This window comes from Tamandua tetradactyla, chromosome 12, assembly GCF_023851605.1.
Source record: "Tamandua tetradactyla isolate mTamTet1 chromosome 12, mTamTet1.pri, whole genome shotgun sequence".
Classification (NCBI taxonomy): domain Eukaryota; kingdom Metazoa; phylum Chordata; class Mammalia; order Pilosa; family Myrmecophagidae; genus Tamandua; species Tamandua tetradactyla.
In genome coordinates, this window is record NC_135338.1 from 78,457,137 (window position 1) to 78,529,225 (window position 72,089).

A 72,089-nucleotide genomic window follows, 5' to 3' on the forward strand; every position below is an offset into this window, starting at 1 on the left:
GTTTCCCTGGTGGTAAAGTTTAATAATCCCATATTTTTTCTTCTATCCCTCAAGGGACTTTACCAACACTTTCTGGTTAACTGCTTAATATATTCTGAGATGTATCCAGGCATTCCATTAAGCTATACAGGAATAAAGGCCTTCATTCTTATTCTGGGCTCCTTGTGTTTTGATTGTTTAAATGAGCTAACCAGACAGGTTGATTATGTGATACAGAATATTTAGGTTCTGGACAAAATAAATATGTTTTCTTTTGGTCTCAAAGAGTAGATGAGGTTGTAAAATTTAATGTCTTGACCAGCCTCGACAGCCTTGCCACCCTCACCTTTCCTCCTCCAGAACAGCTACTGGGGGAGTGGAGATAATACAGAGCAGCTCCCAGAGCCACAAGGGACATCAAAGGGACCGCGTACCCCATCCTGGAACGGCTGAATATCTGGGAGAACCAGCTCCGGTGAGATCACCAAGGGGCACGGGCTTTCCTGGGTGGGACGGCAAGCGACCGGAGTCCCTCCCTTCCACCTTCCCAGGCCAGCTGGTAGAATTGGACAGGTGGTCCCCTTAGGCCGCGGCGGCTGGTGCCCCTACCACGTGAGGCCCCCCGGACCAACTGAGAGAGTTGGGTCGGAAATCCCCAGACTGCGGAGAACAGTGACTGGGGGATCCCTTCCAAACACGTGACTCCCCCGTCCGGTTGGGAACAGTGCACTCTCCCGGGCTGCGACACCTGGCGCCCTCCCGCCACGCTTGGTGCCCCGGGCCGACTAGCTAATTCGGCCGGACGCTCTCCCGTGCTGCGGCGGCCGGCGACCCTCCCCGCATTCGGAACCCCAGGCCAGCTGGCACTCTTCCAAGACGCTTCGGCTGCCGAACCTCCCCTACGGCGAGAATTTTCCAGAGTTAAAGGACCCACAGCAACTTTCACTGGTGGAACCCGTAGACAAACGTGTGCCACGAGCGCCACCTACTGGGAAGGATAAGAAAAACAGAACCCAGAGATTTCACAGAAAAATCTTTCAACCTGTGGGGTCTAACACCCAGGGAAATCTGACTAAATGCCCAGACGCCAGCAGAAGATAACGGATCACGCTCAGAAAATTGAACATATGGCCCAGTCAAACGAACAAACCAATAGTTCAAATGAGATACAGGAGCTGAAACAACTAATGCTGAATATACGAACAGAAATGGAAAACCTCTTTAAAAACGAATCGATAAATTGAGGGAGGACATGAAGAAGACATGGGCTGAACACAAAGAAGAAATAGAAAAACTGAAAAAACAAATCACAGAACTTATGGAAGTGAAAGATAAAGTAGAAAAGATGGAAAAAACAATGGATACCTACAATGACAGATTTAAAGAGACAGAAGATAGAATTAGTGATTTGGAGGATGAAACATCTGAATTCCAAAAAGAAACAGAAACTATCCGGAAAAGAATGGAAAAATTTGAACAAGGTATCAGGGAACTCAAAGACAATGTGAACCATACAAATATACGTGTACTGGGTGTCCCAGAAGGAGAAGAGAAGGGAAAAGGAGGAGAAAAACTAATGGAAGAAATTATCACTGAAAATTTCCCAACTCTTATGAAAGACCTAAAATTACAGATCCAAGAAGTGCAGTGCACCCCAAAGAGATTAGACACAAATAGGCGTTCCCCAAGACACTTACTAGTTAGAATGTCAGAGGTCAAAGAGAAAGAGAGGATCTTGAAAGCAGCGAGAGAGAAGCAATCCATCACATACAAGGGAAACCCAATAAGACTATGTGTAGATTTCTCAGCAGAAACCACAGAAGCTAGAAGACAGTGGGATGATATATTTAAGTTACTAAAAGAGAAAAACTGCCAGCCAAGACTCCTATATCCAGCAAAATTGTCCTTCAAAAATGAGGGAGAAATTAAAACATTCTCAGACAAAAAGTCACTGAGAGAATTTGTGACCAAGAGACCAGCTCTGCAAGAAATACTAAAGGAAGCACTAGAGTCAGATACAAAAAGACAGAAGAGAGAGGCATGGAGAAAAGTGTAGAAAGAAGGAAAGTCAGATATGATATATATAATACAAAAGGCAAAATGGTAGAGGAAAATATTATCCAAACAGTAATAACTCTAAATGTTAATGGACTGAATTCCCCAATCAAAAGACATAGACTGGCAGAATGGATTAAAAAACAGGATCCTTCTATATGCTGTCTACAGGAAACACATCTTAGACCCAAAGATAAATATAGGTTGAAAGTGAAAGGTTGGGAAAAGATATTTCATGCAAATAACAACCAGAAAAGAGCAGGAGTGGCTATACTAATATCCAACAAATTAGACTTCAAATGTAAAACAGTTAAAAGAGACAAAGAAGGACACTATATACTATTAAAAGGAACAATTAAGCAAGAAGACATAACAATCATAAATATTTACGCACCGAACCAGAATGCCCCAAAATACGTGAGGAATACACTGCAACACTGAAAAGGGAAATAGACACATATACCATAATAGTTGGAGACTTCAATTCACCACTCTCATCAATGGACAGAACATCTAGACAGAGGATCAATAAAGAAATAGAGAATCTGAATATTACTATAAATGAGCTTGACTTAACAGATATTTATAGGACATTACATCCCACAACAGCAGGATACACCTTTTTTTCAAGTGCTCATGGATCATTCTCAAAGATAGACCATATGCTGGGTCACAAAGCAAGTCTTAACAAATTTAAAAAGATTGAAATCATACATAACACTTTCTCGGATCATAAAGGAATGAAGTTGGAAATCAATAATAGGCCGAGTGCCAGAAAATTCACAAATACGTGGAGGCTCAACAACACACTCTTAAACAACGAGTGGGCCAAAGAAGAAATTGCAAGAGAAATTAGCAAATACTTTGAGGCAAATGAAAATGAAAACACAACATATCAAAACTATGGGATGCAGCAAAGGCAGTGCTAAGAGGGAAATTTATCGCCCTAAATGCCTTTATCAGAAAAGAAGAAAAGGCAAAAATGCAGGAATTAACTGTCCGCTTGGAAGAACTGGAGAAAGAACAGCAAACTAATCCCAAAGCAAGCAAAAGGAAAGAAATAACAAAGATTAGAGCAGAAATAAATGAAATTGAAAACATGAAAACAATAGAGAAAATCAGTAAGACCAGAAGTTGGTTCTATGAGAAAATCAACAAGATTGATGGGCCCTTAGCAAGTTTGACAAAAAGAAGAAGAGAGAGGATGCAAATAAATAAGATCAGAAATCGAAGAGGAGACATAACTACTGACCTCACAGAAATAAAGGAGGTAATAACAGGATACTATGAACAACTTTACGCTAATAAATACAACAATTTAGATGAAATGGACAGGTTCCTGGAAAGACATGAACAACCAACTTTGACTCAAGAAGAAATAGACGACCTCAACAAACCAATCACAAGTAAAGAGATTGAATTAGTTATTCAAAAGCTCCCTAAAAAGAAAAGTCCAGGACCAGACGGCTTCACATGTGAATTCTATCAAACATTCCAGAAAGAATTAGTACCTACTCTCCTCAAACTCTTCAACATAATCGAAGTGGAGGGAAAACTACCTAATTCATTTTATGAAGCCAACATCACCCTCATACCAAAACCAGGCAAAGATATTACAAAAAAAGAAAACTACAGACCAATCTCTCTAATGAATACAGATGCAAAAATCCTCAATAAAATTCTAGCAAATCGTATCCAACAACACATTAAAAGAATTATACATCATGACCAAGCAGGATTCATCCCAGGTATGCAAGGATGGTTCAACATAAGAAAATCAATTAATGTAATACACCATATCAACAAATCAAAGCAGAAAAATCACATGATCATCTCAATTGATGCAGAGAAGGCATTTGACAAGATTCAACATCCTTTCCTGCTGAAAACACTTCAAAAGATAGGAATACAAGGGAACTTCCTTAAAATGATAGAGGGAATATATGAAAAACCCACAGCTAATATCATCCTCAATGGGGAAAAATTGAAAACTTTCCCCCTAAGATGAGGAACAAGACAAGGATGTCCACTATCACCACTATTATTCAACATTGTGTTGGAAGTTCTAGCCAGAGCAATTAGGCAAGAAAAAGAAATACAAGGCATCAAAATTGGAAAGGAAGAAGTAAAACTATCACTGTTTGCAGACGATATGATCCTATACGTAGAAAACCCAGAAAAATCCACAACAAAATTACTAGAGCTAATAAATGAGTACAGCAAAGTAGCAGGCTACAAGATCAACATTCAAAAATCTGTAGCTTTTCTATACACTAGTAATGAACAAGCTGAGGCGGAAATCAAGAAACCAATCCCATTTACAATCGCAACTAAAAGAATAAAATACCTAGGAATAAATTTAACCAAAGAGACAAAAAACCTATATAAAGAAAACTACAAAAAATTGCTAAAAGAAATCACAGAAGACCTAAATAGATGGAAGGGCATACCGTGTTCATGGATTGGAAGACTAAATATAATTAAGATGTCAATCCTACCTAAACTCATCTACAGATTCAATGCAATACCAATCAAAATCCCAACAACTTATTTTTCAGAATTAGAAAAAACAATAAGCAAATTTATCTGGAAGGGCAGGTTGCCCCGAATTGCTAAAAACATCTTGAGGAAAAAAACGAAGCTGGAGGTCTCACGCTGCCGGACTTTAAGGCATATTATGAAGCCACAGTGGTCAAAACAGCATGGTATTGGCATAAACATAGATATATCGACCAATGGAATCGAATAGAGTGCTCAGATATAGACCCTCTCATCTATGGACATTTGATCTTTGATAAGGCAGTCAAGCCAACTCACCTGGGACAGAACAGTCTCTTCAATAAATGGTGCCTAGAGAACTGGATATCCATATGCAAAAGAATGAAAGAAGACCCGTATCTCACACCTTATACAAAAGTTAACTCAAAATCGATCAAAGATCTAAACATTAGGTCTAAGACCATGAAACAGTTAGAGGAAAATATAGGGGGATATCTTATGAATCTTACAATTGGAGGCGGTTTTATGGACCTTAAATCTAAAGCAATAGCACTGAAGAAGGAAATAAATAAATGGGAACTCCTCAAAATTAAACACTTTTGTGCATCAAAGAACTTCATCAAGAAAGTAGAAAGACAGCCTACACAATGGGAGATAATATTTGGAAACGACATATCAGATAAAGGTCTAGTATCCAGAATTTATAAAGAGATTGTTCAACTCAACAACAAAAAGACAGCCAACCCAATTACAAAATGGGGAAAAGACTTGAACAGACACCTACCAGAAGTAGAAATACGGATGGCCAAGAGGCACATGAAGAGATGCTCAATGTCCCTGGCCATTAGAGAAATGCAAATCAAAACCACAATGAGATATCATCTCACACCCACCAGAATGGCCATTATCAACAAAACAGAAAATGACAAGTGCTGGAGAGGATGCGGAGAAAGAGGCACACTTATCCACTGTTGGTGGGAATGTCAAAGGGTGTAACCACTGTGGAAGGCAGTTTGGCGGTTCCTCAAAAAACTGAATATAGAATTGCCATACGACCCAGCAATACCATTGCTAGGTATCTACTCAAAGGACTTAAGACACAAACGGACATTTGCACACCAATGTTTATAGCAGCGTTATTTACAATTGCAAAGAGATGGAAACAGCCAAAATGTCCATCAACAGAAGAATGGCTAAACAAACTGTGGTATATACATACGATGGAATATTATGCAGCTTTAAGACAAGATAAACTTATGAACCATGTAATAACATGGATGGACCTAGAGAATATTATGCTGAGTGAATCCAGCCAAAAACTAAAGGACAAATACTGTATGGTCCCACTGATGTAAACGGACATTCGAGAATAAACTTGAAATATGTCATTGGTAACAGAGTTCAGCAGAAGTTAGAAACAGGGTAAGTCAATGGGTAATTGAAGCTGAAGGGATACAGACTGTGCAACAGGACTAGATACAAAAACTCAAAAATGGACAGCACAATAATACCTAATTGTAAAGTAATCATGTTAAAACACTGAATGAAGCTGCATCTGAGCTATAGGGTTTTTTTGTTTTTGTTTGCTTGTTTGTTTGTTTGTTTGCTGTTGTTGTTTTTTACTATTATTACTACTTTTATTTCTTTTCTTTATATTAACATTTTATATCTTTTTCTGTTGTGTTGCTAGTTCCTCTAAACCGATGCAAATGTACTAAGAAACGATGATCATGCATCTATGTGATGATGTTAAGAATTACTGAGTGCATATGTAGAACGGTATGATTTCTAAATGTTGTGTTAATTTCTTTTTTTTTTTCTTTCCGTTAATAAAAAAATAAAAAAATAAAAAAAAAATTTAATGTCTTTCTTTCCCTTATATTCTGAATTACCTTAATTCCGACCTGATGAAAATGTCATTTTTACTTAAAATTTGGCCAGTTGAAATAAGGTGGATCTTAATCCATATCACTGGAGGCCCTATATAGAGAACACAGAAGTTACAGAAGGCAGGAAAAAAGAGGCCATAACCATGTTATAGAAGGCAGAAATACAAGCCAAGGAACTCAAAGGATTGACAGCAGCCAGCACCAGAATGCTATAGTCTTTGACATGAAAGCAAAACTTGCGAAGATCTTGATTTTAGACTTCTCCAAACCTAAAAACTGTGAGCCATTAAATAACTATTATTCAAGTCAACACATTGTGTGTTACTTGTCATGGCAGCCTGGCAAAATGCAATTTCATCACCTCATTAGTCTATCACATTCATGTGACAGAGATTTCCTTTTAAGATTTCTCATATCAAAAAGAGAAGAAAACAAAATAAAACACCTTCTAGTCTTTTCAAAGTGACTCTGAAACATCCTTTCGATGCTTATCCACACCACCTACAATTCCTCCTTAACCTGAAATGTCTCCTTATCCGATACTCAAAGATTAACCAATATGTAAGCCTAAGGTCCTCTCAGGTATTTTCTGAGCATGTGTTAAGCCTTAGATGTGTATCTGGCTCTTCAGAATCCCAAGTATGCATCTAAGCTCTTTAAACCCCTTATTAAATTATATATTTTCCTCCCCAGCTGCCTTCTTCCCTTTTGGATCTATCTGCTGTTTGAAACACCTGCCGTCCCCTGCCACAGTTGGCTAAGGGAAATATATGACTTCAAATGGCTTTTATCAAATGTCATCTGGGAAGCCACACCAGCCCTGAGAGTGCTACAAGAGGGCTGATACAAAGGCAGACTTCTGAGCCAATCCTTCAGGGTACAACCAAACAGATCAAAATGAACAACAACAACTTTTTTTTAGTACAAGATCCATTTAACAAGCTTCTCTCCAGGCACCAAAGAGCCACTATAGGAATATGGGCTTCTAACCCCAATGACTACAACAGACTTCAGAAATGAGGGTTGATAGGCTGGTAGGCGTACATGTCACATGTTTGAAAATTTAGCAGCCGCTTCATTAAGGACTTCCACGGTTGTTTTAAGCATTTGACGGGATTCAAGAGTTCTGAAAATATCAGTGTAATTGTTTTTGATATTCTAATAGTTGCTTCAATAGAGTAACTGCAACTTGAATTTCCTTACTCCATTATTTTTGCTGATGATCCTATTGAACATGGTATTTATGTCATCATCAAGGTAAGGTCTCATCATTAAGCATGTCAAGGCTCCCCATGCATAGATCTACTTGTACCTGAATGTGCTTTCCAGAGATAGCTCTTTAAACTCTAGTGCTTAAGAAGACTTGAGTATTAGTATATATAGTACAGAACATCTGAATAGTATTAATTGTCAAGGACTAGCAGGCCAAGCAGTGTTCTTCCTCAGCAGTCTTTATCTGAGAGCACAGGAGTAAGACAGAAGTCAAAGTAGACAACTAAATCTCACATACTGCTTCTGAATGGTATTTCTGAATTCTATAAGTGAAACGGTCCTCCAAAAATGACCCATTACCTAGACTGCAGACCAATAATACACCACACACAGAAAGGACAAAGCATATATATTTCCCAACTTATAAGAACTTCTCAAGAGATGGCTTTCCTGCATAGATAAAAGCCTTTCATTATTATACTTTGGCTAAATATCCAAGAACCCATATCAGTGTCAATAGTATGTTCTCTAGCATATACACTACTTTACAAAGAACATATGAAAACCATATGAAACTCAGGATATGGAAATAAGATATTACACTGCTGAAATTGTATCAGATTGTACCAATGAAAGGCAACACATAAACCTGAATCCCAAACCTCTGGCTGCAACTGCCATATTACTTCAGTTATCAGTAATCTTTCAATGACCCAAGAATATAATAACAACACAGCAATTAAAAAATGGTATAATAAGAATGAATTGCCTAGTTTTATATTTAGGCCCAAATGAATATTCTATCAGAGATGATTCCAATGAATCACAAGACATCTTAACTTTAAATCAATATTTAAATAAACATTAGAGATTACTAATTTAGACCACATCATTTAGTTCACACATTCAGAGACATATGTCAGGGATTTACTCATTTTGCCTGGATGAGTGAACAAAATATCTATAAGCCAGTTTTTTAGTAGTAAATGGCCTACTTAGAAATTCTCAGTCACTCACCTTCAATCCATGAAGTGGTGTGTCTCTTGTCAGCTGACATTCTGGAACACACAATGAGAAAAAAGTCAAGATATCAGATCTAACAGTGCAAGTGTGTTAAAAATATGGACACAACTATAAGGATGAAAAAATTAAAAAGTGGTTTCTTAGAAACAAATAAATACAGGTGCATAGAACATGATCACCCCAGGTTTCCTTTTCTGCTTCCCAAAGAGGAATAACCCAGAAAAGTCTAAGTGCCATTTTCCTTGTTCAAGAGCTTCAGAATGAATTGTATGTCATCCCATCTCCTCGAGACAATATACATCTCATCATTGACCCAAGCCATAGCATCACAACACACATATCCACTATGTTTTGTTAATTACTGGAATAACATCCTTAAGCCTCATACAAAAAAAAGAGAGAAGGCCATTATCATTCAGCATGACATCAGATTGGATTTAATAGCCCCAGTGGCCACAGGCCAAAGGGAATCCTTCCTAGGTAATACTTATCTAATAGGACAAAGATAGGCTAGTAGTTCAAGATGAGGAATAAATCTCATATGTGTATTACTTCTGCATAGTATTCCTAAATAGAGATATATGGTCAGAAATCAAAATATGGCCCATTACCTAATCCGTACACCATAGATCCTATAACGCAATGAAGACAAAAGGTTTCTTGACACTGAAAAGCCAATCAGGTTGTTCCATCAAGAAAGGTCAGATTCCCATTGATCACATTTGTTTAGATATTCAAAGTAGTCAAATCAGTAACAATTGGTATCATCCATTCTATGCATACCCTCGTATAATGATCTAATGATCCTATTAGAACCATATGAAACCCAGAATCTGGAAATAACATATCAAGCCACTCATATTTCATAAATTGCAGGAATCATAGGTGGCACAGTAATGAATTTTACAACTGTGACCATAAAACCAACGTAGTTACAATATGGTTCATGATCATGATGCATAAACATAAGTAGCCAAAAATATATAATAAGAATAACTTTATTGTATTTAAACTAAATGAAAGTCACACTGTGAGGCAGAACACTTCTCAATATTATATCAATGCAATTTCAGTGAAAAGTAAAAAAAAAAATTCTCATGTGGATTCTATCAAGTATGCCAGTAACTCATTAAGAAGGAGAAACCTTAATGAGATTCTTATCACCTGACTTAATGAAAACAATCTCAAAGTCATTGTCAATAATAGCTGACGTCATTCATAGCAAATACTTTTATTGCACTGAAAATAATGAGCCACATGTTACTTAGCTGAAGAAAATCAGGTATCAAGGTTGCTTATCAATTTATTTTAATTGCAAATGCTTTGTAAAAGCACATTAATGAATGTCAAATAATTGCCCCAACTCCCAAGGTTCTTCAGTTATGAAAAGTTAGTCAGTGACTGAAAACTATCTCAATGCTTTTATAATCCTGAAATAATATTATAGGAAAAAAATATATATTTGTGTATTTTTATCCAAATGAATATAATTCATTGGGTATGGTACCAATGAAACACAACATTTCTCAACTTTAAATCAAATCAAGTTCCCAATAATAAAGTAAATATTTGCACATGGAAATCTCATTAATGGGTCATTCATTGAGAAGAAAAGCCAGTAATGATATTCATGTTACTGAATGAGTTAATCTAATTTTCCAAGAGGTGAATCTTCACTAGTACAAAGCTTTACTTTACATCTGTCAGTGAAATGGTGTACCTTTTGTCACCAGTACTCCTGAAGTATGCAACAGAAAAAAACAGCCAAGATATAAAATCTAAATATGCTAGACAATTAGGAAATGTAGTTCATTTAAATAAGGATTAAAGGATTGGATTAGTTGTTCACTTAGAAGCACATAGATTTGGGCCAAAAATTCTCTGAAGGGTTTCATTGTCTTATAGCTAAATAATTTTCCCATGGGAGGGAACTAAGGAATTGCAATTTCTTGTCACAATATTCTCACCTAAATTGGGCCTCAATGTAATCCAATGGAATGTGAGTTTTAGATAAACAACTCTTCAAGACAGTATGACATCTCATCATTGATTCATGCCATGGTACTCACCATACAAACATACACTTGGACATAATATGCTCACCAGATATGCTTACTAGAGATAGATCCCATAAATATTGGTGCTCAAGTGGACTAGACTTCCAGTACATTTAGTGCTGGACATGTGGGTGATATGAATTGCTTCAGGAGAAATAGATCAGAGTGTGCTTCCTTAGAATTCTTTATCTAGATTACAAAAGTTGGGCTTTAATTAAAGGGGAGAATTACTTTTCTCTTGTGTGTATTGCTCCTGCTCGAGAGTCCTTAATTTGTGCAAGATAGATACCTTTGGTACTCTAAAGAAGACCTATGATTTAAGCTGTACACCAATGACTCATCACACATAGTAAGGACCAAGCATATAAAGTCTTTTGATTACTTGGACAAGGATGATGATTTTCCTATAGAAATGAAAGCTTTTCATCATCCTCCTTTGACTAAAATTCAAGGAATCCATATAAGTGATGGTTGACATCGCATATAACATATACCATCTTCATAGTGAAACTATTAAAGCCACATGAGACTCAGGACATAAAAAACAGACTTCCAACCACCTGTCATTGTATTCAAACCATTGCCTGCAACTGCTGAATTATTTCACTTGTGAGTAGTGCCTCAATGTTGCACAAACTTCACAGTACCATAGCAACCTCAAAATGGTATAGTGGAAATGAATCGTCTATGTGCACATTTAGACCAAATGAATATTTCACAAAAGGATGACTACAGTGAATTGCAACACTTCTCACCTTTAAATCAAAGCACTTCAGGTGGAAAGATTTTGACAAGGATTCTCTTAAAAAGATCACTCACTCATTGAGAATAGGTCGTCACTCCCTCATTTTGCATGAATAAGTGCATATAATCATTTTAAGTGGCAGGGTTCCATAGTCAAATGATCTTCTTGGAACTTTTAAATCACCAAATGGAGCAACTCATATCTAATACATGGAATGATACATCTCTTGCCAGATGGGTGTTCTGAAACAAAAATGAGGGAAAATAAAGGAAAAAAAAGCCAAAGTATCAGCTTTAACAACACATGAGTATTAAGAATAAAGATATTAAAATCATGGTAAAAGAATGAGAAAGTGCGCTCTTAGAAACAGAGGTGCGTAAAAGAAGATCCCCTAAAGAGTTTATTTTTGTCAAACCCAAAATATAATATTCAACAAAAATCTAATGACCACACACAATCTGTTGCAAGGATTGTCATCCTTTTGGGGCTCAGTATAATTCTGTTGAGCATGATTATTATGTTATCACATTTCCTCAAGATAAAATAATTTCTCCTCATTAATGCAAGTCATTCTCCAACAAACATCTACTTTGTCTTCTAAACACTTACCAGAATGACATCTTTAAATCCTGGTCCAAAGGAGGATAGAAGACCACTTAAATTCACTGCTGAGTGCCTGAATAATATCAGTTATCTCAGCAACAACGAACCACAGTGCTCTTCTTCAGTACTCTAGTGAAGGGGATAGAGGATAGTAGTTCAAATTCAGAAGAAACGTTTTCTCATGTGCATTGTTCATGTATACTATTCCTTGATGGAGATAAATGGTCAGTATTGCAAAAAAAGAAAAAAACAACATTACTAAGGCTGTAGAAAATTGATTCATCAACTTATTTTCAATAAGTAAAAAGCATACAGGTTTTTTTAAATTGATTTAATCAGTCCTGAAAATCCCTGAAGAAAAGAGAACTTCTCATTGCTCATTTTGTCTAAATATTCAAGGAAACTATACCTTTGCCTTAATATGATGATGGGTATGATTTTTAGTATTATAATGAAGTATAGGTGACTTATAGATTACCATGCTACTATACATGTCAGGCAGGTCCATTTTGGTTATATCCAGCTTTGGTTATCAAGATAACTTCAGGCTTCAAGTGGGTTAATTCTGGGCTGATCCAAGACAGTCATTAATAAATATTAAGGGCTGTACCCTTATCAGATATTTGGTTTAAAAATATTTTCTCCGATTCAGTAGGCTGCCTTTTCACCTTTTTGACAAAGTCCTCTGAAGCACAAAAGTATTCCATTTTTAGGTGGTCCCATTTATCTATTTTTTCTTTCATTGCTCGCACTTTGGTGTAAGAAGCCATTTCCTTCTACAAGATAATGAAGATGCTTTCCTACTAGGAGTTTTATGGTACTGGTTTTTAATGTTTTTTTTTTTTTTTTGCATGGATAGGCACTAGGAATCAAACCCAGTCTCTGGCATGGCAGGCAAGAACTCTGCCCATTGAACCACTGTGGCCTGCCCTTTGGTACTGCCTTTTATATTTAGATCCAGTTTGAGTTAATTTTTGTATAAGATGGAAGATAGGAACCCTTTTTCATTCTCTTGGATAGGGAAATCAAATTTTCCCAGCATCATTTGTTGAAGAAACTTCTCTGCTAGTTTGGTGTACTGGCAGCCTTGTATTCAATTGACTCTAGATCTGAGGGTCTATTTCTGAATTCTCAATTCAACTCCATTGATCAATATGTCTAACTTTATACCAATACCATACTGTTTTGACCACTGTATGTTTATAATATGCTTTAAAGTCAGGAAGTGCGAGTCCTTCAACTTCATTTTTCTTTTTCAGGATTTTTTTTTTGGGGGGGCGCTATTTGGGACCTTTACCCTTCCAAATAAATTTGGTAATTGTCTTTTACAATTCTGCATAGAAGCCTGTTGGAGTTTTCACTGGAACTGCATAAAATCTGTAAATCATTTTGGATAGAATTGATCACTTAACAATATTTAGTCTTCCAGTCCATGAATGGAATGTCCTTCCATTTATTTAAGTAGTCTTTGGTTATTTTTAGCAAAGCTTTGTAGTTTTCTGAATACAAGTCCTTTATATCCTTGGTTACATTTGTTCCTAGATATGTGATTCTTTGGGTCATTATTGTAAACAACATTTTTTTCCCTGATTTCCTCCTCAGATTGTTCATTGCCAGTGTTGAGAAACACTGCTAATTTTTGCATCTTAAATGGTATTCCACCATTTTGTTGAACTCATTTTTAGGTTCTATGGCTTTGTGGTAGATTTTTCAGTACTTTCTAGGTTTAGAGTTATATTATTTGTAAACAGTGAAAGTTTTGCTTTTTCCTTTCTGACTTAGATGTCTTTTATTTCTTTTTTCCTGCTTAATTTCTCTAGCTAGAACTTCCAGTACAACATTCAATAACAGTGGTTAAAATGGACAACCTTGTCTTGTTTCTGATCTCAGTGGAAAAAATTTCAGGTTTCACCATTCAGTATAAAGTTAACTGTGGGTTTTTGTATATGCCCTTTATCATGTTGAAAATGTTTTCTTCTATTCCTATCTTTTGAAGTGTTTTTATCAAGAAGGGATGTTGGATTTTTAAAAGACCTTTGCTGCATCAGTCAAGATGATCACGTGGCTCTTCTCCTCTGATTTATTAATGTGGTTTATTACATCGACTGATTTTCTTGTGTTGAGTCACCCTTGCATATCTGGAATATAAACTTGGATTCTATGTGAAAGTATTTTGCTGAGGATTTTTGCATCTATATCATTAGCAAGATTGAGCTGTAATTTTCCTTTCTTATAGTATCTTGATCTGGTTTTTGCTATTAGGATGATATTGGCTTCATAGAATGACTTAGGTAGAGTACCCTCCTCTTCAAATATCTGGAAGAGTTTCAGCATGATTTGTATTAACTCTTCTTGGAATGGCTGATAGAACTCACCTGTGAAGCCATCTGGTTCTGGGTTTTTCTTTTTTTTAGGCAGTTTTTGATCAGTGATTCAATCTCTTTACTTGTGATTGTTTGTTGAGATCTTCTGTTTCTTCTGGAGTCAGTGTGGGTTGTTCATGTGTTGATAGAAAATTGTTTATTTCCTCTAAGTTGTCTAGTTTGTTGGTGTACAGTTGTTTATAGTATCCTTTTATGATCTTTTTTATTTCTTTGGTGTCGGTAGTAATGTATCCCTCTAATTTCTGATTTCATTTCAATATTCTCTATTCAGGTCTTTTACTTTACTTATTTCTTCCTCTCTAATGTTGGCAGTTAGGGCCATAAATTTCCCTCTCAACATTGCCTTTGCTATTGTATCCCATATATTTTTATATGTTATATTCTCATTTTCATTCATCTCGAAATATTTGCTGATTTGTTTTGCATTTTCTTCCTTGACCCACTGATTTTTTGAGTGTATCATTTAACCTTCATAAACATGTGCATTTTTTAGTCCTCCTGCTGTTGACTTCCAGCTTTATTTAGTATCAGAGAAAGTGCTTAGTATAATTTTTAACTTTTAATTTTTATTAGGATCCATTTTGTGACACAACACATAGTCTATCCTGGAGACTGCTCCATGAGCACTTGATAAGAATATATATAATGCTGTCTTGGGATGCATTGTTCTGCATATGTCTTTATGTCTATTTCATTCATCAAATCATTCAAGTTCACTATTTATTTATCCTCTGTCTAGATGTTCTATCTATTGATGTGAGTCATGTATTGAAGTCTCCAACTGTTACTGTAGAAACATCTATTTCTCTCTTCAGTTTTGCAAGTTTAACTTATGTATTTTGGGGAACCCAGGTAAGGTGCATATATATAGCTATGATTGTTATTTTTTCTTCATGGATTGAATCTTTTACTAATATATAATGCCCTTCTTTGTTTCTTATAATAGCTTTGTATTTAAAGTCTATTTTGTCTGATATCAGGATAACAACTCCAGCTTTTTTTCTTCTTTTGATACTGTTTGCATGGACTATCTTTTCCCAGGCTTTCACTTTCAACCTATTTGTATCCTTGAGTCTCAGATGAGTCTTTTGTAGGCTGAGTATAAATCATTCATAGTTTTTATCCATTCTTCTAGTCTATGTCTTTTGATTAGGGAATTTAATCTATTAATATTCAATGTTATTTCTGTAAAATCATTATTTACTTCAAATCATTTATCCTTTGTTTTTTTTAAGACATCTTAATTGTGTCTCTCATTTTACCCTTTTAATTACCTTTATTGATCATCTCTTTTTCTATAGTCTCCTCCAAGCCTCTCTCCTGTCCTTTCCTTTCAGCCTGAAGGACTCTCTTTAGCATTTCTTAGGACAGGTATCTTATTAACAAACTCCTTCAGCATCTCCTTAATATCTTCAACCTCATTTTTGAAGGACAATTTATCTTAATAGAGGATTCTTTGCTGGCAACTTTTCTCTTTCAGTGTCTTGAACATATCATACTCCTGCCTTCTAGCTTTCATGGTTTCTGATGAGAAATTAGCTCTTAGTCTTATCAGGCACCCTTTGTATGTAATGAATAAGTTTACTCTTGCTGTTTTTAGAATTCTGTGTTTATCTTTGGCAATTGACAGTCTGATTATTGTGTGTCATGAAGTAGATCTATTCGGATTTATTCATTTGTGGTATGTTGTGTTTCTTGGACCTGAATACTAATACCTTTCATAATAGTTGGGAAGTCTTTAGCCATTATTTCCTCAAATATTCCTTCTTCCCCTTTTCCCTCCTTTTCTTCTGGCTCACACATGATGCAAATGTTTGTGCACTTCATGTTGTCAATAAGTTTCTAGAGACCATACTCAGTTTTTACCTTTCTTTTCTCTATCTGTTCTTTGTTTGAACTTGGATGTTTTGTCTTCCATCTTGCTGATCCTTTCTTCTGCCTGTTCAACTGCTGTTTAGGGCTTACAGTGTATTTTTAATTTTTTATATTATTCCTTTCATTTCCATGAGATCCTTTATTATTTTTTTTTTGCATGTTTTCAAATTCTTCTTTATGCTCACTTAGTGTCTTCTTAATATCTTCTATCTCTTTAGCCATCTCATTGAAGTTGTTTAGGAAATTTGTTTGAATATATTATTTGATTTTTCCAGATTCTGTATCCACACTGACATTTTATTGTCCTCCTTTGACTGGACCATATCTTCCTGTTTCTTTAGATGTTATTTTTTATGATGCCTGGGCATCAGATTATGTTAGTGAGTTTACTTTGAAGGTTTGATTCTCTATCTTTACAAAGCTTTTGTCGTTGACTGGATTTGTGTTGATGCTCTTCTTTGGTGCTTGTATTACCCAACCAGGTCTGGGGCAGAGATGAATGAAGGTGGTACACACCAGCAACCCAGGGCTCCAGTGGGGTCAGATAACGAGGCCTAAAACCCTTTAATTCTGTTTCCCAAAGATGCACTTTCTGGGCCTATCAAGAAGATGGTAATCTTTGGCAACTTACTCTGCTCAGCCCTCAGAAATCAGGCTCTTATCTCCTTACCAACTCCAGAAAATGGTGCTGCACCAGGCAATTGTCCCAATAGTCCAAATTTTACAGCCAACAGCTGGAGTAGTTCTAGAACATATCCTACTCTGTTTGTGAGAGAGTGGACCTCCACTGTTCTCTTACAACTTGGAGCTGCCCACACACCAGAGACTGAAGAACTGAATGCTTTCTGTTCCAAGAGTGGGACATGGGAACCAGGCATTTTCTCATGATCTTTCAACACAGATTCTCCATTTCTTCTTCCCACACTTTCCTTCGTGTTGAAGAGCACACCTCCTAATCTCCAGAGCCACAGATCAATAATTGTGGACATTTTCTTCCTGAACCCTGTTTATCTGGGAGAGAAATGAGCCTAGCCTCTCCTTATTTGGCCAACTTGGATGTACCTCCTGATTCTATTTAGCCATCTTCTCCTGTAAAAATTAACATGAAGGTTTCCAAATTTTGGCCTTTATAGAATTCAGACTTGCCAAAACCCATGGTATGTGGTAAATTCCAATAATATTTGGAATATTGGTCAGGTTCAATGTGTCAACTTGGCCAGGTGGTGGTGCCTGTTTGATTGGTCAGGCAAGTGCTGGACTGTCTGTTGCTATGAGGACATTTCATGGACTTAAATGATGACCACGTTGGCTGCATTCACAATCAGCTAAGGGGAGTATCTTCTGCAATGAGTGGTGCTTATTCTAATAGCCAGAAGGCTTTTAAGGAGGATTCAGAAGAGACAATCACTCTTCCTGCTTCAGCCAGTCAGCCTCTCCTGAGAGTTTGAGGGCCATCCCTGGAGTTGCCAGCTTATGGCCTGCCCTTCAAATCTTGGACTCTTATATACCCACAGTTGCCCAGCCAGATTCTCCTGAGAATTTGTTGAGGACCTTCACTGGAGCTGCCAACTGACAGCCTGACCTACAGACCTTGGACTCTATTTCCACAGGGTTATGTGAGCCACTTTTATAAATTATATATTTACATATATCTCCTGCTGATTCTGTTTCTCTAGAGAGCCCTAGCTAATACAGCTTGGTACCAGGAGTGGGGTGATGTTCTCCAGGAGGCTGTGTATGCTCTGAATCACCATCCACTGTATGGTGCTGTTTCTCCCATAGCCAAGATCCATGGGTCCAAGAATCAAGGGGTAGAAATGGGAGTGGCACCACTCACTATTACCCCTAGTGATCCACTAGGAAATTTTTTGCTTCCTGTCCCTGCGACCTTGAGCTCTGCTGGTCTACAGGCTTTAGTCCCAGAAGTGGGAGCGCTTCCACCAGGAGAAACAACAATGATTCCATTGAATTGGAATCTAAGATTGCTACCTAGTCACTTTGGGCTTCTCATGCCCTTGGATCAACAAGCCAAGAAGGGGATTACTTTACTGGCTGGGATGACTGACCTTGACTAGCAGGGCAAAATAGGACTGCAAGTACACAATGGAGGTAAAGAAGAGTCTTCCTGGAATATAGGAGATTCCCTAAGGTGTCTCTTAGTACTACCACACCCTGTGATTAAATTCAATGGAAAACTACAACAACCCAATCCAGGCAAGACTACCAATGGCTCTGAAACTTCAGGAATAAAGGTTTGGGTCACTCCCCCAGCAAAAGCCACAGCCAACTGAAGTGCTCGCTGAGGATAAAAGGTGCATGGAATGTGTAGTGGATGAAGGTAGTGATAAATATGGACTATGACCACATAGTTCAGTCACAGAAATGAGGACTGTAATGGTATAAATATTTCTTCCTTGTTTTATAATTAGATCTATGTATTTATACATAAATCAAATATCTTCATTTTCCTCTTTATATTATCACATTTATCATATGACATAAGCAGTTTTGTTCATGTTATAGTAATTAAGTTGTAAGATATCAATTTTACGAGTGAATATTACCCAAGGACTTGCACCCAGATTTTGTTTCTCTAACAAACCCTAGCTAATACAAATACATACATATATACATACATACATATATACATACATAGATAAATATCCTGTCAGTTCTGTTTCTCTGACTCACAAATAGATTAGGTAAGAATTTAGTAGACTGCCATCTAGCTTAGTTCTAGTTTCCCCATGATCAACTAGCCAATATTAGTCTCTGTAACAGTTTATTCTGATTACTACTTTAACTCTGGTATTCATGATGGAAGCCATACCCACTTGTCTCTGGACATCTCAGAATCCAGTTATCCCCATTGCATTTAAGGATCCCAGTGCAGTGGCCGCAGTTCTCATTGTAATATCTAACTTATAGAGAAGAGTGACAACAAAGCACTTCAAGAATCCTGGGGCTCCCATCTCAAATTTTTTTCTAACAGTCATCATGAAAAAATGTATCTTCTTAATACTCCTGGGGTGGGTGATCAAATCTTACTTGATAAATCCACTCTAACATTCTAAAACTAAGTAAGCCTTTGGATAACTTCTACATAGCAAAGCTATTGTGGCTTCTAAACTTCATTTAGTGTAGGCCACCTTTAGTTCCATGTTTCAGCCAACCACCAAACAACCTGTTAGGGCCCTTACTAAACCCTTCAGCTACAACAATGAATCCAGGATCACAGCTTATTAAGCCCATATTAAAAAAATCATCTTGATCCAATTTTATTTTCCTTCTGCCATTATCCCCCACACACAATATCTATTCCCACAATATTCCCAAGACTTGTCAGTATAAATTGGAAAAATCATGTAGTTCTTTTAGAGTATAGCACATCTCCTCATGGTTAACACTTTGTAGCTCACCTTTTGGGACTTGCCAGAATTTAAACCTGATCATAGGACTGAAAGCAAAGAAGGGTAGTGGGATTATATTTTGAAACTTGGTAGTGTCTTGCAAGTGAGCTAACTCTGGGGAGGCCATGACTGTTTCATCTGGCAAAGAAGGGTTAATCCCATCAGATGGTTGTGGAAGGGCTACATTCTGAAACAAGGCCAGTATGGGTTTATTTGGCAAAGCAGGGCCAACCTCCTCAGACAGTGGTGGAAGGCTGCCTCAACTGTCAACAAAAACTCAACAGGATTTAATGATTCCATGTTCTCAGCTTCAACATAATCTTCCCATATTGCCCCCATTCCAATTTTAAGGAACTAGTTTCTTTCCCAATCAGTGCCCTCACTGTAACATCAAACATCCTGCAAATTTGGGCATTCAATTTGTATTGTAATTCAGCTAATCACATGGTAAGGCTGTGTGTTTGGGTTTCAAAGACCTCAAGTTTGGCTACAGGAGATAAATGTTTCTTGTAAGGCACACAGACAAAGATTGATTTCATTTATGTGGTTTTTGAGCTGGGATTTTGAAGCCCTGAGTTCATCTTCTTTTTCATTACTTTCTTTGGCACATTTAATAACAACCAGCTAATCTCATTATACTCATTATCTTAACAGAAATATTCTAAGATAGCAAATACATTGCCTCCCACAGTCTTGCCTCTTGTAAGCATTTGATTAGCAATATCTCATGGTGAAATTTTGCATACCTATATTACCACTTAATACCATGAACTATTAGTGCCCTCTTTATCATTAGAAACAGAGCCATTAGAGTCTTTAAATATACTCACATTAAAGAGCCAATTTCAAAACCCCAGATGACTTCAGAAAATTTATTCTTAAGATTTTGGTCCTCTAAAATCCCTCTTGGTACCAAAATATGTATCAGTTATGTTTCCACAGAGAAACAGAACCAGCGGGATATGGATGTAGATATAGATGTATATACAAATGATTTCTTCCATGAATTATCAAGTCCAAGTTCATTAGGGTAAATCGCATCCCAGAAATTCTTGTAAAGGAGATGTTGGAGTATTGTGTCCAAATTTTTGTAGGGGAAACTGGAAAGCTGGAAATTTTGGTAAAGTTTGATGTTGAAGTCTTGAGTTAAATTCCTCTGTTTGCTGTAACCTTTATTTCTTGCTGTTAAAATCAATTTACTGGATAAATTTCACCTGGATTATGGAGGGTAATCTCCTTTGCTTAATACCAACAGATTGTAGATGTTAATCAAATTTCGGAAACAACAACAGTAACAATTAGGCCAGTGTTTGACCAAACAAATGGACTGCATAACCTTGTCAAGTTGACACATAAAATTAGCAATCATATGGGGGGGGTGGAAGGTTAGTTCAGTGGTAGAATTCTTTCTGCCATGCAGGCGAACCCAGTTTGATTCCCAGCCCATGCAGCAACACCCCCCAAAAAATCCATAAGTGGTGCTGCAATAATGGGATAGTCTCATGGAAAAAGAATGAAATGTGACACCCACCACACAGCATAACAAAAAAAGTTAGCCATCATAGTATATGTATCTGAATTTCACATCTGGGTTGAAGTGCTACTGTCTTTATATTGCAAGTGCTTATCAATCACCTACCAACATCATAAGACAATAGCAACATCTTATAATAGGTGTTAATGTCTTCTCAACTATTTATATCAAAGGAATATTAAATCTTATGTGTTGTAGCCATGAATTAGAAAATGTTTCAATATTAACTAATTGACGCTCCAATGAAAAATGGTTTTTCTCATGAGGATCCATTAACTAGGTCAGCCACTAACTTAGAAGACAAACACATAATTAGGCTCATTTCACCTGAATCAATGAAAGGCTTTCATCTCAAAGTCCATAATCATAGAAAACTGGAACATTTATAGTATGCACTTCCTTTATACTGAAGATAATGGAGCCAAGTGTTAGTCAGTATCTGAAATTCAGCTATCATTTTGCTTATTGATTTATTAAATTTCCGGTTTTATGGGAGAGGCATATTACTGACTTTTATACTCTTGTCACTGTGGTCACGGTCCTTCATTTGTTAAAAGTTGATCAGTGGACCCAAACAGCTGCCTTAATTCCCTAGGGCTTCCAAAACAATGTTAGGTAAGTTGGATGGTTTTAAAAGTGGAAATATATTGTCAGAGTTATAGAGTTAATGAGTACAAAATCAAGCTGTCAGAGGAACCATGTTCTTCCTAAAATCTGTAGGAGTGAATCTGTTCCATTCCTTACTATTGGCTTTTCTCTGTGATCAGAAATCTTCAGTGCTCCTTTTATTTTTGTAGTATAATTCAATTTATATCTCTTCACACAGCCATTTTCATTCTATCTCCTGCATCTACTTTTCCTTTATTATAAGGCCACAAATCATATTGGATTGTGTCCATTTTGCTCAGGTATGACATCATTTTTCTTTACATCATTTTAAGTTGCATCAAATCTGTTAAGAACCTATGTTCAAACAAGTTCATGTTCTGTGGTACTGGAATTAGAATTTTGACATATCAGATTGGAAGACACAATTCAATCCATAAAAATAGCCCAATACCAATAAAATCCCATAATAATACAAAAGGAAAACTATGTCACATTGTACATTTAGACCCAGATGAATACTGCACATTGAGCTGCATATAATAAAAGAAATAGTGCCAAAGAATGAGTGCCAAATATTACAAATTATTAGAAGTTATTTAGTACTTAGATGAGGATTAGTGTATCAAAATTTTTTGCTTCCTTTAAGGCACATGGAAAGAGATGGGCAAAACAAGTTTCCCCACAATGGTTCCATTGTTTTAATCCCAAATAAATTTATGATAGAAAATAAATGAGGAATCTCAAATTATTGTCCTTTGTCACATTTGGGCCTCTGTAATCCTAATGAGCATGATCTTTATGACATCACCTCTTGTCAATGAGGAATTGACATTACTGACCCAACTCATGACATGCCACACCTGTAAATTCATTTGGATCTTAAATTGCTTACCAGAGGAGACTTCCTTGCATCTTGGGACTAATGTGGAATATAGTTCAAGCGTACTCAGTGTACTATATTCTGCAAAATGAAATATTCCAGAGCAGCAGGCCCAAGAGTGATCTTCTTTAGTATTCTTCATCTAGGAGAACAAGAGTTGGACAGTGATCAAAGAAGAGACTTAAATAATTCATTTGTGGATGGCTCACATAGGCTATTCTTTCATGAAGTGTTCTGGCCAGTTTTCCAAAAATGACCCATTATATATATGATATATACAACACTCAATTGATATAACAAATGTAAGGTTTCCTGAATAATATAACCTGACAGGTAGTTTCCTGAGGAATTGGGAGCATCCCATTGATTACCAATTATCTCTATGCAAAAGCAAACCCTATCAATAACAATAGCCATGGTTCATGACATACAAACATTGATAAAGTGACACCTGTGGTGTCACATGAAACTCAGAATCTTGAAATCATACTCAAGACACTGGGAAATAGATTCATCTTCAAAAAGAATTGTGAAGCACATATACCAGAATTTCACACTTGTATTTAAAGTAACACTGGCTTTCTGTTGTAAGTGCTTGTGTTACTTTGTAAGCTGCTGGAATATGATATACCAGAGATGAAATGGCTTCTTAAAAGGGAATTTAATAACTTTACAAGTTTACAGTTTTCAGCCTATAAAAATGTCCAGCTAAGACACCCAGGGAAAGATACCTTAATTCAAGGAAGGCCAAAGGGTCAGGAACACCTCTGTCAGCTGGGTAGTCATGTGACTGGCATCTGCTAGTCTCTTGTTCCTGGGTCCTGATGCTTTTAGTGTGTGTTCCTGTCAGGATTCCAAATTTCCAATCCTGTCGGGGTTCTCAATTTGCTCCTCTGGGGCTGGCTTTCATGTCTTGGCTTCCTTTGGCTCTTTCTAGGTTCTGGTTTGCTTAACATTTCATGGCAATATCTGTTGGGCTCCAAGCATCTCCAAATATCTGTGTCTCTGTTCTCCACGTGTCTGCATCTATGTCAGCTCTGCTGTGAAATTTCTGTCAGCTCTGAGGTTTCTGTCACTTTTGTCATTTCTGACTCTCTCCAAAATATTTTTTTTAATGGATTCCAGTGAACTAATCAAGACCCACCTGGAATGGGTGGAGTCACATAATCTTCTAATCAAAGGTTAATACCCACAATTGGTTGTGTCACATCTCTGTGCAGATAATCTAATCAAATCTCCAACCTAAAGAAATGGCTGCTCCCACAAGCTTGGGTCAGGATTAAAACATGACTTTTCAGGGGTACATAATACATTCAAACCAGCACAGTGCTCATCAATGACCCAACAATATTAAAACCACAACAACCACATCTTCATAAAATAAAGATAAATATATATCCTTGTGTTTGTAGACCAAAAAATACAACCCATAGAGATGATAACCATGAATAAGGAATTGTCTCCACAATAAATTAATGAAATTTCAGTAAAAACTAAGTTTTTCCTTTCATGAGGATGCCATGAAGGAGTTCATTTACTTCTTAAGAAGATGAACCCATAATGGAACTCATCTCAGAAGTAGTGAAATATTGGTCTCCAAGGGATATCAGGAATGCATGGCATTATTCATAGCAGTCTCATTCATTTTATTGATGAAAATTCACATGTTATTTTGGGGCTGAAATCTAGACATCACTTTTGCTCATCTGTTCATTCCATGTAAATTTTCATAGGCTAAGCACTTTACTGAATCTCACAATCTTGTATCTACATGTGTCTACTTGTATCTGGCATGGTCCTTCTGTAATGAAAAGGTCACAAGTGAACTAAAAATGGCCCCCTTTAAATCTCAATATTAGAGGAAAAATTATCACCTCATACATTTAGACCATAAAAATATCTCACTGGGTACAATTCTTATTGAACTGTGTACAAGTGAAACCAAAAATTGGTCAACTGTCAATTATATAAAGTTCAGATGAAAAGTAGGATTTCCTCAGGAATATCACATCAAGTTAGTCAGTGATGCATATAGAAGAAACACTTATAATGATTTTCCTGTTTCCAAAATTAATACAGCTGGTGGCCTTAGAGGTTAACATTTCTTAGTTCAAGGTTCTATTTGCAATAAATCCCCAATCAACCGTTCTCCTTTCATCAAAGGATAGTGCTTCTCTCTGAAGTTAGACTAAGTAAATGAGACAAAGAAAGAAAAAGAACCAAGAAATCAACCCAGAATTTTCCAGATTATTAGAAATATAGGGTGGTAAAATAAAGTTTCTCACAGGGTTTCAAAGACTAAAACCCTAAAAACTCTTTTAGAAGAAAAATAAAGTTTTGCAAGTTCCCACAAAGATTTGTCATCATGAGTTGGCTTCAGCATAATTCCATTTAGCATGACTTTTATCATCTCTCTTCAACAAGACAAGTTCTCATCGTTGATTTATGATCCTCCACAAGCATACAGTAACATATCTGAACATGCTTACCAGAGAAGGCTTCCTTAAACCCTTCTACAAAAGTGAAGTAGAATTCAGGCCCATTTAGTACAGGATTCAGGTGGTAAAAGTTGCCTCAAGGCCAGTAGGCCCAAGGATTTTCCTCAGTAATCCTTATCTAGGTGAAAATGAAGTGTGACACCAGTCAAAATACAGAGCACAGCTCTCATGTGTTCATGGCTCATTTCTTAATGGAATAATATGGTAAGCCATCAAAAATGACACAATATGTACTCCATTGGTCAAGAAACACAATAAATTGAAGTTTACAGGTTTCCTGATCTAGAAGAATTTGTCAGTTTCCTGAAGAATCCAGGGGATTCCATTTTATTTTCTTATTTGTATGCACAAGTAAGTACTATGTCTAAGAACTGGTATGCATATGAACTCTTATAAAGGAGACTCCTGAAATATTCAAAACCCTAGATCTAAAATCACATGTTAGATCACAGTGAATTGAATTCATTTTCAAGAACATTGGGTGGTATATATACCAGAATTTCACATTTGTGCTCATAATGATGCTTATATGTTGTGAGTCAGCAACGGCCCACAAACAGCACATCTCTATAGCAAAAAGAGATGAATATTTATTCTTCATCTATTTTGACCCAAACTATAGCTCATAGAGGGATATTAATGATGATCCAGGATACACCTGCATCTTCACGAAGTTACTACACTTTCAGTATAAGGTGAAATTTTTCTCATGAATATTCCATCTAGTAGCTTGGTTACTGTCTTAGTTTGCCATTCTGCTATGGCAAATACTACACAATGGATTGATTTAACAGGAACTGGCTCATGATTTCAGAAGCTAGAAGTGCAAAATAAAGGACAACAGCAAGGCCATGTCTTCCTCACAAAGTCTGTAGGGATCTGATCCTGGTTTGCTAAAATCCCTGAGGTTCGATGGCTTGCATCTCTGTCTCCAGACACATGGTGTATTAATAAGGGTTCTCTTGGGAACAGAACTGATAGGAGATATCTTTAAATATTATGAGATTTTTATAAAATTATTTCAGGCTACTCTTGAGATGTGTAAGTCCAGATTCCATAGGGCAGGCTGCAAGCTGGGAACTTCATTGAAAGTTTTGATGAATTCACCAGGGCAAACTGAATGGTTGAGTAGAGATAGAAATTCTCTCTTCTGAAGGTTGAAATAAATCACTTCTCCTTTTAAAGCATTCAACTGATTGGATGAGATATCACTCCTTGTTGACAGCAATCTCCTAAATTGAATACAGATGTTGTCAGCCATAGATCCAATCGACCTCTGATTATTTAAGTCAATAAAACATCCTCATCTTAACAAGCATGCCAGTTCTTGCTTAGTCAGACAACTGGATGCCACCACCTAGCCAAGTTGACACACTGACCTAGCCATCATACATGGTCACCTCTCTCTCTCCTTGGACCTGCTCTTCCAAATTCAGTGACTTTGGCATCTTAATGTGGCCTTCTCTGTCTATGCCCAAATTTCTTCTGCTTATAAAAGATTCCAGTAATACAGAAAAAAGGTCCAACTTGGTTCAGTTGGACAACAACTTAAGTAAAAATAACATTTTCAAAATATCCTATTTATAAATGGGTTCACAAACACAGGAATGAAGATTAAGAACATGTCTTTTGAAGGGGTACATAATTCAATCCACCATAGTCACTCACTAAGAAAATAAACCAGTAATGGCACACATATTTTTAGAACTAGTAAAGCTATTTGGCTCCAACAACACAACAACTATCATCATTTATAACAGTCTCTTTCCTTATTCAGAAGAAAATTGAGCCATATGTTATTTAGGGTCTGAATTTCAACTATCAATTTCTTTGCTTAACAATTTATTCATTATCATTGTTCTAGTTTGCTAGCTGCCAGAATGCAACACACCAGAGATGGATTGGCTTTTAATAAAAGGGGATTTATTTCATTAGTTCTTCAGAGGAAAGGCAGTTAACTTTCATCTGAGGTTCTTTCTTACGTGGGGAGGCTCAGGGTGATCTCTGCTGGCCTTCTCTCCAGGCCCCTGGGCTCCAACAACTTTCCCTGGGGTGTTTTCTTTCTGCATCTCCAAAGGCCTGGGCTGAGCTGCGAGTGCTGAGATGAGGTATGCTGAGCTGCTTGGGCTGTGCTAAGTTGTGCTCTCTCATGTAAGCACCAGTCAATTAAGTCAAACATCATTCACTGCAGCATGCATGCCTCCTAGCCAACTGCAGATGTAATCAGCAACAGATGAGGTTCATGTACCATTGGTTCATGTCCACAGCAACAGAACTAGGTACCTTCACCTGGCCAAGTTGACAATTGAATCTAACCACCACACATATTAAGGTGAAAATGATTGAAAGTGAATGTATACTGCCATGTATCCCACTGATTAAATCCAAAATTATATATAAGTTCTCACATGTATTATTTCAAAGGTTTAATATTGGACAAACAGTCAATAATACAGGAGTTTTGGGCGAAGCTATTATTAGAATATGCTATGGCCTATAGTTAAGAGGAAGACATCGAAAGTGTTGTAGTAGGCAGTGCAATGGTGGCTCAGCAGGTAGAATTCTCGCCTGCCATGCCGGAGACCCAGGTTGGATTCCCAGTTCCTGCCCATGTAAAAAAAAAAAAAAGGTATTACAGCAATATGGGGCTAATAATTTGGAGGGGGAGGAACAAGGATTAGGAGGAGGTTTAGATCTGATACTTGGTTATCAGTTCCTTGTGTCTTTGAATCAATGAAAAACAATGAAGATCCTGATGATTGTACAACTGAGTGAGGATACTGTGAGACATGGATTGTTTATTTTGGACATTATCCTAATGCCTAATTAGATGGAGGGGACTAAAGAGGAGAATGACTAAGAAGCAAAAATGACAAACTATAATATATACATATGATGGAACATCATGCTCTAGATGTTGTAGCCAGAACAATTAGACAAGAAAAAGAAATAAAACATATATAAATTAGAAAAAAATAAGTAATTTTCCCTATTTGTAGACAACAGGAACCTATATGCAGAAAATCCTGATGATTTCACAAAGCTACTTGAGGTAATAAACGAATTCAGAAAATTTACAGAGTACAAGATCAACAGGCAAAAAATCAATAGTCTGGGCAGGCCACGGTGGCTCAGAAGGCAAGAACGCTTGCCTGGAATGCCAGAGGACCCAGGTTCGATTCCCGGTGCCTGCCCATGTATTAAAAAAAAAAAAAAATCAGTGGTCTTTCTGTTCATCTGTTCATTAGTAATGAACCATCTGAGGAGGAAATAAAAAAACTTTCATTTACCATAGCAACTAAAAGAATCAAATATCTACAAATAAATTTTACTGAGGATGCAAAGGTCCTATATACACAAAAAATTACAAGACATTGCTAAAAGGAATGAAGAAAGACCTAAAAAAAATGAAGGACATACAGGACTCATTTATTGGAAGACAATATATTATTAAGATATCAATTCTACCCAAAGCAATTCAAAGACATAATGCAATCACAATAAAAATTTCATAAGGTTTTTTTGCCAAAATGGTAAAGGTAATCACCAAATTTATATGGATGGGTAAGGAACTACAAATAGCCAAAACCATTTTGTAAAAGAAGAACAAAATTGTAGGAACCACCTTCCCTATTTTAAAACTTTTTAGAAAGCTACAGGAATCAAAACATTGTACTGGAACAAAGGCAGACATATAGAACAATAGAATAGACTTGAGAATTCATAATAAACCCTCATATCTCTGGTCAATTCATTTTTCACAAGGGTGCCATGTATACTCTATGGGGGAATGAATAGTGTATTCACCAAATAATTCTGGTAAAACTAGATATTCATATACAAAAGAATGATGGTGGACACTTACCTCACACCAAACACAACAGTAACTTAAAATAGATCAAAGACTAAATATAAGAACAAGAACTATAAGAACTTCTACAAGAAAAAATAAGGAAGTATTTTCAGGACCTTCTGTCAAGAAATGTTTTCTCAGACTTTACACCAAAAGCATAAGCAAACAAGAAACAGTAGATAATGGGACATAATGAAAATAAAAATTTTGTGCATCAAAGGACTTCATCATAAAATTAAAAGACTACCTACATAACCGGAGAAATATTTGGAAACCACATACTCAATAAGAGCTTAATACCCAGCACAAATAAAGGAATCCTATACCACAACAACAAAAAGACAAATAACCTGGCTTAAAAATGGGCAAAAGGTTTGACTAAACATTTCTCCAAAGACATATAAATTTCAAAAACCACGTGAAAAATGCTCAATATCATTAACTATTAGAGAAGTGCAAATCAAAACCACAATATGATACCATTTAACACCTACTACAGTGGCTACTATTTTAAAAAGGAAAATAACAAGGGTCAGATTGAATGTGGAGAAATAGGAACATGCTTTTAATCTTGCTGGAAATATATAATTGTGCACCCACTGTGGAAAACAGTTTGGCTTTTCCTCAGAAAGTTAAGTATATAATTACAAGACCCAGCAATCCCACTTCTAGTCTATACCAAAAAGTACTGAAAACAGGGACTTTAATAGATATTTGCACCCTGATATTCATAGCAGCATCATTAACAATCAGCAAAGATGGAAGCAAAACAAGTGTCAATCAACAAATGAGTGGATAAACGAAATATGGTGTATACATACAGTGGGATGATAGCCATTGGAAGGAATGAAATTCTGATAAATGGGACAAAATGGATGAATCTTGAAAATATCAATTTCAGTGAAATAAGCCAGACAAAAAAGCACAAATATTCAAGACCTCACTGATATGAAATAATTAAAATAAGCATATTAATAGAGTCAGAATCTATAATACATTTTTCAAGGGCTAGTGTGGGGATTTATCAAGGGAATGGGGATTTAATGCTTAATTGGTATAGAATTTGTGTTTGGTAAATGGAAAAGTTTTGGTAATCAATGGTGGTGGTAGCGCAGCATTGCGAATGTGATTGACTCCAATGTATTGTATATTTGAATGTGGTTAAATGGGGATGTTTTAGTTTGTATATGTCACTAGAATGATAATTTTAAAAAAAAGCAGAAGTACATTGGGAAAGACAAGTATGAATTTATAAGAAAAATAAAGTTCTAGCAGTAAAAGTTGTCTATAATTAATAATAACTACAACAACAATAAAATACTTTATAGTGTATAAAAAAGTCAAGGTGTCCTCAAGAGCATTTCATCAACCTAGTCAGGCACTCATTCAGAAGAAAAGCCCACAATTATATTCATATTATCTTAATTAGCAAAGCTAGTTGTCTTTGGGGGCAATATTCACTAGACACTATTTTGTTTGCAATACATTTGTCCTCATCCAGCTGTTAACATTCCACCAATGAAAGACTGCAGTCCTATATATGTCTTCCTGTAGAAAGACACAAGAAAAAAAGGGCCATGAGGCAAACCCAAAATATGCCGGTTAAGTAGGACAAATAAATCATTGATAGAGGGATTCAAGAAATGAACATTTTGCTCCAACCGAAGTACATGAATAGTCATACGAAACTCAAATTTCTATATGGGTTTCAAATACATCAATGGCCAATAAACTCTACTAAAAGGGAAATAAGTAATAAAAACTCCTTTCCCTGGTTTACTTCAAGAACTGGACACCAACATATTCCTATTAAGGATGATATTTATTTCATCATCTGTCTTCAACAATATAAATTCTCATCATTTACCTAAGCTAGGGCCCTTTCAAGGCACAGATTCCCTTGGTCATGCATATACTATTTAGAGATGCCGTCCTAAAAATATTGGGCTAAAATAGAATACAGCTATTTAACTGCAACACATCCAAGTGCAAAAATTGTGACAAGAATGACCCAGAGTGCACTTCCACTATAGTCATTACTTGAGGGAAAGTGTAGAATACCACTCTGGTGGGTGTATTGTCCTTCCATTCTTCATGTGATATTCCAATGCAGTTAGTCATCAGATAAGAACCATTAATAGGCTTCAGACCACTGAACTTTACAGTTTTTCTGATTAAATGTAATAAGATTTCATGCAAATTCCAGTTTGTACTTTTGATCCTCCTTTTGCTGTGGAGGATTCCATCTGACAAAGTCATTGAAAAAAATTGGCCTAGAAATTGCATATCAAATCACTGGGAAATGGACCCATCTTTAAGAACTCAGGGCCTCTTATGTACCAGAATTTCAAATCTGCACTCAAGATGACTCTCTTTTTTAGATTGTATGTGATTGCCAATGACTTATCAGTTTGTTTTCTCAAAGACATATAAAGACACTCCTCGTCCAAATTTGTAAATCAATTTTCTCCAAAAACATTTACCAACTGACCTCATACATACAAGGCTCTTTCATTATAAGGGGGAAATGTAGGGTCATCATATACAACAGCTGAAATTCCTCTAAGAATTTACTCACTAATTCATCCTTTGTCATGATTCATGCTGTCGAATATTACTAATTACACATTTTCTGTCACATTACAGGTCCTTCAGAATGAAAGTTCATCACTGACCCCAAAATAATTAAAATCATTTAATGAGATGAGTCAAAATTTGGACATATTGAATTTATTGTCTTTAGTTAAAATTTCCCTGAATATAAAATGTATGAGTTCCAAAATTTCTTAACTCAATATCATGTCAAATTCATATCAAAGTTAGGGTTTCCTGTATGATTGACCAAAATGACAGTATAAGGTATTATAGTGTTTCATAACTTCAAAAATATTTGGACAGCTACAAGAAGCTGGCAGAGTCATCTCCCTCAGAGCTATGGAAACAACTGGATGGTTATTGTAATAGGTAAGTGCTGAATCAAGAAACTGATGCTTTAAAATGGTCTGAGAAGCTTGTGGCACCCTTGTGAGCCCTTCACCCACTCCCTCCCAGACTGTGCATCCATTGTGGACACTTAGCCATGTTCTGGTGGGAGCACAGTTACACCTATGCACATACTTGCATTTCAATACCTTGGTGCAGTCTGTCAGGTTGCATCCTGAAGGACTGAATCAACACTCATCTCTTGTTTTCCATCCCAGAACTTGCCCTGTAGATAGAAGAAATATGAGAATCTTAGTAAAGAGATACATTTTAAAAAGGAACCAAAATGAACTACTGAATTTAAAGTCCATGATAACTTAAATGAAAAGTTCCCCAGAGGGTTTCAAGAACAAATTGGAACTGGCAGAAGAAAGAATCATTGAACTCAAAGAAAATACACTCGAAATAAGTCTGGCTGAAGAGCAGAAAGAAAAAAAGAATTATAAAAGTACAAATGGCCTAAGACACCTCTGAGACACTATCAAGTACACCAATATGTGCATTTTGGGAGTCCCAGAAGGTGAAGAAAGAGAGAAAGTGTCATGGACAATGTTCAGGGAAGTGGTGGCAGAAAATTTCCCAAGCTTGGCAAAGGACATTAGTGAGCACACCCAAGAGGCCTAGAGAACACCAAACAGGGTAACCATAAAGAAAAATACATTGCATCATTTATTGATCATGCTATTGAATGCAAGGGACAGGAGAGGGTTCTGAAGGCTGTAGGAGGGAGATGGAAGGTTAGATACAGTGGAGTCCCAGTTAGATTGAGTACCAATTGTTAATCAGCAACCATGGAGACAAAGACAGTGAGTTAAAATACTTAAAGTGCTGAAAGGAAAGAATTGCTGACCAGGAATTTTATATACAGTGAGACTTCCTTTTAGAGGTGAGGCAGAGATTGAGACATTCCCAGATGAGCAGAAGCTGAGGGAGTTCATCACCAATAGACCTGCCATGCAAACAATACTAAAGGACATTCTTCAGATTGAAGGGAAAGGATGTAATACAGTGGTTCAAAGTGGCACAAAGAAATAAACACCTGTGGTGAAATAACCATTTGGATAATTATAAATACCAGTATGATTATGATGCATCAATTGGTATGTAACCCCACTTCCTTTTATGCAAATGCATCTTATGTACCAGAGTTTATGCAAATGCATAAAAGGTGATGCTAAATCTATGGTTTTGAATATACAATGTACTAAGCTATAAGTTGTAACAAGTATAAAAAGAAAATGAATGGACAGAGCAGTATAGAAAAGTGTATGTTTATGCTATTGAAATTAAGTGGTATCAAACCACATATGATTGCTATATATTTAGGATGTTACATTTTAACTCCATCATAACCAAAAGAAAAATTGGTGATAGAAAAGAGCTGACATTCAATATGGTACAACATAAAATATCAACTACATACTTCTTCAAATATACAAGTAGAGATTATCAGAAGAATGGAGGGACAATAAAAAGTATAAGCGTAGAAAGGCTAAATAGCTAAAGGTCAGAAGAAAGTCCTGCATTATCAGTAGTATCTTTAAATGTAAATGCTTTAATCTCTCCAATCAAAAGGCACAAATTGGCAGAGTGGATATAAAAGCATTACCGAACTGTATACTGCTCCAAGAGACTCACCTTAAATTTGAACATAACAAATAAAGTTGAAAGTGAAAGGAAGGAAAAAATATACATTCAAGTAGTAAACAAATATGAGTTGTATTAGCTATAATAAAATCAGATTAAAAAGGCTTTGAGTAAAAAACAGTTATGAGGGACAAAGACACTCATTATACACTGATAAAGGGGCAATTCAACACAAGATGTAACAATTATTAATATATATATATACATAACAGAAGAAACCCCAAATGAAGCAAATACTGACATATTTGAAGGGAGAAATAGTAGGAGACCTTAATATAGCACTTTCAATATTGGATCAAAAATCTAGTCAAAATAAGGAAATGCAAGACTTGAATTCTAAATCAATTAGACTTAATAGATATCTATAGAGCACTTCAAACAATAAAAACAGGATCACATTCTTCTCAGTAGGCAGGGATCATCCCCCAGGATAGACCATATGATAGGTCACAAACAAGTCTCAATATGGTAAAAAGTATTGAAATCATAAAATGTATACTCTCTGACAACAATCAAATGAACTAGAAATCAATAACAGAGGAACAAATGGAAAATTCACAACCATGTGGAAATTAAACAACATACTCTTAAACAACAAATAAGTTAAAGAGGAAATCAGAAGTGAAATTGCAAATATTTTGATGTGAATGAAAATGAAAATTCAAATACCAAAACTTATGTGGGATGCTGTGAAGGCAGTTGCTGAGAGGGAAATTTATAGCTCTAAATGCTTACAATAAAATAGAAAAAAATACTTCAAATTAAAGATCTAACCATGGAATTGAGAGAACTAGGAAAAGAAAAGCAAACTAAACCCATATCAAGCGGATGGAAAGGAATATCAGAGATTAGAGTGGAGAGAAATGTAACAAAAAGTAAAAAAAAAAAAAAATAGCATTAGTAAAGCTAAAAGTTTTTTTGAAAAAATCAATAAAGTTGACAATCTTCTATCTAAACTGACAAAGAAAAGAAGAGAGAGGATACAAATAGTGAAAGTCAGAAATGAAAAGAGGGATATCAATTCTGAATCTGCTGGTATAAAAAAGGACTATTAGAGGATACTATGACAACCATAGGCCAGTAAATTAGATAATCTAGATGAAATGGTCAAATTTTTAGAAACACACAATGTATATGGACACAAGAAATAGAAGATCTCAACAAACCAATTACTAGTAAAGAGATTGAATCAGTAATTAAAAACTTCCAACATAAAAAAGGCACAGGTCCAGATTACTTCACAGGGGAATTCTAGAAAACATTCCACGAAGACTAAACTCCAAAACTGATAAAACCCTTCCAAAATATTGAAGATGAGGGAATACTCCTAAGTCATTCTACAAAGCCAACATACCCTCTTACCAAAGCCAAATAAAGATACCAAAGGAAAGGAAAACTACAGAACAAATTTATTATGAAAATAGATGTGAAAATTCTCAACAAAGTATCAGCAAACAGAATCTAACTCCATATTAAAAGAATTAGACATGATGAACAAATGGGATTTCTCCTTGGTATGTAAGTTTGGTTCAACACAAGAAAATCAACTAATGTAACAAAATGAAGGGAACAAACTAATATTATCATCTCAATCAATGCAGAAAAAGATTTCAACAAAATCCAGCACCTCTTCCTAATGAAATGACCTAGAATACTAAGAATAGAAGGAAAAACTTCCTCTACTTGAAAAAGTGCATATATAAAAGCCCACAGCTAACACTCTACTTAATGATGAAAACTGAAAGCTTTCCCTCTAAGATTAGGAGTAAGGCAAAGAGGCCTACTGTTATTTAATATTGTACTGGAAGTTCTAGCCAGATAAATTAGGTGAGAAAAAGAAATAAATGGCATCCAAAATAGAAAGTAAGATGCAAACCTTTCCCTATTTGCTGATTCATGATCTTACATACAGAAAATCCTGAAAAATCCATGACAAAGATCAGAACAAATAAATGAATCTAGCAAAGTGGCAGGGAACAAATTCAACACTGAAACATCAAAATGCTTATATACACAAGAAATGAACACTCAGAGTGAGAAATCAAGAAAAAATCCATTTACAATAGGAACTAAAAGAATCAAATACCTAGCTAAAAATCTAATCAAGGTTGGAAAGTTTTCTGAACATAGAAAATTAAAAAAAAAATTAGGGACTGAAATTCAGCAATCTCTTTACTGATCTATTTATAAATTGGCATGTTTTTTGAAAAAGGACCCCCATGAATCTTACATTTTCTATCATATTCCAAAGTTCTTTCTGTATGTAAGAGCATCATTGAGCCAGAAGGAGCCCAAATAACCTACCATTATGAATACCGAATTCTTCCTCAGCCCTCTCAAAGACTCAGGGGAAAAAGAGCCATGAAGTGAACCCTGAGTAGGTTAAATTCCTAGAAAAAATAGACCACTGAAGTTAGGCATCAAGAACTGCAATTTGTTCCTTCCATAAAATATATAAATTCCTTCCATAATATATATATAAACCAAATTTTCCCTCAATATTTTCTATTCTCAATCCCATATAATCTGCAATGATCACAAATTCCTGTATGAGGACTCTCCTCTAGGACAGAACCTCAAAATAAGCCTATTTAACATGATTATTATGTCATTATCTAACTTTAACAAGATAAGTTCTCATCATTGACTCAATATATGGCTCTTTTTTTTTTTAGGTGAATGTTCTTTTCCAGTGTAATTTTACTGAGATGTATTCACACACCATACAATCCATCCACAGTATACAATCAGTGGTTCACAGTATAATCACATAGTTGTATATTCATCCCCATGATCATTTTTAGAAAATTTGCATTACTCCAGGAAGAAAAATTGAAAGAAGGACGAAAACCCCAAAATCCTATACCTCTTGTACCTCCCTCTTACTGACCAATAGTATTGCGGTCTACCCAATTTTAGGTGTAGGTTAATTAAAACAGTGTAGTATTGACATAGATAGATACATGTATCAGTGGAACAAAGCAAAACATCCACAAGTAGATTCATACAAACATGGACAACTGACTTTCTTTTTTTTGCATTATAGTTATACAATCATTTTCAAAGATCTGGTCGACCGATTACAGTTCAACAACTTCAGATATTTCCTTCTGGTTATTCTAAAACACTAGAAACTAAAAAGAAATATCTATATAATGAGTCAGTAGTCACAATCATTTATTAAAGCCTAATTTATCAGTTACATCTCCTCACTCTCATTTGGTCTTTCTCTCAATCTTCAGGGATATCTGGACAATGGTGATTTTAACTTCTCATGTTGGAAAGGTGTGCTGACCTTCTAGGGCGGAGGACTGAAACTGGTTAATGTCCTTGGAGAGACTGGTACTTCTGGGTTTCACAACTTATCTGGCCTAGGATCAATGTGGAGGCCTTAAACTTCTGAAATAATAAATTTGCTAAATAAACTTTTATAGAGACTTAGATAGAGTGCATAACACTCCTTAAGGTTTTCAGGAATACTGTTGGTTGTGGTATGGCATACTGTGGTTGTTTGAAATATCTGGCTAAAGCTTGCATTAGAGTAACTTTCAGAATGAACTCTTGATGCTATTTGAAATGCCTTGACCACTGAAACTTTATTTTGTTCCATTTATTTTCCCCCTTTTGGTCAATAAGGCATTCTCAATCCCATGATTCCCTGGCCAGGCTCATCCTGGGAGTCTTGTCTCACACTGCCAGTATATTACACCCCTGGGAGTCATGACCTATGTAGGGAGGGAGTGAATGGTTTTATTTGAAAAGAAGCTCTCTGGGCATAACTCTTAGGCATAATTACATGCAGGCCTAGCTTAATAATTGCAGAAATACAAGAAATAAGTTTCATAAGAGCAGGCTTCAAGATCAATGGCTTGACTTATTAAATTAGGAGTCCCTAATTCCTAAGAGAATATCAGGAATTCCCTAAGTGAGGAAGTTTATAGTCCCACCTTTTTCCCCAGTCCCTCAAGGTGACTTTGCAAATACATTTTTATTTTCTGCCTAAAATACTCTGGAATTTATCCAGGTATTACATTAAACTGTAAAAAATAATAATATCTCATTACTAAATCTAGGTTCCATGTAATTAGGTTGTTTAAATAAACTGACAAGACAAGTTAAATTAGATAGTGTGCTACAGAAAATTTAAATTTGGATCAAATAAGCATCTATTTGTTTAGTCTTGCATAGAAGTTGAGATTTTTAAAACACAGACAATATCATCCTTTACTCTGTATCCTGATTTGCCTTAGTCCTAACCAGGTCCATTTCATTCATATCTCTAATTGGAGTCTTATCTCTTTTTTCAGCCTCCTTAACAAAGTTGCTGTATGGAGTAATGCTGACTTACAGAGCTGCCAAACTCTGAGTCTCAGGTGTCACACTGATACCCAATGTTCCAGGGAAATGCCAGGCTATACAAAAAGAGCACAACATCTATGAATTTAGAAATAACTATTAAAATTCAGGAATAGATGTGACTGCTATAAGAGCTTACAATCTAGGAACCTTTACAATGAACCTTATTTGAACATTCTGTATTCCTTAATCATCGATTGTCCAATCTCTGCCACTTTCTATCCCTGTTAACCTATACACTTCTTTCTAATTTTCAGGGTTTATTCATTATAGTTAGCTTATATTAGTGAGACCGCATATTATTTGTACATTTGTTTCTGCCTTATTTCATTCAACATAATGTATTCAAGGTTCATTCACCTCGTTGCGTGCCACACAACTTCATTCCTTCATGCAGCTGCTCAATAATCCATTATACATATATACCACATTTTGTCCTTCTGTTCATCAGTCAATGCGCTTTTAGGCCACCTCTATTTATTGCAAATTATGAATAATGCCACCATAAACACCAGTCTACAAATGCCTATTTGTGTCCCTGCTTTCAGTTCTTCCAAGTTTTTGTCTACCAACTTCTTAGTTGCAGGATCATGTGGCAACCCTATACTTAATTTCCTATGGGAGCACCACACTGCCCTCCGGAGGGTCTTTGCCAGTCTACTTCACTGAAAGCAGCGAATAAGTATATCTTTCTCTTCACATTTTCTCTAGCACTAGTATCCTTCTGTTTATTTTTTTAATTTTAATTTTTTTATTTTTTGTATGCTGTATGGCAGGGGTCATATTTCATTCTTTTCCATGTGAGTATCCCATTATTGCAGCACCATTTGTTGAATTTTTGTTGTTTGTTTGGTTGGTTTTTTCATTGTTTGTTTTTGGGAAATGCATGGATTGGGAATTAAACCCAGGTCTCCCACATGGCAGGTGAGAATTGTGCCACTGCACTACCCTTGCACCCCCCATTCTGTTTATTTTTTTAACAGTTTTATTCATACACCATGAAATCCATCCTTAGAGTACAATCAAAGGTTCCCATTATAGCCACATAGTTATTCATTCGCTACCTCAATCTATATGAGAACATTTCCTTTTCTTCCACAAATAATGAAAGAGAGAAAACAAAGAAAAAGAGAAAGAGCAACAAGAATATCATATTTCTCCATTATATTCTGCTCTTAAAGACATTTAGCTTTCACATATTGTCTTTGTCACAATTAATGAAAGAACACTATGATGTTACTGATAACCATAGACCCTAGTTTGCATTAACTGGATATTTTTTCCACTTAACATCCCCTTTTTAACACCTTACAATAGTGATATTCAATTGTTCTCTCTCAATTAAAAAAATTATTATATTTATACATTTAATCACCATCATTTTCCATTGTAGGTTTTGCTATGTTATGCAGTCCCAATTTTTATCCTCTATCTTTCCTTCTGGTATCATACATGACATTACCTTTCCTTTTCCAACCAAACTTACCTTAAATTTTGTTCATTATGCTTGCAATATTGTGCAATCATCACATAGTATTGTGCTATCCATTTCTGGATTTTAAAAATCAATTTTGTTAAAAGTTCTGTATTGCTCAGCATCAAGTGTCCAAACTACCCATTTTCTATCTCCTAATAACCTGTGTTCTTAATTTTACCTCTCAGAATTTTTGCTCATTATATTTAGCTCATATTAGTGAGACTATATAGTATTTGCCTTTTTGTTTCTGTCTTATTTTACTCAATGTCCTCAAGGTTCATCCACATTGTTGCATGCTTCGTAACTTTATTTTCTTACAGCTTTGTAATATTGTATCATATGAATATATCACAATTTGTTTATGCATTCATTTACTGATGAACGTTAGGCTGTTTACATCTCTTGGCCATCATGAATAATGCCATGATAAACACTGGTGTGTAAGTGTCCATTCATATCCCTGCTTTCAGTTCCTGCAAATATATACCTATTAATGGGATTGCTGGATCATACAGCAATTCTATACTTAGATTCCTGGAAATATGTCAAACTACCTTCCAGAGTGGTTACAGAAAGCTACATTCCTACCAACAGTGAGTGTGTGTACCTATTTCACCACCTCCTCTCCAGCACTTGTAGTTTTCTAGTTCTTTTTGTAAATGCTATTGTAGTAGGTGTGAGATGAAATTTCAGTGTGTTTTTTATTTTAATGCAATTTATTGATATATATATTATATATTCACATACCATATATCATTCAAAGTGTACAGTCAATATCATCATATAGGTCTGCATTCATCATCACAATCAACTTTTCCTTTTTTGTGTGAAAAATGATATATATATACAAAAAAAGCAATAAATATAAAAGTGCACCACAACAATTAGCTGTAGAAGAGATTTCAGAATTCGGTATGGGTTACAATTCCATAATTTTAAGTTTTTATTACTAGCTGCACCAAGACACTGGAAACTAAAAGAAATGTCAATATAATGATTCAGCAATCCTACTCATTTGTTAAATACTACCTTCTCTATATAACTCCACCATCTCCTTTTCAGTATGGTTTTGATTTATATTTCCCTAATGGCTAGTGAAGTTGAGGAACTTTTCATATGTTTTTTGAGTCATTTGTATTTCCTCTTTGGAAAAGTGTCTATCCATGTCTTTGGCCTATTTTTTAATTGGGTTGTCTTTGGTTGTAGCATTGTAGTATCTCTTTATATATTCTGGATGTTAAACCCTTATCTGATATGTGGTTTCCAAATACTGTCTCCCAATATTTGGAAAAAATGTAATTTTTTCTTGATTTCCTCTTCAGATTGCTCATTGCTGGTATATAAAGTCACTAATGATTTTTGCGTGTTGGTCTTGTATTTTGCCACTTTGCTGTACTTGTTCATTATCTCTAGTAACTTTTCTGTGGATTTTTTTTTTTTTTTGGATTTTTTACATTTAGGATCATGTCATCTGCAAACAGTGAATGTTTTGCTTATTCCTTTCCAATTTGGATGACTTTTATTTCTTTCTCTCACCTATTTGCTCTAGCTAGGACTTCCAGCACAATGTTGAATAACAATGGTGACAATGGGCATTCTTGTCATGTTCTTGATCTTAGAGGTAATGCTTTCAGACTTCCCTCATCAAAGATTGTTAGCTGTGTTTTTTTTTTTATAAATTACCTTTATCATGCTGAAGAAGTTTCCTTCTATTCTGATCCTTTGAAGTGTTTTCTTTAAGAAAATAAGTTGAACTTTGTCAAATGCCTTTTCTGTATCAATCAACCTGAGATGTTCATGTGTTTTTCCTGTTTAGTTTATTGATGTGATGTATTACATTAATTGATTTTCTTGTGTTGAACCAGACTTGTATACCTGAAATAAATCCCACTTGGTCATGGTGTATAATCCTTTTAATGTGCTGCCGGATTTGATTTGCGAATATTTTGTAGAGTATTTTTTCATCAATATTCACTGAAGAGATTGGCCTGTGATTTTCTTTTATTGTAGTAACTTTGTCTTGCTTTGGTATTAAGGTGATGTTTGGTTCATAGAATGAGTTAGGTAGCTTTCCTTCCTCTTCAATTTTTTTGAAGAGTTTCAGCAGGATTGGTAGTAATTTTTCTTGAGTGCTTGGTAGAATTTACACGTGAGAGCCATCTTGCCCTGGACTTTTCTTTGGAGGGAGCTTCTTGATGACTAATTCAATCTCTGCTTGTGATTTGTTTGTTGAGGTCTTCTATTTCTTCTTGAGTCAATGTTGGTTGTTCAAGCTTTTCTAGAAAATTGTCCATTTAATCTAAGTTATCTAGTTTGTTAGCATATAGTAGTGTCTCTAATTATCTCCTTTATTTCTGAGGCATCAGTAGTTATGTATCCCCTCTAATTACTTTATTTTATTTATTTGAATCCTCTCTGTTTTTCCCCTTTGTCAGCCTGGCTAAGGGTCCATTGACTTTATTCATTTTTTTTTAAAGAACCAGCTTCTGGTTTTGTTGATTCTACTGTCTTCATGCTCTCAATTTCATTTATTTTGTGCTAACCTTTGTTATTTCATTCCTTCTGCTTGCTCTGGGGTCAGTTTGCTCTTCTTTCTTAGTTCCTCCAGGTGAGCAGTTAATTCCTCAATTTTTATCTTTCTTCTTTTTGAATACAGATGTTTAGGGAATAAATTTCCCTCTCAGCACTTCCTTTGCTGTATTCCATAAATTTTGACATGCTGTGTTCTCGTTTTCATTTGCCTCAAGATATTTACAGATTTATCTTGTAATTTCTCTCTTGACCCATTGGTTGTTTAAGTGTGTGTTGTTTAGCCTCCACATATTTGAGAATTTTCCAGCCTTATACCTGTTACTGATTTCCATCTTCATTCCATTATGATCCAAGAAAGTGTTTTGCATAATTTCAATCTTTTAAAATGTATTTGATTTTCTTTGTGACCCAACATGTGGTTTATCCTGGAGAATGCCACATGAGCACTTGAGAAAAATGTATGTCCTGCTGTTGTTGAGTGCAATGATCTGATAAATGTCTAAGTCTAGTTCATTTATCATATTATTCAAAATTTCTATTTCCTTACTGATCCTCTGTCTAGATACTCTATCCATTGATGAGAGTGGTGTATTGAAGTCTCCAGCTATTATTATAGAGGTATCTACATCTCCCTTCAGTGTGTCAGTATTTGCCTCGTATTTTGGATCACTCTCACTCAGTACATAGAGAGCTATGATTGTTATTTTCTTGATCAATAGTTCCTTTTATTAATGTATCATGTCCTCTTTTTCTTTTTCAACTGTTTTACATTTGAAGTCTAATTTGTCTGATATTAGTATAGCTGTCCACACTTATTGTTTGCATGAAATATTTTTCCAACCTTTCACTTTCAACCTGTTTTGTTCTTGGGTCTAAAGTGAGTCTCTTGTAGACAGCATATAAATAGATCCTGTTTTTTTTAACCCATCCTGGGAATTTTCATTTGATTGGGGAGTTTAATCCATTAACATTTAATGTTATTGTTGTGAAGGCAGTCCTTTCTTCAACCATTGCTTTAGATTTTGTCTGTTATATTTTATTTTTTCTCTTTTTTTACCCAATTAGTTATCCATTCTACTCATCTTCATTTCAACACTTTTTTGGTAAACATCTCTCTCCAGTCTTTTCCTATCAGTCTGTAGCACTCCCTTTAGTATTTCTTGTGGAGTAGGTCTTTTGTTTTTAAATTCTTTCATTGTCTGTTTCTATGAGAATATAAACTATCCCTTATTTTTGAAAGACAGTTTTTCCAGATATATAATTCTTGGTTGGCAGATTTTCTTTTTCAGAATCTTAAATATATCATACCACTGCCACCTCACCTCCATGTTTTCTGCTGAGAGATCCACATTTAGTCTTATTGAGCTTCCCTTACATGTGATGGATTTCTTTTCTCTTGCTACTTTCAGAATTCTCTCTTTCTCATTGACATTCAACAATTTGATGAGTAAGTGGATTATTTCCTCCATTATTCTTTCTGTCCCTTGCCTTTTTCTTCTCCTTCTCTGACACCCATAATATATATATTCATGTGCCTCATGTTGCCTTTCAGATCCCTGAAACCCTGCTCAAAATTTTCTAATCTTTTCTATCTGTTCCTTGGTATGTAGGATATCAGATGTTCTGTCTTCTAGTTCACTAATCCTTTCTTCTTCCTCTTCAAATCTGCTGTTGTATGTCTCCATTGTGTGTGTGTTGCATTTTGCCATTTTAATTCCTCTTGAATAAAGTCACTTTTTTTTCGAGCCAGGAAACTAGAATCACACTAAGCCAGTTGTTCTAGCTAGTAAAATGCTGGAATGCAATATGCCAGAAATAGAATGGCTTTTTAAAAAAGAGAACTTATTAAGTTGCAAATTTGCAGGTCTGAGGCCATGAAAAATGTCCAAATTAAAGCAAGGCTATAAAATTGTCCAATCTAAGGAAGCCAGAAAAAGATACCTTGGTTCAAGAAGGCCAATGACATTCAAGGTTTCTCTCTCAGCTGAGAAGACACATGGTGATTTCTGCTAGCTTTCTCTCCAGGCTTCTTCAATGGCTTGCCTGGGGTTCTGTCTATTCTATTGGCTCTGTCAGCTCTGGTGGCTCTCCAGGTTTTTCCAAAATGGTTCCATCTTAAAAGGCTCCAACAAGCAACCCCAACTTGAATGGATGGAGACACGCCTCCATGGAAACTGTCTAATCAAAAGCCACCCACCAAAATTGAGTGTGTCACATCTTCATGGAAACAGTAAAAATGATACCACCAAGAAATGGTGAATGAGGATTAAAGGACATGGCTTTTCTGGGGTACATACAACTTCAAACTAGCACATTCCACCCTTTGGACCCTGAAAAGACATGTTCTTTCCAAATGAATACATTCATTCATTCATTAACAATATCGCAAAGCCTTAATCCATTTCAGTAACAATGCAAATACAATACTAAATCAGAAACAGTACAAAATCTCATCAAAGTCAGCTACAGGCATAGCCTGTCCTAAGGCAAAGTTATCCTCTGGTTCTGGACCTGTAAAACTTAGAACAAATTATCTGCTGCCAGTATACAAAGGAGAGACAGTCATAAGATACCTGCTTCCATAGGGAGAAACTGAAAGGAACACAGAGGCTACCAGATCTAAGCAGTCTCAAAAACCTACAGGAAAACTCCACTGAATTTCAAAGTCTGAGAGTCATTTACCTTTAGGGCTTTAGAAAGCAGCAGTCCTGCCCTTTTCCAAGGGCCTGGGCAGTGGCCCACCTCTCTCTGAATGCCACCTTGGGGGACATTGGGAAGATCTTTTTTTCTCTCCAAGCATCAGGGCCATACCTAGGCTCTCTGCCACCTCTGAGGCACATGCTCAACCCCTCCAGAGCAATGTGGTGGTAGCCAGGCTGTCCCCAATCCCCAAGAAATATGCTCTGCCCTTTCTAAGGCCTGGGGTACAACTCTTCTTGAACATCAAAGCAGAAGGTCCAACCTCTGCCTTTAGGTAATCTTATATATCTAAGTACTTGGGTGGGTCTGCTTTCCTGGCCTGTGGTTTGACTTCAGACCTTAGCGTCCATACTTCAGCCTCTGAAGTTATTTTTCCTTCAATTTGAGCCTTTTCTGTCCCATTTTTGTCCAGACTGGCAGTGGTTCCATTTATACAGATCCCACAACACTCTTGTTGGTTTCCTATGCAATAGCCTGGGATCATGCCCATCAGACAAAAGGGCCTTCCACAAATCCTTCCTAGAAGACTCCATCTGCAATCCTGGCCTTTTCTGAAATGGCTGACTGGTTCCACATTTGATTAAATCCTCACATGGGGCACCATTCTCTGGGGTATCCATTTCTGGAAGCCCAAAATTTTCCAGGCCATCAACTTCTGGTTTCTTTGTACTCAAGAGTTCAGTTCTCAGCTTATCTCTTTCCTCTCACATTTTTCTATAAGCTGAAGATAAAAGTCAGACTGCATTTTCCACATTTAGCTTGGAAATTTCTTTGGCTAAATATCCAAGCTCATTCCTCTCAAATTCTGATTTCCATCTACAAAGAATACCTTCCTTCCAGTTTTCAATGACACATTCACCATTTCATCTAGGGCCTTATCAGAGGTATCTCCAGAGTCCAGATATCTACCAACAGTCCCTTCAAAGTATTCTAGGTCTTCTCTATCAAGCTTCTCACAACTCCTCCAGAATCTTCCATTTATCCATTTAAAAAGCCATTCCAATGTGTTTGGTATTTGCAAACCACAGCAGCACCCTACCTCTCTAGTATCGAATCTGTTCTAGTGAATAAGTTCCCAGAATGCAATATACCAGACATGGAATGGCTTTTTTTAAAGGGGGAATTTATTAAGTTGCAAGTTTACAGTTCTAAGGCCATGAAAATGTCCAAGATAAGGCAAGGTTATAAAAATGTTCAATTTAAGGCATCCAGGGAATGACACCTTGTTTCAAGAAGACCAATGACATTCAGAGTTTCTCTCTCAGCTGGGAAGGCACATGGCAAGGTCTGCTAGTTTTCTCTCCAGGCTTCTTCAATGGCTTTCCCAAGGTTTTGTCCATTCTGTTGGCTCCATCAGTTCTGGTGGCTCTCCAGCTTTTTCCAAAATGGTTCTCTCTTAAAGGACTCCAGTAAGCAACCCACTTTGAGTGGGTGGAGATACACCTCCATGGAAACTATCTAACCAGAAGTCACCCACTACAATTGGATGTGTCACATCTTCATGGAAACAATAAAAAAGATACCACCCAGCAATGTCGAATGAGAATTAAAGGACATTGCTTTTCTGGGGCACATAATACCTTCAAACCAGAACACTGGTCTAGTCCTCTAGTGATCTAGACCCAGTCTTTTGATCTTCAGGAGAAGGCCATAATAAATCAAGGTGCTAACAATGGGTTTGTAAAACTAGAAGTAACCACTTACCTACATTTTTTCATTATGAAACAACCAAAAATCCAATCATTAAAGGCATGATATAAAGAACATCTTGGTCTACAAAGGACAGAATGACCCAAATCATATGCTGGCCACCTTTCGGTGAACCTTATCAGAACTGGCCAAGGACTGGCAGAAGTAGAAAATATTTACATTTTGAAAACCTGCTCCAAGATTGTAAAATTTCCTGGTTGCTGTCAAAAAGGAATTAAGTAAATAGACTGCAGAAACACCAACATTAATATTTGATTTTATCAAGGTCTTTCCTAGAATACATAGTCAGAGATAAGTGTAAGAGATAAGTAATTTAGACATTTTCAAACTAAATTACTCAGTAGTAAGTAATTATACATACTGCATTTTTCAATTTGTCAAAAGAACAATTTGACCATGAGGACTATTTAAAAGAAACACTCAACTGTAAAAATGGTGGTGGTAGTAACACTTTCCACCACAGAATAACTTCCCCTTTCCCTATGCAATTTACATTGCTATTCTTCCATGACATAATTAAAGTGGCAAAACTCATCAGGAGCTTTTGCCAAGGCCAGGAGATGAAAAATAAAGTATGCTCTGGTTAGCTAATCTTAAAATCAGTTAACATCTTTGGGATGGACCCATAAAATCTGGCCAGAGTTTTGTTAAACATCTGAACACTGCAGAGTTCCTTAGCCCTTAGCCTTAGTTTCTTCCCATTGTTTTAAAGCTAGGCTAGTTCCACCTGTGACTATTCTCTGGGTTGAGCTCGGTGCTAGTCATCAAAGTCTGGAATGTCATCATAGGAATAATCTAGTAGGCTTTGAATGCATTGTATGTGATGTGCAGTAGTAAAAATCTGTCTGGAACACTAGGATGTCAGTGATCAGGGTGGAAATGGTCCAGTCTGCCCCCCACCCTGCTCCACCTCCTTTTGTGATATAGCCAGCCAGCAGGGGGGGAGCCTATGATAATGAGACAGGTGCCTATCAAAAACAGCATGGGGGCAGGTGCCTTATAAGGAATTTTAAGAAGGCTTTTCTTAAAGTGAAGGCCACTGTAGCCATTGTCTGAGCTAGAGAGCTTTTAGCATTTCACTTTACTTCTGGGGATTCCAGTAGCCAGGTTGGTATGAGACGGCATCATAACAGGCTGACATAGCTATAGTCAGTTCAAGTTCCCACAGGTTTCTTTCCAGCCTCACTGCAACTTCCAATTTCCTCAACACCTGAATTTGTATTGCAAGACTTTTAAAAGCATTAGAAAAGTGCTTATCTCAGAGCCTGGCATCACACATGTCTACATACATTACCTTCCTGCCCATCTCTAGTGCTCTCTAGGAAGAGAAGAATCAACACAATTTCAGACATAAACAGGACTGGATTCAGGAAAGAGGCCAACTGTGATCTAGGCCGGGACTGCTCCACACAGAGGATTCAGCATTTGAACTTTTCAGGGAGCGCAGCCTGAACCACATCAAGAGCCTGGGGAGGGCACTCCTGCTCTCGCTCCTGCTCCCACTCCACCACTGTTGGATGCATGCCTTACTGGAGCACTGCACTAGGCTACCCACTTGTGGGGAGCTCACCTATAGTTTGCAGCTGAGGTGTCCAAGGCTGCATGTCATGCCCTACCTAACTGCTGTACAGTCTGCCCTCCTCCACTGTTTTTCCCTCTCTTCTATTGTGTTCTTAATTCCCATAAATTCTGCCATTTGTTATTTCAATCTTCCAAGTTCCTCTGTATGGACACCCTGTGTCTCCTTTATATCCTTCATCTATTTTTCCGCATTTTCCTTCAATTCATTGAATTGATTTAGAAGATTTGTTTTTTGAGCATCTTTAATTAGTTGTTTCAACTCCGTAGCTCAGTTGAGGTGTTGGTTTGTTTCTTTGTTTGGGCTATATCTTTGTGCTTCCCAGTATAAGTCATGACTTTTTGTTGGTGTCAAGGTATCTGATTTTCTTGCTTAAGTTATCCTGGAGCTCATTTTTTCTCATTGCCTAGCATTTTCTTGTTGGTTGGCTTTGTTTGCTATCTGTTTATCTCTCTCATCATCCAGTTATCAGACTGGTTCTATCTTCCAGCCTCCCCCCAAACCAGACATCCACAGTGGCCTACTTTAGGGGTGGGGAGAAGGCATTGGGTACCACAGCAAGGTCTTTGTGGGTAAAACAAGTCTGCTGTTATGTTTTATTTACATGGGCAGGCACCGGGAATCGAACCCAGGTCCTCGGACATGGCAGGCAAGCAGTCTTACCTGCTGAGCCACCGTGGCCCGCCCTGTTGTTATGTTTTTGCCAACCATCAGGACCTGGGTATGTTTAAGGGCACTGTTTTAACAGGTGGGTTATTTCCTACTTCTCAGCCAAAACAGAGGTGCGTTCCCATTCAGGAGGTCTAGACCAGCTGAAATATGTTCTTGGAAGTCTTTGCAAAGCCCTTTAATTCCATTGCACTTTCTGGTTTGTCCAGAAGATGCCATTGTTCCATAACTTGATCCTTTTCAGATCCTTTTCAGAAGCTGTTTGCCTTAGTAAGCCAATAGTGTTTGACTGGGTGGGGCTGGAACATCAGGGTTCTTATGTCCTCACTTTGCTGGCCAAAATCTGGCTCAGTGTGGGGCTATATCCCCCACCTTACTTGTGGCAGCTGTCCCAGTTTTTTCTTTTTTTTTTTTTTTTGCTGAAATCCAGTCAAGGATCAAGCTGCCTACTGCCCTTTACCTTAGGGATCGGGGAAGGGCTTTCAGGCCCAGGGCTAGCAACTCAGTCTCTGTCCACATTTTCTCAGACTCTGTCCTTCACTGACTTGAGTCTTGAGATGTCCTCCTCTGTCCCCCAGATCTCCACACAGTGGGGGTCTGTCTCATTGCTGTGACAGAATTTATATTCTGTGTCCACAGTGAACGGGTTCCCAGCTGCTGTTCCTATGCCCTTCCTGAGCTGTGTGAGACTGAGTGAGGAGATCAGGAGAGGGCAGACCATTCCAGGATGAAAGTCTCCTACCTCATATTTTTCTCTTTCTATGGTTTGGCATTTGTGGGGTCCTTCTCCAGTCTATATCTTCCTCTAGAGTTCTGAACAATTCAAAATCATCTTTTTTTTTTTACATTACATCTCTGGGGAGAGATTTTCAGTAGTTTTTATGTTGCCATGTTGATGATGTCACCTAGGGCCCTTCTTCAACTTTATTGTCCCTTTGTTTGCATATGCTTTCCAGAGACCTTATCCTGAAAACCTTGTTCTAAACTGCAGAAGAGTTTCAGTTATTTCAGTGTAAGACACACAACTGGTACAACCACCCCAGGGACAAAAACACGTAGATTGCTCCTCCACAGCAGTCTTCACTTAGGAGAACACGAGCAGGATACTGAGCAAAATAAGAACCATTTCTCATGAGCATCTGTTCTTGCTTTCTGTAATTTCATAGACTGCAGTGGTCAGTCTTCAAATATGGCCCACAAATTTTTTTTTATGTTGTATGGTGAGAGTCATATTTCATTCTTCTTCCATGTGAGTATCCTGTTATTGCAACACCATTTGTTGAATTTTTGTTTGTTTTTCTTTCTTTCTTTGTTTTGGGAAGTACATGGGCCAGGAACCAAACTCAGGTCTCCTGCATGGCAGGTGAGAATTCTATCACTGAGCGACCCTTGCACCCTCTCACTAATCATTTTTAAGACCGTTGGTCAGGGAGCCCAAAATGGAGAATTTTACAGGTTTTCTGGATGTAGAAGTATGTCTCCTAAATTTTCATGCAATCCAGTTGGTATGTAAGCATAGTCATCGCAACCAGCCAAACACAGATCAGAAATGAAAGCAGGCTCAGCACTTGAAAGCAGATTTCAACACAATGATAGTTTGAATATGCAGTGTAATTTATTTGTTTCCTTAATCATAAGCTGCCAATACAGCCAACGAATAATATACAGGTCAAGGACACACAACCCATTTATAGATGTAGAAAACTAGAATCTCTCGAGTCCTTTAGGATAAGAGCTGATGGATGCAGGTAGGTACCTTCAAGAAGTTTGGGAGCCAAGTCTGATGCAACTTCAGCTGACATTCCATAGTTGTGCAGAAGGAGCTGCTGATCTTGTCATAGTGTAGCAACTTGGATGGCAACAAACATCATGGTCAATCATGGCTATTAGAGCAGAAGTCACAGCCAGGAGTCCCAGTGACTGGCTATCAGCCTGCCTCTACATAATGCTTATTATGGTGGCATCCACTCTGAATTTTTATAAGCCCCTCATGCATCAAGCCAGTCAATATCATATTCTTGCATACAGTCATTTGTAATAAAATCTGCTTTTCTCAATTCATTTTCATTCTAATATGGTCAACATGTTTTGGGGCTTCAAGATCATTTTGGGGTTTCATTCATATCATTTCAATAAAGCCCCATCCACTCTTTGATCTTGAGTCATAATACTTTTGCACACATCCTTTTCATAAGCATTTTAACACTATAATGATACAAGCAATATAATACCCACTATAGTTTCTTTAACATGTTCAAACATGTTAAAACTTTCAAAAGTTCAATTTTCCAAACCATACAAATAAATACCTTGACAATTTTTCTTCAAAGGAAATATCATTTTTATTTTGCTGATAGGTAAACAAGGAATTATAGTGCTGCAAAGTATTTTTTTCTGCTGTCTTATAAGGAGTTTTTAATGCAGCCATTATTTTTTGGAACGTGTATCTCATTGTTCTAGTTTGCTAGCTGCCAGAATGCAATGTATCAGGAATGGAATGGCTTTTAAAATGGGGAATTTAATAAGTTGCTAGTATACAGTTCTAAGGCTGAGAAAATGTCCCAATTAAAACAAGTTTATAGATATAACCAATCAAAGGCATGCAGGGAAAGATACTTTGGTTCAAGAAGGCCGATGAAGTTTAGGGTTTCTCTCTCAAATGAGAAGGCACATGGAGAACATGACATCATCTGCTAGCTTTCTCCAAGATTGCTGGCTAGTGGACTCTCTGCTTCTTATGGCTATGTCATTCTTCTCTGCTATCTCTGAATCTCTCTCATTCTCCAAAATGTTTCCTTTTTTATAGGATTTCCAGTAACAAATCCAGACCAACCCAAATGGGTGGAGACACATCTCCATCTAATCCAGTTAACAACCACTCTTGATTGAGTCGCATCTCCAGGAAGATGATCTAATTCCAATTTCAAGCATACAGTACTGAACAGGGATTAGAAAAAACAGCTGTCCCTACAAAATGGGATTAGGATTAAAATATGGCTTTTCTTGGGTACATAAATCATTTCAAACCAGCACACTCATGATCCTTTTCCACCTTCTGTTGTGAAGTATGGATCTGTTTTGTCTCTTCCTCAACTGTTGTTTCACATGATCATATTTTGCCTATGTTTCATTTCTATCAATTAGATTTAATCCCTTCTAACGATATTATATACTTAATTGTTCAATATCAGAGTTCTTTATCTTTTACAGACCATTAAATTTAATTTTTATCAATCTAATATTTATAATTTGTTGAAATTTGGCACAACTTTATAGGAAAAATTCCATTTTCCTACCCTTATTCCAATAAATGTTTTTTTTAGAACATAATCTCATAGTCTCATTACCTAGAATACATACTTGTGATGTTCTGGAACTTCAGCTGAAATCATAGGTATTTCTTTTATGTCTGTGTAGCTAGGAATTAGGTAAGTACCTGCACACCTTCTATTTCTGTGGTTGTTTGATCTATTGAGGCACCCAACTCCTCTTTGAAATTGAAATATTACTATAGTGTCATATACCAATTTCCGTGTTCCTCCTTCTAGGCTAATATTTATATTTCACATGCTCCAAGTTGTCACATCCATTGTCATAAATCATATATAATTTGGATTTAATCAGATTATCAGCAATGTTTGATGCCCAATATCTAACTGTGGCATATGTTAGACTTAAAATATCCTCCATATTACTACCATAGAAGAGCCCATGGTGCATGTTCTCTGTAATTCTCTTCTTCCAGTGTTGTTCTACAATTTCTTAATGTGTAAGTATCTGTTATGAATTTCTCTGTATTAATGGCAGAGCACTGTTTAATCGTCAGTGAATGTCTGGTAGGCATGGTCAAGAATTTATAAATTCTTTTCTAAATTTAGAAAAATTCTTATATTCCATAAAACTGATTATGGTTACCACTAAGGAAAATATCCTATGTTGTCAATCGAATTATACATAAGGGAGTTCATAATCAAACCACTCGAGAATAATTCTGATTTAAATAATTCAGCTTTTGATGTGGGGGATAATTTACTTTCCTTTATAGTCATATTTTCATAGTGGAACATATTTGACCATACTCTGACTTAAAGGTTATATGTGTATCATCTGTTGTATCATAGCCCATAGTATGTCTATTCTCATTATCTCATTTTACAGTAATGGAGATAATTTCTCATTAATCTTAGACAATTCTTTTGTAGAATTTAATAATTGTTCTTGTATGAATGTTATAGATATAATGGCAGAGTTGTATAGTATTGGTTATAGCACTCTTTTCCTTAACTTCCTCTATTGCATCTTTGTCTCCTTTTTTTTGTTTTTCCTTATTATAATAACCACCATCATAATCATCATCAATTCTATCAGATATCCATTGTGACATACCCAAAGAGTGTAAACACCTTGCTGATGATTCTAAATATCATTCAAAACTTTTCCTATTTTTGGATCATGTGGGATAATTTCTGTTATAAAAAGTCACCTTTTGGCCTACAAGATTATAATAAATATTCATAGCACATTCCAGAAATTTTTGTCAACTTCCCACTGCTTGGTAAACTATAAGCTGCATTAAAATGTATAAAGCAATGGTAGTCCTTTTGCTATGTCCATATGATTAGATTATGGACTCGAATACATTTATGGTGGTGATTTCCATACCTATCTAAATATTTCAAAGTATTCTAACATTTCCACCAGAAATATTGGCCAAAGTAATCTGGAAAGCATAAAACTAAATATTTCAATTCCGATGTATTCATATACTCATACAGGGATTGTGAGATGAATGCTATTTGTTTCTGCTTGTCAGTATAGCCAGTCAGAAATTAAATATTTCCTTTAATTTGCGTAATTGGGTTCTTGATTGTTACGGCTATAGTGGTAGTTTCATTAATAGAGTTAACACATTTAAACTATAACTCCCATTATAAGTATTAGTAGAATTATCACTCAGAGAAAATATAGCAAGCATAACACTAAATAATAACAATATATATAGTCCTTTAACATAATTAGCTGGTATTTCCCATGGCTGTATTACTAGTTTCCCTAAGTGGAAGTTACTCTGGCAGCAAACTGGCTTCTTAGAATCCTTACAGTTGCCTGTTTTGGAGTTTCTGATGGTTCTATATTTCCAGCAGTGTGCAATATGCACCTCCACTTTCACTGCAGTTTGTGATTCTAGAAAGCAAATCAGATGCCAATTTGGTTTGTATGCTAAAGACTTGAATAGTGCCTTAAACTGCATCTAGCTGAGTCAGAAAATGTTCAGTAGACTCAGTCTCTGTAGTGGAATTATCAAACTTCTGTGGCCCTAGTTGGCCTTGGGCATTGCCTGTGTTCCATACAGTGTCCTGGCGTCCTCATCACACCTCCTTACTCTGATGAGGCTTTGCTCCACTGCTTTCCCTGATTCTTCAAAAGTGTTGAAGTGACTGGTGTAGGGTGGTACAGTAAGGCACATGGTTGCATCTTTGGACTCAATAGATATACAGTTGTTTTGGTTGTGTGACAGATAGTGGTGTGGTAGAATTTGAGAGAGTGGAACTATTGCTGCTGGTTTCTACTCCATTCTTGTGGGGAATTTGGCTCCCCAACCAGAATACAGATTAAAAAAAAGGTGAATAGTCCAACCAAGACTGCTGTGATCAGTACCTTGCAGCACATCTGCAAGCTATATAGGCGTTATATTAGTATAATTTGTGTTACATGTCCTTTTCTTAAGGGTATCTGGTAAGTCTTACATGAGGCAGGTGCTATAAATTTTCCTATCTACATAGTTCTGTCTGCGCTTCTAACACTTTTCCTTCTGTCCATTTTTCGTTCTGTCCTTCTATATTATCCACTATTTTTATTTCAGTAGGTTGTGTTCTAATCATGTCTATAGGGCTAGGTAATTTCAACCATTTCCTAGCATTTAAAGCTTTAGCAGTCTTCCAGAGTTTAGATCAAACTTTTAAATCTGCATTATTAGTATTCTCAACTTTTCTTTTTTTTAATAATCCATTTTTATCTCTCTATGCATCCTGATGCTTTAGGGTTGTATTTGAAATGAAAATTCCAGCATATTCCTCATCATCTACCCATTTTTGTACTTCTTTTCCAGGAAAATGATCTACTTTATCTGACTATGATTTCAGGGTTTCTATAGTATGCTATCCATGCTTAAGAGAGTTTTAATTGTTGATTTCTAATTATTCTTTTCACCTGGAAAGTCATTCCAGTTCCCTACCATGTGTCTGCTACATTACAAGAATAAACTGTATTTTCTGTTAGTGACATTATTTGAAATGCTGTATTTGGTATTTATTTTGGGTGTATATATTTTAACAATTACATGCATAAAATAATTTATAGATCTCACATTTGTGAACGTCTCTAGCAATATGTATGTATGTAGGCAAATTCCTCTTTTGTATCCATTTAATTGTACCTCATAATCCTTTGTGTCCTGTTTGTTTATGAGCCCATTTGTATACTTTTCTCTTGGATGTTATTTCATCTTTCTTTAGTTTCCATTCTCTTTTTTCTTTCCATATTATTTCCTTAGATATAGTTGTCCAATGTCTTGTTTCTATTGTCATCAACCTCTCTACTGCATTATAGTATTTTGTTGTCTTATATTTGGTCTTTTGATGTGCTGATTCATGTGTGACCATGATATCTATTTTTGAGTTAGCTGTTTTATTCCAGATTACTTTGCCCCCCATTTTCATGGTTATTAATTTGCTAATTATTCAGTTTCCAGGCCAAAGGATACTCTATTAAGTAGTGAACATTAAAGTGTAAATAAACATTCTCTCCTTTTTATCTTTTAGCATTTGTTCAATTGCTAACCAGATTGCTACTAAGTCTGCCTATTGTGATGAATACCCTATCTCCTCACTAGTTAGAGCTTTTGCATCTTTGGTTCTCAAAGCTGTAGTGTTCAAATGTACTCCAGAGGAAGTCATGGTTTTTCCACCATTTGTAAACCATGGATTTTTCAAGTTTCCTGGACCATGTTTGTCCCCATTGCCAACTTCTTGCATTTGGATTGACTCACTCCTTGGAAATTCTGACAAGCTGCAGTTGATGATACTCAGATTTCCTCAGTTAATGCAGATGGCAGTCCCTCTGTCTGAATGTTCTGCTCAGAAATATATCGTTTCCATTTAAGAATGTATTGATTGGGCACAATTACTCTTTGCTCATTGGTATTTTGTTAGGCCATGCCAGTATGGGTTGTGAAATTCTTAGCAATATGCTTTGAAATCTGTATATGGCTCTAGATGTTGTAGTGCTTCATACAGTGCACAGCCATACTTTTCTAATACAGAGTATCTCGTCTCAACTATGGAAATATTTTAGTCCAAAAAATTACTGGATAGTACTTAAAGTATTTTGGTGGCTTGGTCCAGAATGATCATGTGGCAAAGCCTTGTGTAAACAGACATTCTCATCTAAATTTAGAATCCGTTAATATTGTTGCTAATGTCTGATTGTTGTGATTGCACCATTTAGTTTCTGTGGTGCTAATTTGTGTTTTTCCCCCAGGTATATGTTTTCCTTGTTCTTGTTGTTTCATGTATTAGTTTCAATAATATACCTATATGGTATATGCGGTTTCTAAAAGCCAAATATACCTATCAATTTTCATGCATTTTCTCTCATCTTGAGTGGTTGCAACTGTTGTAATTTGTTTATGATTGGATGTAATATAGTTTGTCCTTCTGAGTAAAAGGGTGTTGCTAAAACTTTTACAATGGTATCTTGTCCTTTCACTTTTTTAGGATTTATAGTCCAATCTCTTTCTCTTAGAAAGGAAGCTATTTGTATTTTAGTGTTCTCTTGTTCTTTTTTTGTCCCTTCCAATTACAATGATGTCATCATTGTAATATAAGACAGTATCCTGGTGTGGATATGTATTTGAAGAATGAATGTGAATCTTGTGTTAACAGGTGGTGTGCTATTACTGGCCTATTTGAATATCCTTGTCATAATCTACTCAATTTATATTGCCTTCTTAACCATGAAAATGCTGTCATGGGTTGGCTTTGACTAGCAATAGCTATTACAAAGAACATACAACTAAAATATGTGGTTGTATACGATGTACTTTCTATAGTGGCAATTTTATTAATTAGTGTACAGCTATCTGGTAGTTCTCCCTCCAGTATAAGAGTAGCCTTTTTGAGATTTGTAAAATAGTCAGTAAATCTATAAAACTCATGTGGTTTTTAAAATGGGCAAATGGGATTATTACAAGGTATATCAGTCAGGGTTCTCTAGGAAAACAGAACCAACAGAGATATCTGTAAATATGAGATTTTATAAAAGCGTCTTAGGCAACTGTGAGGATGCAAGAGTCCAATTTCCTTAAGGTAGTCCAGAGGCTGGCAAGAACCATGAAGGTGTTTGATGAATTTCACAAGAGAGGCTTGCTGGCTGAAGTATATGAAAGGTCTCTCTTCTGACTGCTGAAATCATCACCTTCCTCTTCAAAGTCATCAACTGATTGGATTAAACCCAACTGACATCCCCTTTAGTTGATCATAGATGTAATCAACCATAGATGTAATTAGTTGACCAGTGATTTAATAAACAAGACTTCTGGTTTATCAACCACCCACTAAATGTCCTTGCAGTATGGTTAGGGAGTGCTTGCTTGGCCAGACAACTGAGCACCATCGCTATGCCAGTACATGAACCTGTCACAGTCCACCCCTTGTCAACTCGGCAGGCTATATACATTACCTTAAATCATAGTTAATCTCTAAACAGAACACAATAACAGACATATGCTTCTCCTAATAATACTCAATTGTCTTGCATACAACTGGAAAACACACTAAATCTCTCCAGAATAGGGTACAAATCCTTGGGTAGCATTCACTCTTAAACTTGATATTCTATAACTTAAATGCTTTGACATGTACAGTTCAACTTATGCCAAATGATAATGGGGTAAGATAGAGAAGAAAACAAAGATATCTGCTTTATGTACAAATACAAACATACTAATAACAAAGTAAGGGAGGAATATTTATACAATCACAGTTCTCATTTCTATAACTGGTAAATATGAACTGGTCATGGTTCATACTTTCATCATGGAAAGGGCAGCATTATCTTCTTCTGCTACACATTCTGTGTTCCCTTTATCCTCAGCAAGCACCTCAGCTGGCCATGGGTCTTTACCTGGAGGGGTAGCCCAAACATTTATTCCTGAAATTTCTGGGCCATTAGTATTTCTTGCTGGATTAAGTTGTTTCAGTTTTTCATTTATTTTATCATAGGGCCAGGTAGTACTAAAGCAATGCCCTACAAGATCTCCTTATTTCATAAAAACTCTTCTTTACTTCCATTGTGTAGTTGCAGTCCTATTTCTCCTTGATAATCAGGATCAATTACCCCAGCCAGTACAGTCATCGCCTTCTTTGCCCATTGATTCAGAGCCCTAAGAAGCCCAAAGTGGCCATGTGGTGGCCTTAATTCCAATTCAATGGAATCATTGTATCTCCTTGTGGGAAGATTCTTTCTTTTGGAACTGTAGAACAGCAAAACTTAGGACTGTAGGGATAGGAAGCAAAAATTTTTCTAGTGGATCTCTAAGAGTAGTAGAGAGTCGTGCCACTTCCATATCTACCCCTTAATTCCTGGACCCATGAAACCTGGCTATGCAGAAATGGAACCATAGGCTCAATGCTGACTTAGAGCATACACAACCTCCTGGAGAAGATTTCTCTTGCCCTGCAAGGTATTGCCACCTAGTTTGCATTGTAATCAAGTTTTCAAAAAACTGTTCCACCGTTCTGTCAACGCTGCTGCCTCTGGGTGATTGAGAACATGATAAGACTAAAGAATTCCATGAGCACATGCCCATCCCTGCACTTAATTCGCCAGGAGGTGGGTTCCTTGATCAGAAGCAATGCTGTGTGGCATACCATGATGGTGGATAAGGGATTCCATAAGTCCATAAATGGTAGTTTTGGTGGAAACATTGCATTCAGAGAAGCTAATCCATATGTGAAGATTGTGTCATTCCAATTAGGGAAAAAAGGCTGCCCTTTCCATGATGAAAGTAGTCCAATATATTCAACCTGCCACCAAGGGATCAATGAGCAAGCTAATTACCTCAGGGAATAAGTGCCTCATCAGGGACTGAGTTTGGATCTCTGTTGTTAGCAGATTTCACACTTAGCGGTGGCCATAGCAAAGTCAGTGTTGGTGAGTGGAATCCATGTTGCTAAGCCAATGCATAATATCATCTCTACCACTACAATCACTTTGTTCATAAACCCATTGAGCAATGTCAGGAGTGGCTGCAAAAAGAGGATGACTTGTATACACAGAACAGGTCATCTTATCCACATGATTGTTACAACCTTCTGTGCTGAAGTCATCTTCCAGTAAGCATTCACATGGGACGCGAATGTCTTCACGATTTTTGCCCACTCAGAAAAGTTTATCTGCATATCTCTTCTCCAGATCTCTTTGTCACCAATCTTTCAATCTTGCTCCTTTCAAGTCCCTGACCATCCAGCCAAACCATTAGCAACAGCGATGAATCAGTATAGAAATGCACCTCTGGTCAGTTTTCCTTCCAAGAAAAATGAACAACTAGATGCACAGCTTGAAGTTCCACCCACTGGGAGGATTTCTCCTCATCACTGTTCATCAGTATCATTCCAGAAAGAGGCTGTAGTACTGCAGCTATTCACTTTCTGGTGGTACCTGCATATCATGCAGAACATCTGTAAACCAGGCCTGAGTTTTCTCTTCCTCAGTAAACCAATTGTAAGGAACTACACAAAAGGCCATACCTCTGGGGTGGGAAAGAGAAGGTAAAGTAGCTGGAGTGGAGACCATGAGCATTTGGGCCACTTACTCATGTAACTTACTTGTACCTTCAGGACCCACTCAAGCCCTATGTTGTGCATACCATTTCAATTTTATGATGATGTGCTGCTGTACACACCCAACTTTATGGCTTGGCAGGTCAGATACCACCCTGCTCATTATAAGCAGCTCAGGTCTCATGGTAACTTGGTGACCCATGGTTAAGTAGTCTCTACTAAGACCCATGAGCAAGGCAAATCTGCTTCTCAAAAGGAGAGCAGTTATCTTCAGAGAATAGTAAAGGCTTTACTCCAAAATCCTGAGGGTTTTCATTGTGATTCTCCTATAAGGACATGCCAAAGGCTCCAGACATTATCTATGTTTGCCACTGACACTTCCAGCACCACTGGGTTTGCTGGATCACATTGCCCAAGTGGCAAAGAAGCTTGCATAGCACCCTGGATCTGTTGCAGAGCCTCTTCTTGTTCCAGTCCCACTCAAAAATAGGAGCTTTTATGGTCACTCAGTAAAATGGGCCAGAGTAGCACAACCAAATGAGAAGTATGTTGTCTCCAAAATCCAAAGAGGTCAACTGGGCATTGTGCCTCTTTTTTGGCTGTAGGAGGGACCAAATTCAACAACTTATCCTGAACCTTAGAAAAGGTATCTTGACATGCCCCACTCTACTGGACACCTAGAAATTTCACTGAGGTGGAAGGCCCCTGTATTTTCGTTGGATTTTTCTCCCATCCTCTGATAAGAAAAGGCCTTACCAAAAAGTCTAGAGTAGTTGCTACTTCTTGCTCACTAGGTCCAATGAACATGATATCAACAATATAATGGGCAATTGTGATGTCTTGTGGGAGGGAGAAATGATCAAGGTCCCTGTGGATAAGATTATGATGTATGCTGGAAAGTTGATATACAATTGAAGGTAAGTCAATGAAGGTATGCTGCTGGCCTTGCCAGCTGAAAGCAAATTATTTATGGTGGTCTTTACAAATAGCTATTGAGAAAAAGCATTTGCCAGATCAATAGCTGCATATCAGGTACCAGGAGATGTATAATTTTGCTCATGAAATGATACTACATCTGGAAAACCAGCTTCAGTCAGAGTCACCACCTGCCTAGGTTTATGATAATCCACGATCATCCTCCAAGACTCATTTATTTTCTGTACAGGCCAAATAGGAGAGTAGAATCATATATGGTGGGAATCACCACACCTGCATCCTTCAGGGTCTTATTAGTGGTACTAATCTCTGCAATTCCTCCAGAAATCCAGTATTGTTTCTGATTTACTATTTTGCTAGATAGGTGCAGTTCTAGTGACTTCCACTTGGCCTTTCCTACTGTAATAGCCCTCACTCCATGATTCAGGGAAGAAGTGGGGGATTCTGCCAGTTGCTGAGTATGTCTATTCTAATTATGCATTCCTGAACTGGGGAAATAACCACTGGACCCATTGTAAAAGGGACCAGAGTTAAAATTCCATCAATCACCTGACCTCCATAAGCCCCTAGTCTGGCTGATAGATCAGAGTGATGTTTTGGGTATCCTAGAATTAATGTCACTTTTAAGCCAGTGTCTAGTAAACTCCCAAATATCTAAACATTTCCTTTACCCCAATGTACAGTTACGATAGAAAGAGGCTGTAGATTTCCTTGGGGAAAGCTAAGAGGAAGATTACCAGTATAAATTTTTCACAGTGTGCCAGGGTCCTTCCCCATTTCATTCATGGGGCTCTGGGTCTGTAAACTGCCTCAAGTTTGGGAGTTGATTAAGGACCCGTAACTCTGTTTTTTTTTTTTTAATTTGAGTTAGACTTTTGTTCACTTGACCTAGAACTCTTCTGCTTATACAGCTCAAACAACAATTTAGTAGACTGCTCCTCTAGATATTTCTAGGTACCCCATGACCTACTAGCCAAAACTATAAGTCTCTGCAAGCCAGATTATTTTGATTGTTACTTTGAGTCTGCAGTTCATTCTGGTAGCCATACTCACCTCGCCTATGGTGATTAACTGTTGCCATATGGCTTCTGTCAACTCAATCTGATCATCCCCATTGTGTTTAAGGATTCCAGCTCAGGGCTAGCAGTTTCCACAGTAATATCTGACCTACAGAGAAGGGTGATACAGAGTTCTTCAGGGATGATGGAGCTTATCTCACAAATGTATTTCTTAAAGTCCTGGTAAAAGATTTGTTCTCTGGACATTCCTGGGGTGTGTGAGCAGGTCTTCCAGGATAAATCCACTCTTACATTCCAGTCTCATCTACATTATTATACCAGGGCAGTTCTGGCATTTCAATCTCAGGTAATGTCAGTCACCCTTTGATCCATGTTTCAGCCAACCAGCAAAACAAGCTCTTAACACCCTTTCTAGCCCCTTGAGCTGCAACATTGAATGCAGAATCTCTGCTTAGACAGCCTAAATCACTAAATTCAGCCTGATTCAGCTTTACATTCCTTCTATCATTATCCCACACCATAATGTCCATTCCCACACGTATTACCCTGATTTCTGTCTATATATATTGGAAAACTCATGCAGTTCTTTTGGCATATAGTATATCTCCTCATTATATATTATATTATACTTATATATTGTATATTATACTTCACTTTTTAAAGCCTACTGGGACTTAAGTCTAATTATAGACCTTGAAAAGAAGAATGGTGGTGGGGGTGGGTCACTTAAAGAGTATCTTTCAAGCCAATTACCTAAGGGAATTCTGCTGCAGTTTCATCTGGTGAAACAGGATTAATCTTTTCAGACAGAGGAGTGAGAGCTGTTTCCCAAGGTGAGATGGTTACAGGTTTAGTATGCACTGAAGGGTAGTCTCTTAAGGTAGAAGTTGGATGGCAGACTCATCAGGGCAGACAGAAGTCTGGGAAACTGTTTCATTAAGGCAGCTGGAAGTCATGTAGCTGTCTCTTCAGTGAGGGCTGGAGCTTTGGTGACTGTTTCTTCAGGGCAGGATGGAGGTGGGTTGGTTTTTTTCTCGTGGTAGACCATTACATGTTTATATAGCAAAGACTCAGAAGAATCCAGGTTTCCAATATTCACACTGCCATTATTATCACCCATATGTCACCATCCCCAAGTTTAAGGATCCTAGTCTTTTCCAATTAAAGCCTTTACTTTAAGAGCAGATACCATGTAAGCTTGAGAATTTTGTTTACATTATAAATCTGCTATTTGCACAATGAGACTCTGGGTCTGATTTTCAGAGATCTCAAGTTTGTGACCACAGGAAATAACATTTTCTTTCGGTGCATGCACAGAAATTTTACATCTTTAGTATGGCATTTAAGTTGCAAATTTGAAGCCTTTGGTTCACCCCTTTCTTTCATAACTGTATACAGCATATCTAAGAACAACCAGCTAACATCAATAAACCATTTAATTCCAAAACTCTTTGTTAAAGTGTCAAAAACACTGTCACCCAGAGCCTTGCCTCATAAAAGAGTATTATTGGGGGCAGTGCCATGGTGGCTCAGTGGCAGAATTCTCGCCTGCCATGCCAAAAACCTGGGTTCATTTCCCAGAGACTGCTCATGCCAAAAAAAAAAGTATTACTGAGAGAATCAAATGGTGACATGTTCATATTTGTATTGCCAACTCATGCCATAGACTGTCAGTGCCATCTTGATTATTGAAATAGTCATTACTGTCATTGAATTTAATCTGAGTAGAAAACCAATTGTCGAAACCCATTTTTTCCCCAGTGCTTGCCCATGCAAAAAAAGAAAAAAAATTAAGATTCAGTTCCTCAAAAGCCACTCCTGGTACAAAGCTGTATTAATCAGGATTCTATAGGTAAACAGAACCAACAGGAGATACCTGTAAATATGAGATTTTATAAAAGTGTTTCACAGCTGTGGGATGCATGAGTCCAAATTCCATAGGGCAGGCCATAGGCCAGCAACAACAATGGTGTTCAATGAGTTCCACAGGAGAGATTGACTGGATGAAATAGAGATGAAAATTCTCTCTTCTGACTGCTAAAACCATCACCTCTCCCTTAAAAGTCTTCAAATGAATGGATGAAATACAATTCACTGGATTCTTTAATTATAGAAGACACTCCCTTTATTTGACCATAGAAATAATCAGCCATAGATGCAATCTACTGACTGATGACTTAATAAACTAGCCTCCTGGTTTATTATTAATCAGCCATGAATTGTCCTTGCAGTAATGGTTATACCAGCACTTACTTGGCCAGAGAACTGGGCATCATCACCTTACCAAGTGAACACATAAACCTAACCATCACACAAGGTGAGATGGTAGGGTTAATTATACCTTCTTCCAGTTTATTTTGTGAAGCCACCTTACTTTACTTAAAAGATAAATTATAAATTAGAGCAATCCCATATTGAGTACAGACATAGAATTTCTCACATGTAATTTGTCTGGCTTGCTTATCAGAGTGGTAAATGAGTACTTTCCACTAACATCAGATTTATAGTATGAGTTCTCTCATATGGTATATCATCAGAACAACTACTAAGAGCTTTGCTACAAAGATGACATTCATAGTATTCTTTCCTGTATATATTTCCTTATATCAACTGAAATAGTACTGAGGGTTAAAGGCACTATGATATTGATTGCAAACAATGTTTCTTCATTGTTTGTTCTCTGGTGAGAACATGTGAGTTCTCTGGTGTGTTTAAAGTTTAAAGCTATGGCTGCAGTCTCTTCCATATTCTAAATGTGTAGTGTGAATTCCATCATTTCATCTAAGGTCAGAATATTGAAGGCTTCACCATACTGATGACATTCATAACTTTCCTCTCAAGTTTAGATAATTTCGCATTATTTAAGGTTAGAAAATTAAGGTGTTCCTACAGAGATGACATTCTTTGGCTTCTGACCACTATACATTGTCTTATATTGCCTAAGGACAAAACCATGAGTAAAAGATTTCCCACGTAGATGGCATTCATAGGGTTTCTCTCCAGTATGAGTTCCCTCATGTTAACTGAGGATAGAACAATGGCTGAAGGCCTTCCCATATGCATGGCATTCAAAGAGTTTTTTTCCAGGTTTGTGTTCTTATGTTGATTAAGATTAGAATACTGACTGAAAGTTTTCCCACACACATAGCATTCATAGGGTTTCTCTCCAGTGTGCATGCTCTCATGTTGTCTAAAATGATAATGACCAAAGGTTTTCCCACTCAGATGTCATTCAAACAATTTTTCTCTGGAGTGAGTTTTCACATCTCTCCTGAGGGTAGAACAATCAATGAAGGCTTTCCCACATCTATGGCAATCATAGAGGTTCTTGCCAGTGTGTGTTCTTTCATGTCTTATAAAGGCATAACAATAAAATAAGGCTTTCCCACACGTATGGCATTCATAGAATTTCTCTCCAGTATGTGTCCTCTCATGTTGTCTAAGATAAGAATAATGACTGAAGGTTTCCCAACACAGATGACATTCAGGAATTTCACTCCAGTTTGGTTTCTCTTATGATGTCTGAGGGTAGAACAATGGCTGAAGGCTTTCCCACATTGATGATATTCATGGGCATTCAATCCAGTGTTTGTACTCTCATATTGTCTAAGATTAGAGTAACAACTGAAGGTTTTCCCACATAGATGACACTCATAGGCTTTCACTCCAGTGTGAGTTCTCTAATGTTGGTTTAGGGTAGAACAACCACTGAGAGTTTCCCCATATATATGGCAATGAAAGGGTTTCTCTGCAGTGTATGTTTTGTCATGTTATTTTAATTAAGAATATTAACTGGCCCGCCCTCCTCTCCCCTCTTCCGCCTTCACCGGCTGCTCCGCTACCAGCCTCGACAGCCTTGCCACCCTCACCTTTCCTCCTCCAGAACAGCTACTGGGGGAGTGGAGATAATACAGAGCAGCTCCCGGAGCCACGAGGGAGATCAAAGGGACGGCGTACCCCATCCTGGAACGGTTGACTGGGAGAACCAGGTCCGGTGAGATCACCAAGGGGCACGGGCTTTCCTGGGTGGGACGGCAAGCGGCTGGAGTCCCTCCCTTCCACCTTCCCAGGCCAGCTGGTAGAATTGGACAGGCGGTCCCCTTAGGCCGCGGCGGCTGGTGCCCCCACCACGCGAGGCCCCCGGACCAACTGGGAGAGTTGGGTCGGAAATCCCCAGACTGCAGAGAACAGTGACTGGGGGATCCCTTCCAAACACGTGACTCCCCCCTCTGGCTGGGAACAGTGCACTCTCCCGGGCTGCGACAGCTGGCGCCCTCCCACCACACTTGGCGCCCCGGGCCGACTAGCTAATTCGGCCGGACGCTCTCCTGTGCTGCGGCGGCCGGCGACTCTCCCCGCATTCGGAACCCCAGGCCGGCTGGCACTCTTCCAAGACGCTTCGGCTGCCAAACCTCCCCTACGGCGAGAATTTTCCAGAGTTAAAGGACCCACAGCAACTTTCACTGGTGGAACCCGTAGACAAACGTGTGCCACAAGCACTACCTACTGGGCAGGATAAGAAAAACAGAACCCAGAGATTGCACAGAAAAATCTTTCAACCTGTGGGGTCTAACACCCAGGGAAATCTGACTAAATGCCCAGACGCCAGCAGAAGATAACAGATCACGCTCAGAAAATTGAACATATGACCCAGTCAAACGAACAAACCAATAGTTCAAATGAGATACAGGAGCTGAGACAACTAATGCTGAATATACGAACAGAAATGGAAAACCTCTTCAAAAACGAAATCGATAAATTGAGGGAGGACATGAAGAAGACATGGGCCGAACATAAAGAAGAAATAGAAAAACTGAAAAAACAAATCACAGAACTTATGGAAGTGAAGGATAAAGTAGAAAAGATGGAAAAAAAATGGATACCTACAATGACAGATTTAAAGAGACAGAAGATAGAATTAGTGATTTGGAGGATGAAACATCTGAATTCCAAAAATAAACAGAAACTATCCAGAAAAGAATGGAAAAATTTGAACAAGGTATCAGGGAACTCAAGGACAATGTGAACCGTACAAATATATGTGTTGTGGGTGTCCCAGAAGGAGAAGAGAAGGGAAAAGGAGGAGAAAACTAATGGAAGAAATTATCACTGAAAATTTCCCAACTCTTATGAAAGACCTAAAATTACAGATCCAAGAAGTGCAGCGCACCCCAAAGAGATTAGACACAAATAGGCGTTCCCCAAGACACTTACTAGTGAGAATGTCAGAGGTCAAAGAGAAAGAGAGGATCTTGAAAGCAGCGAGAGAGAAGCAATCCATCACATACAAGGGAAACCCAATAAGACTATGTGTAGATTTCTCAGCAGAAACCATGGAAGCTAGAAGACAGTGGGATGATATATTTAAGTTACTAAAAGAGAAAAACTGCCAGCCAAGACTCCTATATCCAGCAAAATTGTCCTTCAAAAATGAGGGAGAAATTAAAACATTCTCAGACAAAAAGTCACTGAGAGAATTTGTAACCAAGAGACCAGCTCTGCAAGAAATACTAAAGGAAGCACTAGAGTCAGATACAAAAAGACAGAAGAGAGAGGCATGGAGAAAAGTGTAGAAAGAAGGAAAGTCAGATATGATATATATAATACAAAAGGCAAAATGGTAGAGGAAAATATTATCCAAACAGTAATAACTCTAAATGTTAATGGACTGAATTCCCCAATCAAAAGACATAGACTGGCAGAATGGATTAAAAAACAGGATCCTTCTATATGCTGTCTACAGGAAACACATCTTAGACCCAAAGATAAATATAGGTTGAAAGTGAAAGGTTGGGAAAAGATATTTCATGCAAATAACAACCAGAAAAGAGCAGGAGTGGCTATACTAATATCCAACAAATTAGACTTCAAATGTAAAACAGTTAAAAGAGACAAAGAAGGACACTATATACTATTAAAAGGAACAATTAAGCAAGAAGACATAACAATCATAAATATTTACGCACCGAACCAGAATGCCCCAAAATACGTGAGGAATACACTGCAAACACTGAAAAGGGAAATAGACACATATACCATAATAGTTGGAGACTTCAATTCACCACTCTCATCAATGGACAGAACATCTAGACAGAGGATCAATAAAGAAATAGAGAATCTGAATATTACTATAAATGAGCTTGACTTAACAGACATTTATAGGACATTACATCCCACAACAGCAGGATACACCTTTTTTTCAAGTGCTCATGGATCATTCTCAAAGATAGACCATATGCTGGGTCACAAAGCAAGTCTTAACAAATTTAAAAAGATTGAAATCATACACAACACTTTCTTGGATCATAAAGGAATGAAGTTGGAAATCAATAATAGGCGGAGTGCCAGAAAATTCATAAATACATGGAGGCTCAACAACACACTCTTAAACAACAAGTGGGTCAAAGAAGAAATTGCAAGAGAAATTAGTAAATACCTAGAGGTGAATGAAAATGAAGACACAACATATCAAAACTTATGGGATGCAGCAAAGGCAGTGCTAAGAGGGAAATTTATTGCCCTAAATGCCTTTATCAGAAAAGAAGAAAAGGCAAAAATGCAGGAATTAACTGTCCACTTGGAAGAACTGGAGAAAGAACAGCAAACTAATCCCAAAGCAAGCAAAAGGAAAGAAATAACAAAGATTAGAGCAGAAATAAATGAAATTGAAAACATGAAAACAATAGAGAAAATCAATAAGACCAGAAGTTGGTTCTATGAGAAAATCAACAAGATTGATGGGCCCTTAGCAAGATTGACAAAAAGAAGAAGAGAGAGGATGCAAATAAATAAGATCAGAAATGGAAGAGGAGACATAACTACTGACCTCACAGAAATAAAGAAGTTAATAACAGGATACTATGAACAACTTTACGCTAATAAATACAATTTAGATGAAATGGACGGGTTCCTGGAAAGACATGAACAACCAACTTTGACTCAAGAAGAAATAGATGACCTCAACAAACCAATCACAAGTAAAGAGATTGAATTAGTTATTCAAAAGCTCCCTAAAAAGAAAAGTCCAGGACCAGACGGCTTCACATGTGAATTCTATCAAACATTCCAGAAAGAATTAGTACCAACTCTCCTCAAACTCTTCAACATAATCGAAGTGGAGGGAAAACTACCTAATTCATTCTATGAAGCCAACATCACCCTCATACCAAAACCAGGCAAAGATATTACAAAAAAAGGAAACTACAGACCAATCTCTCTAATGAATACAGATGCAAAAATCCTCAATAAAATTCTAGCAAATCGTATCCAACAACACATTAAAAGAATTATACATCATGACCAAGTAGGATTCATCCCAGGTATGCAAGGATGGTTCAACATAAGAAAATCAATTAATGTAATACACCATATCAACAAATAAAAGCAGAAAAATCACATGATCATCTCAATTGATGCAGAGAAGGCATTTGACAAGATTCAACATCCTTTCCTGCTGAAAACACTTCAAAAGATAGGAATACAAGGGAACTTCCTTAAAATGATAGAGGGAATATACGAAAAACCCACAGCTAATATCATCCTCAATGGGGAAAAATTGAAAACTTTCCCCCTAAGATCAGGAACAAGACAAGGATGTCCACTATCACCACTATTATTCAACATTGTGTTGAAAGTTCTAGCCAGAGCAATTAGGCAAGAAAAAGAAATACAAGGCATTAAAATTGGAAAGGAAGAAGTAAAACTATCACTGTTTGCAGACGATATGATACTATACGTAGAAAACCCAGAAAAATCCACAACAAAATTACTAGAGCTAATAAATGAGTACAGCAAAGTAGCAGGCTACAAGATCAACATTCAAAAATCTGTAGCTTTTCTATACACTAGTAATGAACAAGCTGAGGCGGAAATCAAGAAACCAATCCCATTTACAATCGCAACTAAAAGAATAAAATACCTAGGAATAAATTTAACCAAAGAGACAAAAAACCTATATAAAGAAAACTACAAAAAACTGCTAAAAGAAATCACAGAAGACCTAAATAGATGGAAGGGCATACCGTGTTCATGGATTGGAAGACTAAATATAATTAAGATGTCAATCCTACCTAAACTCATCTACAGATTCAATGCAATACCAATCAAAATCCCAACAACTTATTTTTCAGAATTAGAAAAACCAGTAAGCAAATTTATCTGGAAGGGCAGGCTGCCCCGAATTGCTAAAAATATCTTGAGGGAAAAAAACGAAGCTGGAGGTCTCACGCTGCCGGACTTTAAGGCATATTATGAAGCCACAGTGGTCAAAACAGCATGGTATTGGCATAAAGATAGATATATTGACCAATGGAATCGAATAGAGTGCTCAGATATAGACCCTCTCATCTATGGACATTTGATCTTTGATAAGGCAGTCAAGCCAACTCACCTGGGACAGAACAGTCTCTTCAATAAATGGTGCCTAGAGAACTGGATATCCATAAGTAAAAGAATGAAAGAAGACCCGTATCTCACACCTTATACAAAAATTAATTCAAAATGGATCAAAGATCTAAACATTAGGTCTAAGACCATAAAACAGTTAGAGGAAAATGTAGGGAGATATCTTACGAATCTTACAACTGGAGGCGGTTTTATGGACCTTAAACCTAAAGCAAGAGCACTGAAGAAAGAAATAAATAAATGGGAGCTCCTCAAAATTAAACACTTTTGTGCATCAAAGAACTTCATCAAGAAAGTAGAAAGACAGCCTACACAATGGGAGACAATATTTGGAAACGACATATCAGATAAAGGTCTAGTATCCAGAATTTATAAAGAGATTGTTCAACTCAACAACAAAAAGACAGCCAACCCAATTACAAAATGGGAAAAAGACTTGAACAGACACCTACCAGAAGAGGAAATACGGATGGCCAAGAGGCACATGAAGAGATGCTCAATGTCCCTGGCCATTAGAGTAATGCAAATCAAAACCACAATGAGATATCATCTCACACCCACCAGAATGGCCATTATCAACAAAACAGAAAATGACAAGTGCTGGAGAGGATGCGGAGAAAGAGGCACACTTATCCACTGTTGGTGGGAATGTCAAAGGGTGCAACCACTGTGGAAGGCAGTTTGGCGGTTCCTCAAAAAACTGAATATAGAATTGCCATACGACCCAGCAATACCATTGCTAGGTATCTACTCAAAGGACTTAAGACACAAACGGACATTTGCACACCAATGTTTATAGCAGCGTTATTTACAATTGCAAAGAGATGGAAACAGCCAAAATGTCCATCAACAGAAGAATGGCTAAACAAACTGTGGTATATACATACGATGGAATATTATGCAGCTTTAAGACAAGATAAACTTATGAACCATGTAATAACATGGATGGACCTAGAGAATATTATGCTGAGTGAATCCAGCCAAAAACTAAAGGACAAATACTGTATGGTCCCACTGATGTGAACGGACATTTGAGAATAAACTTGAAATATGTCATTGGTAACAGAGTTCAGCAGGAGTTAGAAACAGGGTAAGACAATGGGTAATTGAAGCTGAAGGGATACAGACTGTGCAACAGGACTAGATACAAAAACTCAAAAATGGACAGCACAATAATACCTAATTGTAAAGTAATCATGTTAAAACACTGAATGAAGCTGCATCTGAGCTATAGGGTTTTTTTTGTTTTTGTTTGCTTGTTTGTTTGTTTGTTTGTTGTTGTTGTTTTTACTATTATTACTACTTTTATTTTTTTTCTCTATATTAACATTTTATATCTTTTTCTGTTGTGTTGCTAGTTCCTCTAAACCGATGCAAATGTACTAAGAAACGATGATCATGCATCTATGTGATGATGTTAAGAATTACTGAGTGCATATGTAGAATGGCATGATTTCTAAATGTTGTGTTAATTTCTTTTTTTTTCTTTCCATTAATAAAAAAATAAAAATTAAAAAATAAAAAAGAAAAAAAAAAAGAAAATACTAGGAACAACAACAACAACAACAAAAAAGAATATTAACTGAAGACTTTCTCACATTGATGACTTCATGGGGTTTCTCTCCAGTCTGATTTCTCTCATGTTGTCTAAGGACATAACAATCAATGAAGACTATCCCACATGTATGGCATTAATAGGATTTCTCTCCAGTGTGTGTTCTCTCATGTTTTCTAAGATGAGAAAATTGACTGAAAGCTTTCCCACATGAATGGCATTCATAGGGTTTCTCTCCAGTGTGAATTCTCTCATGTTGTTGAAGATTAGCAGATTGAAGGCTTTTCCACATAGATTATATTCATAATGTTCTCTCCAGCTGTGAGTTGTCTAAGGTCAATAAATCTAATGAATGCTTTCCTGTATAGAGGGCATTCATATGGTTTATTGCCAGATAGAGTACCTATGCATTTTTTTGTGGCCAGAGCTTTTAATAAAGACTTTAGCACTTCCATGCCATTCATATGATTTACTTCCAGTGTTAATCTGCATATGATTAAAAGATGACTGGTCACTGAGGACTTTTCCAAGTAGTCTGTTTAAATATGGCTTCTTTCTCATGGGACTTAATCATGTTG

General features: G+C 37.0%; 1 long non-coding RNA gene, 4 other non-coding genes and 2 pseudogenes across 5 annotated transcripts; all 7 read right to left on the reverse strand.

The window, feature by feature from the left end:
- Nucleotides 1-8,646: 8,646 nt before the first annotated feature.
- Nucleotides 8,647-12,182, reverse strand: LOC143651616 (uncharacterized). Its single transcript, XR_013160073.1, has 3 exons — nt 12,069-12,182; nt 11,470-11,701; nt 8,647-8,692 (listed from the first exon to the last, which is right to left on the reverse strand). It is a non-coding gene; the product is annotated as an uncharacterized LOC143651616 (long non-coding RNA).
- LOC143652804 (small nucleolar RNA SNORD115) lies at nt 10,632-10,710 on the reverse strand. The gene has a single exon (XR_013160861.1). It is a non-coding gene; the product is annotated as a small nucleolar RNA SNORD115 (small nucleolar RNA).
- Nucleotides 11,943-12,023, reverse strand: LOC143652798 (small nucleolar RNA SNORD115). The gene has a single exon (XR_013160857.1). It is a non-coding gene; the product is annotated as a small nucleolar RNA SNORD115 (small nucleolar RNA).
- A 10,458-nt stretch (nt 12,183-22,640) lies between the features above and the next one.
- On the reverse strand, nt 22,641-22,715 carry LOC143652803 (small nucleolar RNA SNORD115; annotated as a pseudogene).
- A 2,410-nt stretch (nt 22,716-25,125) lies between these two features.
- Nucleotides 25,126-25,199, reverse strand: LOC143652810 (small nucleolar RNA SNORD115; annotated as a pseudogene).
- Nucleotides 25,200-30,895: 5,696 nt separating this feature from the next.
- LOC143652805 (small nucleolar RNA SNORD115) lies at nt 30,896-30,974 on the reverse strand. The gene has a single exon (XR_013160862.1). It is a non-coding gene; the product is annotated as a small nucleolar RNA SNORD115 (small nucleolar RNA).
- A 5,331-nt stretch (nt 30,975-36,305) lies between these two features.
- LOC143652793 (small nucleolar RNA SNORD115) lies at nt 36,306-36,384 on the reverse strand. The gene has a single exon (XR_013160853.1). It is a non-coding gene; the product is annotated as a small nucleolar RNA SNORD115 (small nucleolar RNA).
- Nucleotides 36,385-72,089: the final 35,705 nt, after the last annotated feature.